The sequence below is a fragment of the Microtus oregoni genome, unplaced genomic scaffold (assembly GCF_018167655.1).
Source record: "Microtus oregoni isolate MIOR12 unplaced genomic scaffold, Mior012 000019F_ref0000042, whole genome shotgun sequence".
Taxonomy (NCBI): domain Eukaryota; kingdom Metazoa; phylum Chordata; class Mammalia; order Rodentia; family Cricetidae; genus Microtus; species Microtus oregoni.
Genome location: NW_024543078.1, coordinates 772845 through 843092, shown reverse-complemented (window position 1 = coordinate 843092; position 70248 = coordinate 772845). Strand labels below are relative to the sequence as shown.

Here is a 70248-nt window from a genome sequence, read left to right as displayed (position 1 = left end):
GGCCCTTGCTGTCTCTGATTATGTAACAATTGCAACTTGTAGGCACGAATATCCTGCTAGTTTGGATTTTTTTTCTTAAATCCCCAAAGCAACAGGACTGTGTATGTAAAAGCCCCTACCCACAAATTAGGATTTTGAGTCAGGATTATAGGACTTCTCTTCTCCAAGAAGTGGGTAGAAGGAATGTGTGTGTGTGAAAAAGAGAGAGACAAACAGTTACAGAAAGACACGGGGGGGGGGGGAGGAAGAGAGAGAGAGAGAGAGAGAGAGAGGAAGAGAGAGAGGAAGAGAGAAAGGAAGAGAGAGAGGAAGAGACAGAGGAAGAGAGAGAGGAAGAGAGAGAGGTAGAGAGAGAGGAGAGAGAGAGGAAGAGAGAGAGAGGAAGAGAGAGAGGAAGAGAGAGGGGAAGAAAGAGAGGAAGAGAGAGATAGAGGAGAGAGAGAGAGGAGAGAGAAAGAGGAGAGAGAGAGAGAGAGAGAGAGAGAGGAAGAGAGAGTAAAGCAGGCTCTAATGGGGAAGGCTTGTCTACTGCTGACATTTCACACAGTGTGCATCTGTAAAGAGTCATGTCAAACAAACGCATGGTGGAAGGCTCTCCTGGATGCCTGTGGCTTTTGTTCTCTGCAAGGCCCCAAAGACAGGTCCAGGGTAGACCTCAGAAAGGACTGGTTTGACTTTCAAGCCCTTTTGCCTTCCACGAAGAAAAGGACCCCCTTACACATATGATGAAGCCTCAAGGCTCATCTTTCTCTCCCCCTTCTCAAGGATTCCATCCTGTGTCAAGACCTGAGCTAAGCCATTTTTTTTTTCCTTCAAGGAGGGGGAATCTTGTAAAACTTTTATGCCAAACAAAGTTATAAAAACTTCCAGGGCGTTGCCTTTCCTAAAGGTTTATATAAATAATAAAGAGTGTTGTCGCGTGCAGACTAACATTGGCCAGCTCTGGGCAAGAACGGCTTAGTCCACAGCACCATCCCTAGGGCACCAGGAAAACCTCAGCACTCCCCACTTCAGGGAATGCTGGCCAGAAGAAGAACTATCCTACAGATTCCTAAGAGGGGCGGGAGGGTTGGGATGAGGGAGGAAGGGGTAGTGCCCTTGACTTCCTTGAAGTTCAAAGTTCTCCTTTGCCTTTTTGAGAAAAGGCCTCTCTTCTGTCAGCCTTCTCCAGATTGTTCCTGCCCTTCTGGCCAACTGGTTATGGGAAACTCCAGCTCTCCAGTTAGCTGGTTATAGGTAACTCCAGCTCTCCGGTTAACTGGTTATGGGTAACTTAAGCTCTCTGCTTAACTAGTTATGGGTAACTCCAGCTCTCTTGACTTTCAGCCACCTGGTCTGCACCTTTCAGTCCCCCACTCCACCCCACCTCCACCCCTGCCCCCACCACAGCAAAGCTTCCCAGTCTTTCTGTCTGGGAGATCTGGAACCCAGCAGCTCTCTGTCAGAGTGGGGGTGGTAGGCCCACCTTCAAGGCTCCTCTGTTTTGCATTTCCCCAGTCACCCAGGGTCTGAGTGACAAAGAAACTCCAAATCCAAAGCTACCTCCAGTCCATTTCTCATTTCAAGCACCCCTGACTCCCCTTGCACCCCTAAAGACCATAGTGGAAAGGGGGTGGGGCCCAGAGAGCTCTCTCAGTCCCCACCACTTAATACCCTTGTAAACTCCCACGTGCGCTATAAACTTGGATTTTTACAACCAACATTCCTCCTTTAGCTCCAGGAAACTTTGAACTCGGCCTCTGGTTTATTTACTTGGGGGGTGGGGAGCTGGGAGCTGAGAAAGGCTGAAGGAAGAGAAGGGAAATGTGGGGCAAAGGGGTCTGGGGTGTTTTGGAAGAGCCAAGACCATCCACTGGGGGTTTGTTTACTGTTTAGAACGGAAGCATTTTCTAACACAGGCCAGACTGGGTCGTTAAGGGCGAAATGAAACTGGGTTTAGAGGCTCCGGACACTTTATGACGGCGTCTAGACTGCGATCTTTTGTTCCTGGGCAGCCTTGTGGCTGGAGGGGATTACCCCAAGGGGTTGAGCCCAGAGTGTCCTTGCCAGCAAGGGGGGGTTGGACATCCCAGGAGTTTGAAGGTGGGTTTGCTTAGGGGCTAGAGACCCTCCTTTTTTTATTTTTTAACAAAGGTTACCACAGAAAGTCAGGTTCTTGGGTTAAGATCACACAAGCCTGTTTTTTCATGATGACTTTCCTCTCATCTTTGGAAGAGAGGTTCTTTTCTGGGCTATGTATTTGTGAAAAAATGATAATTGCAAGTTTTAAATATTTTTCTTTAAGATCAGGAGTCCTTGGATGCTAATAATTTCCTTTTAAAATAGGTTTGTTCTATGGTTGTCCATTGTTGTATAGAAAATATGTCCGCATGCTAACAGTCACTGGTATAGCTGGCTATAGTGGATAAACATCACCTCTCAAGACACACAGAGGACCCTCGGTTGTGTTCCTGTTCACACACCAGGGAGGACAGACGTGTGTACGTCAGGTCACACTTGTTCCATGCAGACAGAAGTGCACAAACCACACATAAAGACACTGCTTTGAGTGATAACGTTTTCCTGGGTGAGCACATCAAAGAGTGTGAGCCACAACACAGCAAAGATGGCAAATCTCCAAGAGCCACACTTAAAAATTAGAGATTCAGCAGATACCTCAGCGCAGGAATCCCTGTCATCAAAACAGTATCCAAACTTGAGACCCAGGATGCTTTCGCCTTTCATCCAACAATGTAACATGAATGAAAATATTTTCTTGGAATTCTAATGGGACAGAGAGACAGAAGAAAAATGAAAGAATTGGTCCTGAACCTCTTACCTTAAATAACAAATTTTGAAGAGATGAGTGAATGTCTTTACTGAAAGAACTGAAGGGATTAGTTAACTTTCTACAGAAATAGAGATTGCCATGAAGACTGTCCCCATAGGTCACCTTCTTTCCCAGTGCCCTTCTTTTTGCTAATCCCCACAAAACACATCTCTGGGGCTTTTTTATACTGGAACATCCAATGTATAAAAGTCAGGGTGGCCCAGGCCTAGGCATCCGGTTCTGTCTGGAGAGAGAGAGAGAGAGAGAGAGAGAGGGAGAGAGAGAGCGCCCTACCCTCAGCTCTACATATTTGACTACAACAGACAGAGACATCTGGCAGGAGGGCCACGGTGAAGCCAAGAAAATTCCTATAAATTTAAATTTGATGATGGCTACAATTAACTCCACAACAAACATGTACTTAAAAGAAGCGTTGCTGGGCATTTGGACACAGTTGGAGTTGCATGTGAGGAAAAGGAGCTTAGGACTAACCATAGAATGTCCTTTGCTCCAGAGCCGGAGCAGTCTTTGGCCACCGCTTGCCCCAGCCAGTGGAGCTGAGCACCAGCGTCCCAGCACTGGCCTGCTTCACCTCAGAAGGCCTGGTTCTCACTAGCAGGCTCTCCCAATTGGCACAGCCTCCTTTTCCTCCTCCTTCTCCTCCTCCTTTTACACTGCCACTACCACCTCCTCCTCCTCTGCTGTTTTGAGAATGCAGGGGGTTTTAAGAGGCGAGGGGTTAATAAAAAGGTCAAATAAAATAATAATATTGAACAGAATGGAATATCTTTATTTGCCACCAAAAAACTTCACAGCAATCCCTCTGAGACAGAAGTAGAGTGGGGATTGCACATGTACACACGCACTCACGCACATGGACAGAGATTGGTGATTAGAATCTTACTCCGGTTCAGCCTCCCCCTTCCTCTACAGGTAAAGAGATTTATGAAATATTTACAACAATTCAGCCTCCGCTAGAGGGAGGGGCCCAATCCCATTCCTATGCTTCCTCCTCCCCAATCCTGTTTCTTTTAAAGGAGGTAATAACTGCATAGACTAGCAATAAATCGGGGGGGGGGGCACTGCTTTGGAAAAGGTTAGGACACCTCAATGCACCAGTTAGGAGTTTTCAAAAGAGGGCTCTACACATTTAGGGCGAGAACGACTAGGCTGAGGTGGGGCCAGGCTCAAACGGAGGTAGGACTTGGACTTCGCACACCTAACACCAGGTCAAATGTACAGGAATTTCACAGCAAGGCAGGATCACAGTTAGCAGTCCAAGCGTGGGGCAAGATGGGGCAGGGGTGGGGAGCCCGGGAGGTCTTGCAGACAAGGTGGCTCAGCGGTTCTTTTTACTGGGGCTAGGGAAGGTTTGGAGTTCAAGGATTCTTCGGCTCTGGCGCCCACTGTGCTCGCCCCTCCCCCTCCCCCAATCCCAGCAGCAAGACTTTGCTGCAAGGTGTATTTCTTTTAAATAAACAGTCTTGGGGCCTTGGCGCCAACAGGGTCCACTAGTTACGGGTCAGACACTCCCCTCACTCCTTTTTCCAGGCCGGGTCTCTGTCCCTACAGTGAATTAGACCCGAGGCGAAGGAGATTGTGGAAGGAAGTGTCAGTAACGGCAGTGGAGGGCCAGCCCTGGCCACAGTCCAGTTTTCCACCCGCGGAAAAAGACGAGTTATAAAATAAAATAAAATAAAATAAATTTCCCTCTTTCCCTCCCCCGCCTGCAGTTACAGCAGCGGATTTCCGGAAAAATACTGCAGCCGGTCTCTGCTCAGTTTTTTTTCTTTCATCCTTCGGTTCTGAAACCAAATTTTCACTTGTCGATCAGTCAGGTTCAGCATCCGGGACAGCTGCAGTCTCTTCTCTTTGTTGATGTACACGTTGAAGAAAAACTCTCGCTCCAGTTCCCGGATCTGGAATTTCGAATAAGGGCAGCGCTTCTTGCGGGTGCGGGGGGCGTCTGGAGGGAGGGGAGGGGGCAAGTGCGAGGAGAGGGGAGAGAGACATGTGAGACCCCGGGCGACCCCAGCGGACCCCAGCCACTGAGCGCTCGGCCTCGTTGCCGATCTCAGTACCGCCGGCAGCGGCAGCCCTCCCTCTAGGCAGGCGGCTCTTCTTCCGTAGTGGATCCCACTGCCATGTCTAGCTTGGTTCACCGAGAGCCTGGTGTTCCCTGACCCTCAGATCAGAGCCCTAACTGACAGGGTCTGCGGATGGAGAAAAGCCTGTCTGGGCCACGTGCGTTCCCTGGGGTGCCCTGCCTGCTACTCCTCGCTGCTCTTGCACCTTCCGAGTGGCCCTCCCAAAGCTTCTCCAAGTCCACCGACCCGCCACCCCTTCCTCCAGAAACCGGAGGGAACCACGGAAAACCGGCGCAAAGGAGTGAGTTTAGGCGGTAGTAGGAAATTAGCGTGCAGAAGTAGCTAGACACCCCAAGCCTCCTGTCAGGCCCTGGCGCCCCGGGACGCCCCGCCGTTTGCCTGCCAGGCTACGCAAACTGCCTGGCAGGGCCTACCCAGAGACCGTAGACCCTGGAGAGCCATCCACACCCTCTGCGCAAGAAGCTTTGATCTTTTCCACACTCCCCCATCGCCGCCAAATCCCGGCTTGCCCAGATTTCTACTCAAAGACCCATAAGAGCATGTAATTTGAACATGTTTTGTTTTAAAAGTCGTTTTAAAAAGAAGCGGAAGCGGAGCGGACCTTGAAGCGCCTCTGTGGGTTCCAGCTCTCTCACCTCGCTTCTGTCCCTACCTCTCCCCCTCTCTGGGTTTCTCCCGGTCTGTCCCTCGCCCTCCCCTTTCTCCCCCTTCACTCCTCCCCTCCCTCTTACCCCCCCCCCGCGCAGCCCGTCTCCCCATCCTTTCTTAAACTCTCCTCTAAGTTCATGATCAAAGTTAATATCGCCCGAAATGGTGGCACTTTTAAAAATTTCACAGACCGAGGGAGATAACGGAGGGGGGCTCACCCGGCTTTTCCAAAGAGCCCCTTTCCCTCCCTCCCCACCCCTTCTCTATCGTAAAAAGTCGAGTCGTTGGGAGAGAGGGCTTTGTAGGTTATAATAAAATCCTTTGAATGCTTATAAAACTCCACATAAAATCGGACTGACCCAAAACACGAGACTGTCCGCGCTCCGTTGGCCTCCCCCCACCCCACCCCCCGCCACCCTCTACACCAGCCCTCCCTCTCCGCTCCCTAACTCGCTGCCCTCGGGTTCCCGGCCGCTGCTACCTACTGGGGGCGGCTCCCTTGGCCGGTTCCTTGGTGGCTGAGTGGGCAGAACCAGACGAGCTGGGATTCGTGTTCTCCTCCTCGGCCTCGACCTCAGCACCAGCCTCTGCCCGGGACGCTAGTCCCGAGGCCGGGGGCGCCTCAGGCTCCCCCTTGGCCTCGCCCTTGCCTGAGCAGGGGGGCTCGGCAGGCGCCTCTCCGCCACCGCAGTAGGCGTTGTCGAAGAAGCGGTCAAAGGCTTGGGGCAAGACGCTGTTCTTGTTGACTGAGGAGTAGAAGCCGGCGGGGGCCGCGTGCGGGGCGCTGGGGTGGTGGTGGCCGCCGTAGGAGCCTTCATTTTTCATGAGGATCTCAGTGACTGTGGAAGGAGGCAGGCACTCTCGGTGCATAAGCTCGTCGGCCGCCGCATAGCAAGACGAGTAGCTGTTCCGATGGTGCCACTTGCCGGACGGCTCCAGGCCGTAGGAGACCTCCCGGACGGGGGGCACCTGGGCTGAGTAGGGATAGGAGATCTGACGAGAGGGAGCCTGGGGCAGGAAGGAGGAGACGGTGGAAAACTCAGGCACGTAGTAAGTGCAACTGGGCAGATAGAGGTTGGAGGCGCAGCTCCCTCGCTCGCCGAAGTCAGCACCCCTCTCCTTGCGCGAAGGCGAGCAGAAGTTGCCCAGGTTGACCGAGTTAAACATCGTTCTCTTCTCCTGCCTGCTCCGGATGGAGGTTTTGGACCCGGTCTAGCGAGGGGGGAAATTTTGGGAAGGCGAGATGACGCGTTATCCGTCTTAGTCTCTCTCCCCGAGCACGTGATCCAAAGTAGATATTGTCATATATCAGTTCGGAGCACTTCGCAGACGTAGGAGGGGTTCTCTCTTAGGTAAGATGGGGACGTTCAGGCGATTGGTTTGCAAACACCGCAGAAACATTATGAAAATCAATTGCAGATTTGTATTCGTTTTTCTCTCGTCACTCCCCTCCTCTCCATTCCACAGAGCGAGCAAAGGAGGAGAGAGAGAATTGGGTTGGGGTGGGCAGTGGGATGGGCGGGGGCGGTGGCTGGGAGGGGGCAATTGTATTTTTTTTCCTAGCTTCTGCTCCCCCCTCCCCCCCCCCCCCGTTGATGGAAAGGAGGAGAGCTTTCCGTTTAGGGGGTCTGGATCCGCTGGAGTAAGAGGAAGGACTTTTTCCTACCTGATTCCCCTAGGAATATTGAATCCTCTTCAAGTCTCAGGAACTCTTACCCCTCTACCTGAAGAATCAACGCCTGTTTACACAGTTTGAAGAAGTTTTTTAGATTATTTTCCTGGCCAAAGCCGGGTAAGCTCCCTTATAGGACAGGATTGCAAGAAGAGTATCTGAAGTTTGCCAAAGGTGAGGCAGCCTAGCTAAGAGCCCATGTCCCAACTTTGCCTAGCTGGCTGTGCTGCCGCTGGCTAGGGACTCCTATTAGTCATAAACCAGTGGTGAGCAGCATGCCAGCCGCCCAGTCGGTGCCTGGCGAAGTCTGGGGAAAACCTTCTCTAATGTTGTGTTAAATATTTAGTATGAGAGAGTGGCCCTGGGTGAATATTTCATGCCTGCCTTTATTGTCAATCAATGTGCAGAAAGCTACAACCACTGTGGATTTTAAAATCCCAAACCTCAAAGAAAAAGATTAGAATGAGAGTCATCTGTCTTCCCTATCTGAGGCCCTTTGAGTTGGGAGCTCAGATTCAGCTAAAGGACCGAAAAGAAGCCAGGCAGTGGGGTCCATTGCTAAGGGAACCAAATTAGGGGGTCCTGTTTTTTTGTAATGACTTTGGAGCTTAGGTGGGTGGAGACGCCAGATGTTTATCTCCAGGATCAATCACAGGACAGTGAAATAAACTATGATCTCAAGGTGGGCAAGGTGGGGCCAGAAGTCCATCTCTCACTGCTTCTTTTTTCTGCCTCCTTCTCAGTCTAACCTTGCCTTCTCCCAAATCTGTAAGCCTTCTTGGACTGCTGTATCCAGGGGAAGTACTCAGTGATTCTGCCCTCCCTAGCCTCCCATCCCTTTGGTCATTACAGCACACATCTGGGCAGCTGAAAATAACTTTATTGAAAGCTTCTGGACTGAGTCCAAGGGGCCAGAACAATTGGCAGGAGCAGAAAGTAACAGCAACCTTGGTCCTAAGCAGGAGCTATCAGGACAGAGTGTGTTAAAGAAGAAGAGTGATGTCCCCAACAACTCAGACCTGTACTCTTAAGGAAAAACCAGAGGGAGTTCAAATCATCTTAGCATCCTTAAGACCAGCTTCAAAATGGTTTTCCTTTTTAAAGTGTGTTTGATTTGATCTTCATTGTTGAAGGGTGAGGCACTGAAATCCTTAACCCGACAGGGAAGATACAAATATATTTCCAAATACAGCCCCCCAAACCCATTCCTCCTTGACTCTTCTACCTGTCCAAATTTACTCCGCCTTTAGAACAACACTTGATGGAATCTGCCTCTGCCACAATGGGTCTCCATTCTGGTGTGTGTGTCTGTGTGTGTATGTGTGTTGGGAGGGTAGGGTGTCCTGAAATACTGCGGAAGAGACCTCCAGTGTCTAAATACTTAGTGCTAGGCATTGTTTCGTGTACATTTTAGTCTTGGCCAATCTTAACTGAAGGAACATAACTAGATTGGAGTATCTCTGTAGAGAGGGGACCAGAAACAGAAGAATCTGTTGCATTTCCCCCTTTTTTATAGGAGGAGCTGGAGGCAACATTTTTAATTATAATGGCAGGGAACTACGGACTGTGGCTTTTATGGGGTTTGCAGCTGACCTCATAAACTTGAGTTTACTGGAGGCAAAATGCTCCCCAAACAGTGATAGAAGTCAGAAAAAGGGAGGTGAGAGGTACCCCATCTTTTGCAGACATGAGGGCAGTCTCGGCTCCAGCTTTCTCCATGTTTCTACTAGGTTCTGCTTCCTTCTTCCTCTTAATCTCCTGGGCAGTATGGGGCCCAAGCCCCTAAGTCCCATTTTGCACAGCCTGGGAGAGAGGTGGGGGGTTGTTCCTGCTTCCTGTGAGAAGACAGCTGTGGGCCTGAGCACTTGAATTTGACCACCAAAGTTTATTCCTAGGCCACCATAAAAGTGAGACAGGCTGCTGCAAAGAGCAGTCTTATTTTCTTGAAACCAAAAGAAAGAAGGCAAGAAGGGTGTCAAGGAGACAATGGCAAGGAGACTTGAGCGTGCTCCCACAGACTGTGGAAAGGAATATTCTGCTCCATAAAAGCAAAGTATGAAGCTTTTTTTTCGTTTTTCTGGTGTTGGTATTTCAAATTGTTTAAAACAACTTTAAAATCCTTCCGCAACTGATCATTACTGCTGGGTCACGGAGAGAAGGCCCCTATTCCTGTGGTCAGTTAGCTGTTGATTAGCAAGAATGCTTGGAGTGGGGGTAGTGGCCTACCTGGCTGGCTTTGGGTCCAGACCCCCTGGGAGCTCCCACTGGGTTTGTGCCCTCAATCTGGGGTGTCTGATAGCAGCATCCTTTACATTTGGTTGAAGGAACCTCATGTCTATGGTCCCTAAATTCATCACTTGCAGGCACTAATACTATAAAGGCAGCTGTTGTTTATTTTTGCTTTAATTCCTCATCTGGTTGGTTCCAGCCATCCCTTCATCCACTTAGAACCCCAGCTTTCACCTAACTCCTCTGTGTGATGACCACCCTACCTCCTTGGGGATTTTTGGTGGGCTCAGTCGCTGCTAGCTTTGCCACTAACAGGCTTGTGCGGTCTGGGCTGCTGCTGCCTCGGTGGTCTGGGTAGACCTGGGATAGACTCCAGAAGCCTTCCCTCCCACATAGGGAACAACAGGGTCAAATTCAGAAGGGGGCACTGTCCACAGAATTCTGTCCTGGGAGGTTCCTAGAGTAGCCTCCTGCAAACAACTCAAGGGAGCCTTTCCTCCTCGCCCTTCCCCGTGAGAGTACAAATCTTGATAAGAAAAAGAAACCACCCCACAGACCATGAGCCAGGAAGAAAACCCTGGGAGGAAAAAAGAGGCCTTAAATTCAGTCTCTCCTGGAGTCAATAAAAAGAAGGAAGTCCTACAAACGGGCACCCTCACTGCTTCCCAGGCTGGACTGGCGAAGAAGAGCTCTTAGAACAGTCTGCATCTCCTGCCTCATTTTTCGTTCACTTAGCAGCAACGAGGAGGAGTATAAACCTTTCGCGTTCTTTGGGATTTTTCAAGCGAGGTTATTTTGAACCCGGAACACCCACACCTCACCAGTTCTCAGAGGTCTAGACCTCCTAGGACTGCTTTCCCCTCAGCCCAGGTCAGCACTGCAAGCCCAAGGTTTCAGGTTAGGCCCCCAAAGCGGGTAATCCTTTGCTGGAGGAGCCCCGGGTCCATGGACAAGGTAGGGGAGCAAAGTCAGAGGCTCCCGCCGCCCCATCCAGCTTCCGCCAGGGAGAAGTTGTCCCCCTGAGGCTAACAATCCGACCCCATTTCTCCCATAAAAAGCCCCATTTTGTGAGCCAGCTTCACCGCTCCCACCCCCACTCCACCTTCCCCCGCTCTAAAATGAAGAACCTCTCTTAAAAGCCTTCTGGAGATGGTATTCTCTGTGAGAGATTGCCCTCTTAGGCCATCGGGATCTCCTGCCTCGCTGCTGTTGCAGCACAAGCCGCGGTAGTTGGGTTGGCTCGAGGGGCCATTCCCTGGCTTTAGAGCCGACTTAGGCTCGGACCCAGTCCCCGCTGATCAAAGTGAGCTCGCGGCATTTTTATGAGATCAACTTCAGTGGCTCCTTACTTGTAATCAGACGCCTGGGTCCAAAATGGAAAAGGAGGGAGGAAGGGAGAGGGAGAGAGCGAGGGAAAAGGGGGGGGGGGGAATAAAAAATAAGTTGACACAGAAGATCCCAATCACCCAAGAAAAAGACCCCTTGCCCCCAGCAACAATGGTTTGTGGGTCTGTCCCAGCCTCCAGGCCATGCCTTCTGCCAGCACATTGGCCCGAATTCTGAGTCCTAATGCCAGGGCAGACAGAAAGGAGCCCTGGCTCGCCTGTGCTAAGAAACTCCATCCGAAGCTCCCACAGTGGAACCGCCTCCCATGGGCAGGGTTACGGCCTAGAACTGCACAAGGAAGCCGCCTTCTGTTCATGCTATCTCTCCCCACTCTTGCTGCTCTCCTCCGTGCTCGCTCCTTCTCCGTGGTTCTCTCTTCACCACAGCCAGAAGTTGAGTTACAGGAAGATTCGCCAGAGATTTATCGCCTGGCCCCAAACTTGGAGAGCCTCGTTGTCATAAACAGCCGTCTATTGTCTAGACTTTTATCTCCGGGTATGGATCTGGATCTTGCATTAGTGAGGCTCTGGGGATACCGACTGTCTCCGTGGTGTGTGCAGTGCAGCCGGTGCCTGCCGGCGGGCGATCACTATGGGTTTGTTTGGGTCAGTTTAGAAGCATGAACAAATTTGTTCTTGGAGCTGTGCAGGTATATCTAAATATTGACGGGAGAAAGGTCTCTTTTTCTCTTGGCCTGGGAATATTATGGTGCGTGTACTTGTGTGTTGGGTGAGAATTGGTCATGGTGTGCTTTGTTCTGGGCATTTTAAGTGTTCCTGTCTGGGCTTTTTCGGGTTTTATTAACCTGCATCCGCTTGCTGGTTTATGTCCCCTTAAAAGCAGATAGTCTGGTGTTTTTCAGTATCAGAGTCTATTGTGTATGTTTGGCTTCTCTGGGGAAATGGTTTGGGGTGATCCCTTCTCAGCCCCCTCAGGTTCTCCTTCCCACCACAGTCACAACCTTCTCAGGGTGTTTGGCTCTGCCTCACTTTTCCAGTCTCCCAAATCTCCGAAGAGCATGCCAGTTTTCTGTTACAGGCATGGAAAACGCTGTGGGCTGAGGTCTGGGTATGGCTGTCTTTTTCACATCAAGGGGGAAGCTCTCAACTAATGCTTGACTTCCTGAGGCTCCCCTTCACAAGCTGAAGAAAGGACCTTCTCAGTCCATTTCAAACATTTGGAATACTTTGAGTAGAATTCTAGACCCTGCCAAAGAAGGTCTGCCACCCCCTCTGTGAGGATTCCTGACTGCAGAGGTCCCCAACTTGGCTAACCTCAGCTCCTATCCAAAGAATCCAGGCACTTTGAGACACAGTGGCAGCTTGCCTATGGGTAAAACACTTACCTCTTCAGATCCCAGAAACAGACATCTCGTGGAAAAACCAGGATCCCTACCTTTACCAGAAACAACGAGATTGAGCCCTTTTGTTTTTCATATACTACACTGGGTAGGAAGGCATCAAGATAGCGGGCCTGGTTGTTCTATCAGCTGACCCTGTCTGCAGTTCCTGGATGCTTCCACCCAGACCTCAGCCCCACTTCAGGTATCTGGAGACATTCCTGACCAGGTAGGTGGAGTGGAGCTTTCCAGGTCTGTTTCCCCGTTGGTAAAGTAGAGGTGACAACAAACAAGGGAGGAGGGGTACAGTGTTGGGTTAGCCACCAACGCTCTTCAAACATCCAAGCGCCTTCCCTCCCCTTACTATAGAAATCCAATTTCGAAAGAAATAATTAGGCCTTAAGATGACTGCATGAGCACAGAGGAGACAGAAACAAGAGGAGATTCAGGGGAAAGAGGTAAATTCTTCCTAGATACCCCTACACCAATACCCCTCTAACTTCACCCCACTCCTCATCCTCACTATGCCCTTTCTCCTTCCTTCCAGCTGTACCCATCACCGCTGTAGCCTGCCGATCACAGTATCTCAAAGCTGGTCTCAGGCTCTGCCTCACTCTCCCGAGCCTGGCCTTCCTCCGTTCCTGATTCCTAGCTCTCTGAAACCAGGAAGGACCAAATAAGCTAGCTTCTCCACCTGGAAGGTGGGTATGGGGTGAGTACCAGGTCTTTGCTTCCAGACTCCCCAGCTGCACCCTTCTTTGGTAATTTAAATGCCTCTTTCTCACTTCACTCCTCTCCCTTTCTTTCTTCCTCATGACCTGAGAAATTAGTAAATGCAAGCCTACCACTATACCAGCCCTTCCCATCCCTGTGGCCTCATTCTTCCTTACCAAATATTTTACTTTGTTTTCAGAAGAAAACCATAATATCCAGACAGACATTTAAGCTGTAAATGAAGTTTTCTTTATGATGCTTAATTTTCTAAGAATTCTTAGAGTCCTTCTCCACTTGGCTGCTGTAGAATGAAAGGGTTTTTACAAGTCTGTAGGGGTGATGGGGAGGAAAGAAGTCATACTCAGGATTAGAAATAATGGTGGAAGATACAGAAGACAGGCAGAGGTTGGGGCAGACCCAGCTGGCAGAGAGCGGAGCCAGAGGCAGAAAACAAGAGAGAAGTTTCCTGGAGTATTCATAGTTGACTTGCCTGTCCATAGTCTGTAAAATTTACCCCCAATAAAGGGAGGAGGGGAGCTTTATTTTTTTTAAGTCTTGTGTTTACAAGACCAGAAATGCCAGTGCTAAGTCCTAGAGAGAGAAGCTGAAACAGAGGACCGAAGCCTTCCTTATAAGGTACGATGCTAACTTGACCTTCACTTTGTCTTGGTACTCCCGCCCACCCAGACTGCTGCGGAGTCAGAACAGATACTGACCCTTGCCTCTTATCATTTTTGTGCCTCTCTCTCTTCTAGCATTTTTCTTCACACTTTCTACCCTTTCATGTTTTATTTCCTGGTTCTTTTTGCTGCTCCTTTTTGTTTATACCTTGCTCATAACTGCTCTCAACACTAAGGCCTCCCTTTCTGCTTCTGTTTCTGTGGTCATCTCATTCGTCCCCGTCCTTTCTCTAGATTGCTCAACTTTTGAAACAATGAAAAACTTACTCTCTTTTCCTGATTCCTACCTTTCACTGGCCTTCCTAGCTCCAGCTGGGCATTTACCTCTGCTCAGGTGTTGTTGAGGAGTGGACTCCAGGAAAGACAAATTGGGGATAAAAGAAGGTTCCACTCTGGGCCTAGTTCTCATTTGGGGTTGACAATGAACTTGATTTTGATAAGCTGCTTTCCTGTCTTGTGTAAGGCACCTCACCCACCAAGTCTCCAAACCCTAGTGGCCTTGCTTTCCACTGAGGTGAGAGCAATACCCATTGTCCCCTAGATTATGTAAGAGGGGCTGAGTATCAAATTATTGTTTCCTCATCTTGTTTTTGGACTTTATATCCTCTAAAATCCTAGAGATTTCCCTTTAAAAGTCCAGAGAGAAATTTAGAGTCTTAGGGATTTCTGGAGATTCCTTTACATGTAAAAATAAGAAAGAGAAAGATTCCTCCAGCCTCTTTACCTTGCCTCCAGCTTCCAACAAAGGTTCCAACATTAACTCTAATCATATCTTGTATGGTTATAAAATAATATTATCAACACCCTATAATTATCTATTATCCACTTACTTGTGATAATTACAGTATTAGGAGGCAGATCTATGCAGACAAAGTGAATCCAAGTTAACATCCAAAATGAAAATGAAACTGGATCCGGGAACTTCAACCAGATCTTATCATTTCTCCACCGTGCTTCTATCTGTAAGCCCTTGCCTGGGACCTCCTTGATTTAGGAGTAACTATTTTGCAGGACTTAGGGTATATTAGAGATTCTGCCTTCTCCTTCCCCTTTTCTACATCCCCCACACCACCTGCCCCCTCCTCTCTCTCTTTTACACAGACTCCAGAGAGGGTCAGACAATAAAAAGGAAATTCTCTTCTCTCTCCCAACAATTATCTGGATAATTGCATGAATTCTTCCTTGAACACCACTGTGTAGTTAGGGCAGTGGTTTCAGGGGAAAGTAGAGAGGACTGGATTCCACACAAGGAGGGGGAGCTGAGAGAGTCCCCGGTTCTTACATTCCCAGACTTTATAGTTCTGTCTAGTGTTACATTGTTTCTTCAGGCAAAGATCTTTGTTCCCTTTCAGTCATATTTCTCCCTTCCTCCTCCCTTTCGCTCCCCCCTTTTTTGGTCCCTTTAAAGGAGACTCAGATCATCTTCTGCTCTTAATAGATAACTATAAAAGTAAAATTAATTCCCCCTTGTCCTTTAATATCGATATCTCTCTGTTAAGTATGTACACCAGTGAGAATAGATGGAATTAAGTGCTACAACCCAAACCAGCAATTATGCCCAAGGTGTTTTGTTTTGTTTTGTTTTCTTTCACGGGTCTGGTTTCGTGGAGGTGCTCATTCTCTGTTCTCATGCGAGATAACCGGGGCATACTTGTGTATTTATGTTTTTTACAAGCGCTTTGGAGCCAGAGTCCACACCAACCCAGTAGAATGCAACTGCAAAGGGCAGAGAGAGCAAGAGCTGAGCTGAAGAAGGGAAGAGAGCACCAGGCATAAACCAAAGGGTACCACCCAGAAAAGTGAGAAAAGGAGCCCATGGAAGTCCCCAGCACGGACAGAGGAAAAATAGATGGGTTTGGAGAAAGGTTCATGCATGTTCTCTCTCTCTCTCTCTCTCTCTCTCTCTCTCTCTCTCTCTCTCTCTGTGTGTGTGTCTGTGTGTGTGTGTGTGTCTGTGTGTGTGTGTGTGTGTGTGTGTGTGGTGTCTTTTAAATTTTTAATTGGAGCTCAATGAAGAAAAGTCAAAATTCAGGCCAGAGGACAAGAAGCGTCTCCTGGCCCTCGCTCACAATGCAACGGATCCAGAGGGAAGAACTCGGAACAAACCGGAGTGGGGGCCAAGGCAGTTGCTTCAGGACTAGGAACTTGAAGCCCTCCTCAAGGCCTCCTCAGCTTTTTTGCTCTCCTTATCATTCTCATCTTTATGAGGAGGCTTGTTAACAGGACCAGCGGGCTGGCCAGGCTCACCTGTCTCCACTGCACAAGCACAGCCAGCAGCTGCTGGCAGGGTGGGAGGTGAGGGGTGGGGACGACAACGACGCTGGGAGGCACTAATTAATTGATTCCTTTGGACTGTAAAATATGGCTGCTTCTACACGGAACCTGTGGACTCATAATATCTCTGCTGAGTGTGAGTGTGCTGTCTCTTACAGAATCCTTCTCTAGGTGTATGTATTTCAGTCCAGGGTTTGAAAGACTCAAATAAGAATTTTTTTTTCACAAGCCATAACACCATTCAGTGTCGGAAAATGATTCTTCAAAAGTTTGTGTTATTGGATAGGTTTTTTTTTCTTTTTTTTCTGCTGCTTGTGTAGATCCAGAGATTGGCTTCTGACTGGCTAAGTGTTAGGATCAAAATCAGAGCCCAACAGAAAAGGCCTGAAGCCTCTGCCCTGCCAGAGAGCAGAATGGGCCTAGGCTCAGGCCTTGCTTCATGGTGCTGCCTAGGCTTGAGATTAGAAAATATTTTTTAAACGGACAAACCTTAACCTAAAGGAGCCCATAGCCCCTTTACACACCTCTTGAGAGCACTGTCCATCCCTTTCCTACCTGGCTGCACAGAGGACGGCTGTGACAGGTTTGCATTAGGCATGTGCATCTGGGGACACACGGTGTGACCTAATTAGAGATCTCTAACAATTCCATGTGGGGGACCCTGCCTAAACAGGGTGTGTTCTCAACAAACTCCACTTCGGACAGAAAAGGGACCATTTATAAAATAATGCTGGTTGACATACTTGGCTGTCTCAAAGACAGAAATACTAGACAGAAAAAAAAAAAGAAAGCCTGTGGAGATTGCTATTGCCAATGCCAGCACTTCTTTCTGGTCTTCGATGATGACACACTTAAACCTGGCTCTAGTCTCTACCCTCAGCTACTCAGAGAGGCTTCCTGCATTCCTAGGTCCACAGCTCTGATTCTAATATTTTTTAAAAAATGTTTAAAATAAATAAAATGAGTCCAAAGAATGTGCCAATAAATTGTACAGCTTTTTCTTCATATATTGGGCAGATATACAGTTTGTATTTATGTAAAAATATGATACAATTTTTGCTGAGGTTTTACTGCTATATTACTATCTGGATGGACTTTCATGCAATACTTCTTCATGTTATGGAATGTAACTAAATGAACTGAGAATAGTATATCCCCTATGTAGGATATATGTATGTGTCTTGTTTATATATGTAAATAAATTTTTGCTTGTAAATATGGGGGCAATCTTTCATCTTTTTCCAGTATACTACTTTGCCATGCAGCCGATGTAAGTGCCTCCGTGTGTATGTTTTATAAGGAAATATCTTATCTGTGCATTTTAGGCTCTTGGCATGTAACAGTTGCGGCCACAACAGAGCTAAGGGTGCACTTTATGGACCATCTTTCCATGCTCCCGAGTGGACTTTATGTTCCCACAAACAGTTCTCCAATCAAGGTTTCATCTACACAGACCAGTCCTTGAAGGAAGTTCTCCATCGGGGATCACAGAAACAGGATGTGAAAACTGGTCCCCAATTCCTCTCAGTAAGAAGGCTTTGACTTGAGTAGGAAAGCTACACACTGGAACCGGGCTAGTTCCCACTGGCTAAAGATTGGGTCTCCTTGAGGTTCAATTTATTGACTCCCTTGCCAAGCTTTAGCCTGGGATATAAACCTTAGGAGAACCACTAATGACAAGCTTGGCTAAGAAAACTAAATAATTCCAGCAGCCCAGGTAGTACCTCAGACACAGGCTGTTCTTCAGGGTCCCCTGCAAACTCAGGGGTCGCATCAGGTCCCAGAGAGACAGTCTCCATAGCTCTGGCCAGCAGGGGTCATCCCGTCCTTCCTGGGGGCCTGGCAGCCCTGGGAAGCGGCCAGAGCTGCCGGCTCCGTTGGGTGTTGAGTTGCCGGCAACAGCCAGGACTTTGGGCGCGCCAGTTTTCTTCCCAGGAGTGAATCAGGGTTAAGATTAGACGGAGGTCTCAGAGCCCTCTCCCGGGTCAATACCCCCAAGCCGGAACACTAAGGAGGTAGAGTAGGGAGAGGTCTAGTAGCCTGTGTCATCCGTCAGCGGCTATGCGTCTTTGTTTCAGGCTTCTTCGGGAGAGGCAAAGAGTAGGCCAGCAAAGCTCAACCGCTCAAGATGCTCCGATCTAGCGGGAAAGGGCTCCGGACGTAGACCCTGGAGCGGAAATCTGTACGCCCGATGTCACAAAAAGGCGTCCGCTTTAGACCGAGGCGGAGTGTGTGTGTGGCCGCTGCAGGCAGCCGGGTGACCCGCCTCACGCTCTGCACCACCTTCCGCGGCCCCAGGCTCACTCTGTACAAAGAGGTTCGGCTTCAAGGTGCCTTTCTTCAGCAGCCAGGGCCCTGCCAACCGTTCCCTGCTTTCCTTATACATGAAGGGAGGGCGTGAGGGTTGGGTGGGGGGCTCTGCCTGGCCGGAAGACAGGTTTGCTTTGTTTGAGGATCTGGGCCGGCGGTCTCTGCTTAACTCTGAGTTTGAGTCATCAGTACAAGGAGCTGCGTGAGCGGCGTTTTCCGGCTGTATTAGCATCCACGGAACCCGGACTGATGGGTCCGTCTCCAGCCAGGGTCCATCTCCTGCCTGCTAGATAGTGACTTCGGCAAATGCAGATCAGAGCGCAAAACTTGGTGAAAAATCAGACCCAATGCAGACCTCTTTTGGGACGATAGAAATTAACATAAACGCAGCAGAGCAATCGTCTTCCTACCTCGGTTATTCAAGCTATTCTATTAAGACCCAGTTACAGGCACAAGATGCTTTGTCTTAACATTGGAATAAATTAGACTTTGGAGTTTAGACAAACAGCTTCTCATCGATACAATCCCCACCTAGACAGTTTCAAGTACTGCTTCTTAGTTTGAGAAAAGGGCTGTAGTGTTTTTCCTTCATTAATTTCCTCAGTTTATTGAATAGACACCGTCCAACAAGGTGCTCTCTGTTTTATATTGGAATATGTCAAGGGAATAAATTAAAGACCAGCTACTACTCATGATCTCTTTAACACCCCTACCTTCCATTTTAGACCAGAAATTCTTCTTCCATTGACCCTTCCTATGTATATACCATAAGAAATTAATAGCCATTTGCCTGAATTTACTGGATTTCAGGTCCATTCCCCTTTATTCAGATCCAGAAGCAGTCAGCAGCCCTTCCCCCAGCTTCACTCTGAGGCGATTTTTATATGAGCACCCCAAAGTCTCCTTCCCGCCTGTGCCCAGGCTCTACAAGGGAGTTGGGAATTAGGAGTAAAGGGAGAAAGAGATTTGGTTTAAATGTGTTACTCTTTCTGGTTTAGGACGAAAGGAAGGAGAAGGAGAGAGATTTCAGGACTGGAGGCATAGTTGACTCCACAGGGGAACTTGCTATTCTAGGCCTGGAAAGAAGGTGGAAGAATTTGGAGACTCCCAAATCTGGAGTCAGACAATGTAGAAAGGGTAACTGAGAGCAAGAGGCAGGTTCAAGTGTCCAGCCAGATGGAAAGCATTTCCTAGAAGAATTGGGTTGAGGTGCTGCTGCAGCAGGGGAACAATGCATTCCACCCCAGCTTTGAGCAGCTCTGGCTCTGGAAAGGCCCTGAGGGGTTGCTGGCTGCAAGAACTGGAAACTATCTTACCAGCTCTAGGGGTCTTTTGTCCCTTGCCTTGTCATTTCACAGTGTGAAGTTACCAGTTGCAAGTGCAGAGTTGCAGATCTAGGATCCACCAATCACCCAAAGCCAACCCCAGGATACTCTCATTGCCTCCTTGTCCTGGCTCTGCTTCTTTCAGCTCCTGCTGTGCAGACCTCCTTTCTGAAGCCCCTCCCTCCCCCCACATTAATTTTTACAGCCCAGTGACTCTTCGGAGCTCTCTCTTCTTCCTCAGTCTATGACCCCCCCAATTTTCTCTCCACCAGTAATTTCCTGGGACTAGATATAGCAGCTCATCAACAGATCTTGGTTGGTCATATATTTTGTTGCCCATGCAACTGCTCTTCCTTTATTATTATTTATGTAATATTTTTGTCATTTGCCTGAAATGGAGAAAATAAAATAAATAGCTAAGGGCCCAGGGTTCCTGTTCTTTCTTGGAAGAAGAGACTCTACCAGTCTTAGAAATGGTTCTCAAAACATTGCATCATCATACATCCATGTTTTAATTATTAATATTAACTTGATGAAGCAACTCTGTACAAGGAGTATGGAAAGGGAAAACGTGCTAAAGACAGATGCTGGAGTAGGGAAGCACACAGTACTACGTACACGGTACCACACAGATCTGGGGCAGAGGGAGAGGATGCTGACTACCACAGGAGCTACAGTGGCTACTAGAGACAGACAAGGTCAACAGGACAGATACGGACAAAGAAGCTCACAGAAATCAAGTTTAAAGCAAAGGAAAGAGGATATTGCATAACTTTGCCCCCTTCTTTTTGGAGTGTTCTAGTCTCCTTCCAGGCTTTAGGAATCATATCAGAGAGATGGAGTCCACCAGTCACTGGAGGAGGGGACACAGACCGGTGCAGGAGGTGGGGGTTGGGGTGGGAAGACTGGAACTTCATTCCTATGGCCAGCCCACAGGAGACTGTGTGGACAGCTGCAGTGGACATGTTTTCTGGGAACTTGTACATAGGTGAACATCTAGTAGATGGCAAGACATGTCAGGTGCCCAGTGGAGGATCAAAGGATGTGACTGTATCTTCTCCCTGTTGAGCCAGAGACCAAGAAGCTGCCTGCCCGCAAGTGTAGTAGGAAGAGGGTTTGAACCCAATGCTTTGGTGGACTCATCTGTGTGTATGTACATTAGCTTGTGTCTCTGAACCACCCTGTAAACAAACTTGAAGGGTATGTTACTAGGGGAGCCCAATATTCTCTGGCTTGCCCTGGGAGAGTGAAAGAGGCCGCTCACCTCGATGGGAGCTTTCACATTGCCCAAGCTGCATTTAACTCTGTCAGTCTCCTGCTTCTCCACCCTGTGTTTCCACAGGAGTGAGACAACATATGGGAAGCTGGTAGGCTCGTGCGGAGAAGAGTAAAAACAGGGTGTAGGAGGCCTGGGGGCTTGTCTGGACGGCTCTTTGCAGAGCCAGCCAGTTTCGGAACTTTGGGTCTGAGGTTGGAGGCTGAAAGGATCTATACATAAAAAGCCTTCCTCTTTGCCCTCCAACTGGACCTAGAGATGCGCCCCTCCTTCTTCAGTTCTGGCCCCAGTACTTTGTGACTGGCCGGGAGGCGGAGGCAGCGGGATCCTGAGACAAAGGGCGATGTTGGGGGGCGGGTAGGGGATTGAGAGAAAGGAGTTGGGTGGGGAACGGCAGCGCCCCCTCCTTCATTGTTACCAGCCTGGGAATCGAGTTGAGCTGGGCCTCTGCTGCTCGTAGCCCTTTAAGGGCAGATTCTCCTCCCGCCTCGTAAATTATGCCGGTCCAGCCTCCGGTCGGCCGTGACCGTGAACGCCAGCGGGAAGAGAGAATCAGCGGGACCGCTGCAGTAGTTGCCGGAAACACTCCCTGCCAATCAATGCCGCTCTCCACAATCCCTTCCGCCACGTCTTTGGGCTTCCCGAAGGGCCAGGTGGAGTCTCTGAGGTGGCTACTAAATCTCTCTCTCTCTCTCTCTCTCTCTCTCTCTCTCTCTCTCTCTCTCTCTCTGTGTGTGTGTGTGTGTGTGTGTGTGTGTGTGTGTGTGTGTGTGTGTGTGTGTGTGTGAGTTTGATTATCGGGTCCGGGTTTGCTGCTTCCTGTCCGCAGCCGCATAAGTGACGGAAAGAGTGGCTAGCACACCTGTGAGCTACGTTTGCCTGGAACAAACTGGGAAAGCTTAGCAGCGGGCCGAGGACCTTGAGAATATTCCAGATGCGACCTGGAGGGGACCTAAAGCTGATTAGTTTACTTTCCTGCAGGGTAGTCTGCCAAATGCAGGCACTTTAGCCAACCCAGTACCCAGGCCTGGAGGACTCAGAAGTGGTCAGACTCAGGACCATTCTCTCAAACCATATTTCCTCCTTGGTTCCCAGCTTCCTCTAAGCCCACCACAGCTCTCTTCCTCCAATTCTCTCCACTAAACCTCTCTGTTCTAGCTTTCACCTCTCAACTCCCAACTCCATCGACCATGAGTTTGGGCACCTTGATTCCACTATCCCAACCTTGTCTGCTCCTCCAAGTATAGAGGCTGAAGACCAGAAAGGGAAGTGGAGGAAGGTGTGCGTGTGTGTGTGTGTGTGTGTGTGTGTGTGTGTGTGTGTTGCTTTCCCACTACCTCAAGGGGAGGCCAGGCAGCTTCAGTCCTACCTCAAATATTTAGCTACCCTTCCACAGCGTCCCAGCCTTCCCTTGCCTCTCCTGGGCTTCTGGCTAGGTTTATTTCCTTCTCTCAGGGACCTGCAAGGCCCGCTGTGTGTGTGTGTGTGTGTGTGTGTGTGTGTGTGTGTGTACCACGAACAAAACAGACAAGAGACGTCCAGGGAGAGCCTGCCAGAGGCCAGGCGTTGTAAGCGGGACTGGGTTCCAGGCTGCGCCCGCCCCGTCTTAAGAGCTCCACCACAGCAAGCTCAGTCTGGGGCTGGCAAGCGCGTCCTGACTCCTAGAAGAAGGAGAGAGCTTGCTCCCTCAGAAGAAGTCTTTTCTTTTTCATCCTCCGATTCTGGAACCAAATCTTGACCTGCTGGTCACTAAGATTCAAGCGGTCCGAGAGTTCCCTCCGACGCTGTCGTGTGATGAACTCGTTGACCAGAAACTCGCCCTCCAGCTCCGCCAGCTGCAACTTCGAATAAGGCTTACGCTTCTTTCGCGAGCGGCTGTGGATCGGGTACCAGGGCGCTCCTGGGTGGAGATGAACCGCAGGGTTGGCCAGAGGATCAGGAGTGACTAACTCAGCGGCCTGGGCTCTTTCCCAGACCCTTTCTCCCTGGCCCCACACCCGGACCAGATCACTCCTTTCCCTTCTCATCCCTAGGCATCCTGAAACCCAGACTATCCTCAGCAATCTTCATCAGTTCCCCGCTTTCACTCTATACCTCAACCATACTTCCCACAGTAGTATCCACAGCTTTTCAATAGCGCCTTACTTCTTCCAAAATCTCTTCTCCCTTCTCTTCTTCCATTATTATTGTTATTATTATTTAATTTTCCTGGCCTGGTCAGGGACTACCAGACCCTCATCAGTTAGAAAAGACCTGGACAAGCAGTAAGGAATAAATTATGTTGGTTGTGTTTCTTAAAATAAGAAATGTGGGTAGTGGAGGCTATAGGAAAGAGGATGGAAGGCGCCCTGGAAAATGTAATCTCCTCCACCTCTTTACCCGCCCTCGCCCCCCCCCCCCCGCCCCCTCCCGGCTTGGGGAAGTCCGGATCAGGATCCCTGGTCTCTGGAACTCCAGACACCTACAGCCACTGGGAAGGAAAAGAAATCTCTCTAGTTCTTTTATGAGGATATTTACATGTTTATAGGGTCCCCCCCATCTTTTAAAAGAAGCTCTAGCTCACCACACCTTCTGTCACCCCAGGCAGCCCCAGCTCAGGTCTCCCCGACCCACACTGGCCTTATGTCCTGTCAGAGGAAGCCGCACAAGTGGGCTGGGTCCTTACCGCTGGCTGAGAGCCCACCGCCTGGGTTCAACGGCGATACCAGAGGGCCAGGGTCGCCCGCGCTAGCTCCCTTGTTGCCCTCGTTGAGTAGGGACGAACTGGAGTCAGATTCCAGTGACTGGCACGAGGGTGGGTCGTGAGGGGGTCCCGTGCCGGCATCGCCGCCGCCGCTGCCCGCCGGGTAGTCGTACTTGAAGCCAAGCGCAGGCGGCCCCGACGGCTCCAGCTGCAGCAGGGCTGCTCCGGGCCCCGTTCCGGGTTCGCGCCCGCGCTCTTCCCGCTTTAGGCTCCCGCCGCCGCCCTCAGCGCACGGCTCGCGGTAGTACCCCTTGCTATCCTCCACGCGAGCCAGCTCGCACGTGCGGCCGAAAGGAGGGTTGAGAGACACCGGGCTGCCGAGATAGGGCTGCGGGTAGCCATTGCATGGCTCGGCCGACGGCCAGGGCAGCGAACACACGTTGTCGCGGCGTGGGTAGGACAGCGAAGGCAGCCCCGGGAGTTGAGCCCCTGACGCGCGGAAGTTGGGAAAGTAAAAGGTGTCTCCCGTGTGGATATTCACCAGCGGCCCCACAAACCCAGGATTCAGGAGATTATGCTCGCCCATTTCCGCGGGGCCCGACCGGCAGCTTCTACTTTATTGCTATCTGACATTAAACATAGTTAAACCTGCACCAGCCACCCATTGGCCGCCTGACTCACGTGGGCGCTACAGCAGGGGGAGGGGTGGGGACAACCGACCCCCCCCCCACATTCCACGCACTAACTCCAACTTCTCCCTTCCCCAATCCTGGGGGCGGGGGGGGGATAGAATGGCAGGAGCAGATTTATTCGTTGGATTCTCGTTTTTTTGTTTTTGTTTTTATCACATAAAACCTTAACGCCCGACAGGGGCGAAACCCAAAAAAGCTGCACCAAAAATATCTACACATACACACCTCTGCACCCTGCAACCCCCCCACCATGTATTATCTTATCACCAACAGCTGGCCGAGCACTACCCGCCCCTCTTTAATTAGCTCCTTTATTAACTAAAACCGTTGTAATTTACAATATCTCCCCAATAAATTACTATTAGATATTGTGTCATATAAAGTTTACTGGCTGTTTAAGGAGACGGATGAACCCTTTGGCTCGGGGTTTATTTACAGTAGAGGCGACGTGGGGGTGAGAACAGGTTTCCCTGGGTTATCTCAGCCCTGCGTGCTGTTACGTTCTCTCCTCTCCGTTGCCTTTTTCTTTCTAGGATATGAAGAGCTGTTTGGGGTTCTCTCATACAAGAAAGGTTTAGGGGTGATTGATAATGCCATCTTTTTTGTAACCCTAAGCCCAGCCTGGGGCAACTTTAGCCTCCACTCACTGGAAGAGAGAAGAAAAGTGTTGAGCTCAGAATGAACCCATTTGCTTGCTCTGGAAAGTCTGGGGGAGTGACTTGAACTACTTTTTGGTGTGACTTCTAGGGACCGAGAAGCTTCTAGAAGTCTCCTGATCTATGTGACAGGAGGCTGTCTGCACTCAGCAGAAACTGCATGGCTTGAAAGATTGCAAGTTCCTACAGCAAAGGAGATCACCCTACAACCTGCAGGCTGGCTTCTGGGGCCATTCCGGAGCAGCGCAGAGGCCAGGTTGCCTTCTGAGGTGGGACAAGAGTGAGGGAAAATCGCAGAGAAGCGTCCTGTTGGGGATTCAAAACTCTATCTATGGAAGGCTGAGAAGCTAGTGCTGGTTGATGATAATGAACATCCTCAAGTCCACATCGGGATTTCAACTGGGGTATCAAACAGCTCATTAAGAGGGAAAAAATTCAAATCATTTTATTAGAGTTATAGCAGAGAAACTCCCATCTCTGATTATTTTGAGCTTCAGTTGTTCAAGGTTGAATAAATAGTTTGAAAACGTATACATGTTAAAAAGATCAGGACGATGTTTTACAGAGAACTGGACACACACACACACACACACACACACAGAGAGAGAGAGAGAGAGAGAGAGAGAGAGAGAGAGAGAGAGAGAATATGAAGGAATGGAGATGAAAGTGCAATGTGAAATATCTGGGAATTAGCCAAAGCTACAAAACGCAGACCGAATTGCAGATGAGTCTCATCTCCCTCTTTTCTCTCTCCCACCCCTCTCTTCTGTGCAGAACGCGGCAGAAAGAAAAGAAGATTCTTCGAATTCCACTGTTCCCGGAGCGATTTCATATCCCAAACCATAGCAGCACACTCCGACAAAAATGTGTCCCCGCGGGCGCCGCCCTGCCCCGCGCAGCTAGGAGCCCGCAGCTTGGCGCCCGCCCCTCGCCCCGCTTGGCCGGTTTTCCTGGCAGCCTGCTTGGCCCCACCCGTCCCCAGGAGCCCGCCCAGCGCCTGGTCCACAAGCTGGAAGCACCGAGGTCCAGGGTATGGGATGCCAGTCTCTGCAGTCAACCTTCACTCAGCACCAGAAAGAGACCCGGCTTGCAGTGGTCTTTTTCGTGTGTAATTGATTAAGGGGCCATAAGGCCGCAAAGAGGAGTGTCTATCCCTCAGCCCTAGCTCTAGTGTCACGACATCCCCGAATTTCATTTATTTCTCCGTTTTCAAGATTCATTGCGCATGAACATCTAGTTTCAAAAAATTATCTGAGGGTCATTTTGGTCATAAAGATAAAGGGGATGTGATCTCAATATTACGGATTTCAATTAGAACACCACATTTGTGGCAGCGTCGTCTCCGCCCCACTCTCTCCAGGCCCCGGCTCTCTGCCGCTATTGTTGGAGTGAGGGATGCGGAGCTGGCTTTGCCACTAGCCTTTGTTGGGTGGAGTCTTCTCCCTATTCTAGTTTCCCTTCGAACAATGCTCATCTCCATGAAAAGGGACCTCAAAAGGAAGGTCTTAGCTTCTCCCCATCTTTCCACAGATTAAAAAAAAAAAGAAAGAAAAAAAGAAAAAGAAAAAAATCTCAGGCCAGGAGCTTTTCTCGCTGTCCTCCTGGGTCACACTGCAGAGCACTTCAGCGCTGGCCACAGGGCGGCAGATGCAGCGCCAGTGAAAATAAGAACGGGATGAGAGGGGTTCCTTCTTCAGAGACGCATTTCTCCCAGCACGATTCGACCCTGACAAAACCATTTCCTCCGTGTTTCAGACTTGGCACAGCCCCATGCACAAAACCCTCTTTCTTCCGACCAACGCATGCTAATTTATATCAAATTGACGACCGTCCTCAGCAAAATCCCTGTTTCCAGAATTCTACTCTCCAAGACTCCGTAAATTTAGGGGTTTTCCGGGCCCGCTGAGGACCCTGGCGATCTAAGCGTCCAGTTTCACTAAGCATCACGATAGATCTCGGTACGACGTCTCCAGGTGACCTAGCAGCTTAGCCGCCCAGTTTCTGAACCGGGGTAGGACAAAAACACTACCTGGATCCCCAGGCCCGGCCGGAGGCTAGGGTGCAGAGCTTCAACTCTAAATCCAGCTCACCAAGAGCTGTTCCCCAAGAGCCCACTGATGCCAAGTGAGTGGGTTATGGCATTTCAAGGCTTTCAGTAGCGGGTAGTTGCATTTAGTCTGGTTTAATCCGCCCTCACTGCGCTGCCCACGTACGAAATCATCACCATAAGTCAACAGCGGAACTACTGATGCTTCCGAACTCTTCCTTACCTTCATCAAATCACAGGGCTCAGAGGGGTGACATGTCTGCTAGGCCACTAGCTTCCATCAAAGCTGGCCAGACTCAACCCCGCTCTGTTCATTAATTCAGGGGTTAACTAAAACTGAAGGTAAAGATATCGCCCAAGGTTTTCCCTGAAGACCCAGGAAAGGCAGCAGGCTGTCCCTCTACCTCCTCACATCTTCTCTGGGCCTCCCTCCCACTTACATACTCGCCTCTACTACGGTGGGGGTAGGCAGAAGTTAACTATAAAGTCTCCTCAGCCTCTAGTGGCCCAGGCAAAGTGATTGTGATGAAGCCGCAGTTGGGCTCTTCTGTTAATACTAAGTGAGAATTATTTGGTTCGATTTTGCGCTTTCTTTTTGGTGAGCTGAGGCCGCAGAAACCGGTTCAAGGTCACTGCCTAGTTTGGAGAAAGGGGCTGACAGCATATGCAAATGAGGCAGGGCCCTGCCCCTGTAGGGATTTAAGTACAAGCTCGACTAAAGGAGAAGAAAAATGATGGCTTGGAGGGGCTCTCTTCACTCCTTGCCCGGCTATCTCATCCCTTTGGGACTATTCAGGCTTGGGATGGACCTTTTTCACATTCAGATAAGACTAGGGGATAGGGTAGAGGGAGGCTCTACCTTGCTCTTAATTGGACTCTTCACTGGTTCCTCTAGGGGATGGAGTCCATCTGGCCACCATCATTCCAGCAAATACCCTAAACCAAAGCATCAAATTGGGAGATCGCCTGCTCAGTGCTGTTTTGCTTTCTAGGGATCTGCGGCTTGGACTAACCCTGGAAGCTGGAGCAGGGCAGGCATTCAAGCTCAGGCTCCTCTCAGTTCTCTCCCATCCAAACTTCCCAGCTCACTTTTTGCTTTTCACTCAGAAAACCCGGAGGTTGAGAGCCCTGGTAGTGGACACTTGGAGGACTCCCCATCATGAGCCCCTCTATGAGAGACAGCTCTCCTGATTTGCTCCAAGCCTTTCCTGTAGTGCTAACAGTCAAATAGACTGTCGACTCTGACATTTTCCCCCTCCGCCAGCAGAGGATCTCCTCGCCTAGTGAATTACTGAGTGTCAGAAAAGGTGTGGGGACCAAGTTAAAAAAAAAATCAAAAGCAAAAAACACGCCTATAAATGCCACACCCCCTGCTGCTGTAGCCAGGGGAGAGCCCCTGGGCCTGGTCTCATGCACCTCAAAGCTGGGCTAGGGAGGCCGCGAGAGAACTACTCCTTGTTCCCTTATTCCTCAGCCTGGCTCTTTGTCCGTGATAGTGCCCATTGGTTAGGCCCAGCCCTGGAGAGGACAGATATGCTTAGGATCTGCCAGATGCAGCCCCTCAGCTGTTTCCAAAAACTCAGCCTCTATGCTCCTAGAGGGTGTCAGTTTCAGGTTGGAGCAGTACGCTCAGGAGATTGTTGAGGTGAGAGAATGTTGTTACCACCCCCAAATACACATACTGGCTGGGCTGGGAACGCAGAGGTCCACTTACCTTTGGAGACAGAGGAGACTCAGAAGGGCGAGGGGTAGGGGTTATCAGCCTCTAGAAACCTTCTGGAACCCCCACCCACCCACCCACCGCGGCCCACTGGCTCCGCCAAGGTATCTGAGGGGCGGGGCGCCAGAGGCGGAGGGAGCAGTCAGCGGCAGGCGACCAGGAGCTGAGTTACCAGAGCCTCTCAGGAGAGGCCGCCTTTTATGGGCGTTATTAGCGCCCCTGTCTAGACTGGAGACGACACCTCCTCCGTGTGTAAACAGAGATGGAGGGCTCCGGCTGGAAAAGGGTTGGCGCGTCTAGGGGACAAGCGGCCCTCCCTTTATCTGGCCACCGGAAGATCAAGGCCTTTTCCACCACCCCCTCCCCCCGTGATTCTGTGATGTCAAGGTCAGAAAAGACCTAGTCACGGTCAAGGCTAAAAGAGGAAGAGTCTGGTTGGTTGTGAAAAAGCTCTGGTCCCCTCCTCCTCGTCCTCCCAGAAGCCCCTCGTTCCCCAGGGCCCCTCAACTCTCCACCACCGCACATCTGATAGATACACATTTGCTCTTGGAATTTTCTTGAAGGTGGGCTGTGTACCATGCCAGGACTCAGGCAGGTTCTGGGTGTGAGAATTCTCATTTGAACACAATGGGTGCTCAGAGGGGGCTGCTACAGGAGCCCTCGACTCCAACAAGAGGGCCTTCTACAGAGATGACAGTGCCAGGCATCTACATGGGCTGTTACCCACTGCTTCTTCCCAGTTGCTGACTTAGATGCCTGTGGATTAAACTCAGGTGAAGATGGTCTTCCTAGCAGTCATGGACATATCTGCATGGCCTTTTCAGGTGGGTTCCTGACTCTGAGACTTTTGCCAGGAAGACCCATCCTTCTAGCACTAGATGCGAATCTTGTCGGCAGGGAAGAGCTTTCTCCCCTAAAACCAAAAGACTCATTCCAAGTCCAATCTGACATCTTGACAAAGTGACCTTTAAATGAGAGTACTATGAAACCACAGTGGTCCTAGCACTCCAGCCTTAGGACTTGGGACTTGGAAAAGCTGGGGATTCCGTGGAATTATGAGAACTGGACCTCTGTTACCAAGGAGGAGGCCTCTGTGTTCACAGCCCTTTGCTGCCACACCGAGGTGCCCTTACGTTGGGTTTGCTCACAAAAATCCTTACTCCAAACAAATCTTAGGAGACTGCTCTTGAAGAGGAAGATTTTCTTTGATGAGTGTAAATAAAGACAAACTTCCTCTCCAGCTTGAGATGGGTGTGCTGAACACGCTCACACCGTGCAAGCAGGAGGACTCCACTGCTCAAACACGGGCGCACATGTGCACCCCCAGTTACCAGGAGAGAATACATTTCCCATCTTTGCCTCCCGGAACACAAGATTGCACAGCTTTATACAGTATTTACTCAATCTGATTAGAGGTGCAGCTCCAAAATTGACCCAGGTATAATAACCCTCAAAACTCAAGCTGATATATTTGGTTGAGTGCTTGAAAATACAAAGAACCCTGAACACACTGGGCACGGGGAATGCCTGCAAACCTTGCTTGCCTTCCCAGTGCCCAGAAGCCCACACAAAGCTTCTCCTCTTCATCACCTGCTGGGAGCTTAGCAGGGTTCCTTAATCATAGGAACATCTTGTTTTCCTGCATGAAAGGGTCATCTGGTTATGTTACCTAGGTGGACCCTGAACTCCAAGGCTCAATCAATTCTTCCTACCTCAACCCCAGGGTAGGACTTCAGGTGTGCCACATCACCAGCTAAGACTTGACCCTTCGATTAAGTGTAAGTTTGTGTGCAGAAGTGGAAGGCTATTTTGGAGAACTCTAAAATTATCTTTCATTATGTCTACAAAGTGTTAAAAAGTGTCAGGATGTCTAAGAGAGCTGCGGGCCCATAAAGAAGAGGCCTAAGTTTCTTCTCCAGTGGCTTCCTTTGTCTAAATAACTCTTTTTTGTCTTAGGAGAGGTCTAGGGGCTTTTGAAGAGAGATTCAGATTGCTGGTGGGGAGAGAAAGGGAAATAAAATTAACAGTGACTCTTTCTTGTCCCTGGGAGATTCACTTATTCTCTTTCAAATCTCCACTGCTGAGTGTGTAGTTCTCTATAGTCATCCCAGAGTTTTGTGTAGATAGGGCTGGCAGTCACTTCAGTAGCATAGACTCCATAAAGGGTGAATTCTTCAGGTTCTTTGTCTCTCAGACTCCAGTGTGTGCGTGTGTGCGTGTGTGTGTGTGTGTGTGTGTGTGTGTGTGTATGAGTACATGTGTTCCCCCCCCAAAAAAAAAACCATTTATTTACATTAAAATTTAAAAACTTCAGTTTTACCAGGCAAAGGGATCCAGGAGGACTCTAATTTCGAACCTGATGCCTCCAGTCTTTCTGTGTCTCAGGAGGTAAAAAATATTATATACAAATAAAAATTGTTGCAGTAAAGATTTAATCTGAGATAACATTGTTTTAGGCTATATTGCTTTTTAAAAGTCTCTTAACCTGACAACTTAACGATCTCATTAACTCCACCAGATAGGAAGATAGGCACAGACGCGACAAGAAAACAAATTAGTGGCAGCCTTTACACAGGCTCCAGACCTCCTGGAAGACAGGGTTCTGAGGAATTCTAGAGAATAAAAGTGGAGCTGGCCTGACAAACTGAAGGCTCAAGGGTCCTGGCATTCAGACTTCTCAGTTTAGGTCCATGGAACAAAGAAAAGTGAACGGCCTGAGAGCTGAACTCCAACCAACCAGCCCACGATCGCTACCAGGTATCCAGTCATTCCTCCGCCTTCCAAACACTCTAGAAACAGAAGCCCCATTATTAGAGAGCAAATCCAGGGCTTCAAGCAAGCCAGATTAGAGCTCTACCACCAAGCTAACTACAAATCATTCACCAAGGAACTTTCCCAGTTACCCACTTTCAGATCATATCTTCCCTCTAATATGAAGTTGGGTATTAAGATGTGACGTTCTCATATCTAAACAGAATAGAAAAAAATAAGTGGCTCCAAAACTTCCCTGGAGAGAAATCCAGGCTGGGGATCTACTGTTGCAGACATGTTTATATTCTTCTCTGGCCCTGCCTGCCTGGGCTGGGCCATTATAGTCTGCCCTGAAGAGTCAGGAAACAAAGGTTTCAGAAGGAACCTGAGCAATAAAATCAAGGCCAACAACAAAAGGATATTTTATTTTAAAAACAAGTTTTGGGGGTTTTTCTTCTTTGCATTCAATACATTGCTAGACATCACAATACTATATACAGATACACAACATTTAAAAAAAAAAGAGCCTATTCCTTATGGGCATTTCAAAAGAACACTGTTTTGTAATGAGCCAGTTGGAAGGGAGGAGGTGGGGGCCCCACAGCACCAAGTTGGCTTTTGAGTGATTAGGGAGAAATTAGGCAGCACCTACATTTAGCTTCTTTATCCAGAGCCAGTGATTTCAACCTCCTTGGTCAACTCCTCAAGCTACCCTTGGGAAATCAGTGAAAATGAAAGTATGTGGTCTCTCCGATATAGATATCTCCTGCTGCTTACGTGAAGACAGGGCTGAAGATCTTCTAAGGGACCCATCCTCCATCTCTTTTCAAGTTTATATAAGTTCTGATTCTTAGCCTGGCCTGGTTCCCAACTTTACCATGAGAGAGAAAGAGAGACAGCAGACACACTTAGTGTTGTGGCCGGAGGTTCCCAAAGGACTGGGAGTGCAAAGCAGAGGAGGCAGTGGGGTCAATGGCACCTCCTGGGCAATCATTTCTGGGACAGGATATGGCTAGCGACTGCACCAAGTCCAGCTTTTGTTGAGACCGACGGAAACAATAAAGAAAACCTACAAGCTCCCAGCATTGTCTCAATTCCAGTCACGCAGCTAGGCCCTAAGATTATCATCAATATTAAGACGACTTTTAAAAGATGCACAGAAAAAAAAAATCCTAAGTGGGAAACTTTGCCTATAGAGTGCGGGAGCGATAGTAAAATGGAGGAACAGGAAAGAAAGCAGGAGTTCCCCAGATCCTGAGCCCATGCGCCTGGAAGGAGTTTCTTCCACAAGCCGAGACTCAGGAAAAGGCAAGAACTGAGTCTTTTGGAATGCCCCAGCCCTGCTTTGGTAGGAATGACGGGGATCTCCTGGCCACTCAGCTTTCTAGTGGGACAAACCATGAAGGCCAGGGGTGTAGAGGCAGAAGGTCTTCCTCCTGCAACCCATCCAACCCATCCGAACCCACCTCTACAGCTGCAGATGCTGAAGGGGTACCTTTTGGAGGGGGTTGAGGTAAGGGGTGGGATGGAGAGTAGGGTAAGGCAGAGCGCAGCGCGCTATTTTTCTTTCTCCGTAAGATTAAATAGTGGTCTGCACCGGTGCAGTGTCCTTCGGGTGGATTCTTTTATGGTACAAAGAGGCGACATAAATAGACGGGACGGGCTGGTGGACAGTCAGGTGGAGTGGAGATGAGGCGCTTTAGATTTGCTGACCACCTTCTTCTCCTTCACCCGCCGGTTCTGGAACCAGATGGTGACCTGGCGCTCTGAGAGGTTCGTGGTGGCTGAGATGCGCCGGCGCTTCTCTTTGGTGATGAACTTGCTGGCTGCGTACTCCTTTTCTAGCTCCTTCAGCTGCACCTTGGTGTAGGGCACGCGTTTCTTGCGCCCGCGTCGGTAGCTGCTCACTTCAGGCTGTAGGGGAACCACGTCTAGGCGGGTGGGAAGAGAGAAGGCAGGCAAGTGAGGTGGGTGGCCAGGGATCACCGGGATACAACTGGGCCGCCAGCTTGTACTGCTTGGTGAGGCGCCCTAATCCTAAGTACCTCAGTTGTTAGTAAGGCCACGAAGAAAATGAAGCCACTGGGTACCAGCCTCATTTTAGACACAAACTTTAAGGGAAGGGGGTTTAAAAACTCAGTAATCCAGGTAATATTTTAAGGCACTTAAAAAGAAAAAAAAACAAAACAAATGCAAAAAAGTCACAATAAAATGTCACTAAAAATAAGCAAAAGATCTGTATTATTGATTTTTCCTATTGCCTCAGTCTCCACTATGGCTCTGCACACACCCTTTATTGGAAACCCTGGATCCTTCCTTAGATGGTAGCTCCAAGTCCTCTTTCTTCCTGGTCATGCTTAGTGGAAGTTTTAGTGTTCAGAAAATTCCTTCATCCAGTTAGCACAACAAGGCCCCTACACCCTATATTCTCCTCTTTGTCAGGGAAGGACTTAGGTTGTTGTGTGTTTGAGGAAAGCATGGCAGGCAGGGTATCAGCTACAGGGGCACAGACCATTAAGTGGGCCCTTAGGCCTGAGGGGTTAAAACCAAGAACTAGTCTAGCCTTGCACTATGGACCTGACTCACCAGTGTCGAGAAGAAACTGTCAGATGATGCCAGGCTGCTTGGGGATAGGTCATTTGGAAATGCAGGCCCAGCGCTATGAACCATCTAATACCACCCAAGGAGGGAGGTCCTGTCTCATGCAGGGAACCTCCCAAAAGAGGCAGTCAATACCCAAATCTCACCAAAAAGAACAAATTCGGTTTCAACTTTCTTTTTTCTGTTCTTCCAAGACTGAAAGAAATCTACACCCTGGTACCCTAGGCTTGTTTAGTTTCTTCAGGCTTGGAGCATCCACAGGAATTCAAAATAGTGTGTCATGCTCTTAGCAGTGAGAGGAAGATTCTGTGAATAGTTCACCCTGACTTCAGGTGGACACCAATGCCTGTGTATCTGGGGTTTCCCCTTCATTCCTGTGGATCTTTGGAATTGTTAGACATGGCTCCAGCCTGAAGGCAGAGAGCTGAAGCATCCCACCTGCCCCCAAACAGCTTCTCTACACTGTCTGCCATTCCTAGATATCTCTCTCTCTCTCTCTCTCTCTCTCTCTCTCTCTCTCTCTCTCTGAGACTCATGGCCCACTATACAGAGAGGGGAAGTGGGGGGGGGTTATAATTGAATGAAGAGAGAAATAAAGAGTCCAGGAAGAAAACGGGACAGGGGTTTCAATGGTCTGCTCAGGATATTTTCATGGTGACAATTTCTCATAAAAATTACTTATTCAACTTATCAAATATTTCTCTGCCACTGTGCAAGCCATTTTTTAATATGAAAAAGAGCAACTTCAGTTTAGCAGGTATCATCTGTTAAAAGGGATTTAAAATTTAAAGGATGCATCTTCAGTTTGTTTTACTCTTATAGACGAAACCATGGTTAGAAAAACTGATGATTCTGGGACAAGAATCAAAGTGAGGAGGATGAGTAGTGGTGTCATGAGGGTTTCTCCCCTAAGAACAGTTCTTAGTTGTATGTTATTAAACACATTTTGCAAGATCACAAACCAGAGGCTAAGAGTAGGGAAAATGACTTAAATGACAGAACTAGAATCTAGGCTCTTCTGACTCTTCACATAAAGCCACAGTAAGAGTTCACATAGGAATGGAAACATGGTATATCCCATTTGTTGAAGGGAAAAGTAAAATAAGGGTGGGTTTTTGTTCTTAAAAGAACCAGTTCATTGTCCCTGATTTTTTAAACTTCACTTTCTGTAGCTCCCTAAACATCAACTCTCAGTTTCTAATGAAATTTAATCAATACAACCCTAAAAACTCTGATTAAAAGGTAGATAACTGCTCTAAAATTTTATTATTATTATTATTATCATCACCATCATCAACATCATCATTATTTTCTCTATTGGATGTTAAGGATTGACTTCACCAATTTTCTTGAGTCAAACAGAACAGCAGGTTGGCTTTGCCCCCTGGGGAAACAGCTCCTGCCTTTCCTTCTCCAAGGAGCATCTTTCATTGTCTGCTGTTTTGGCTAGAGAGGAAGCGGGCTCTACAGATGTGAGAGCATCTGGTAGCTTAGACTTGGAGTTGTGTCTACATTGTGTAGAATGAGAACTTGGCTATTAGTGTTCCAATGTCCCCTGCCCTAGTGTTCTTCCAGATCACCTTCACCAACCAATTTGTACCTCGGAATCTAATCAGCATCCATGAGAGCAAACAAGAACGAAAACAATGTTATGTCATTGCTTTGTTTCGGGGCTGAGGGACTCCTATGTAGGGAGCCCAAAAGCCTGCCCCTCAGTAGGTTTTGAAATTTGAAGACTATGCTGCTCAGCTAGTGGTTCTTTTCAATCCAAATTCAAAGATTTTGTCAGTACAGAATTTTAGTATGGGCTTCAAAAACCCACTGTTTCTTTTCTTTTTGATATCTGTCTATCTATCTATCTATCTATCTCAGAACTGCCTCTCTTCTTTTTCTTCTTCTAGTTCTCTCCTGGAATTTCTGCCTTTTTTATGAAAAAAGAAAAGTGTCTACACTCACCACAATGTGTGTGTGTGTGTGTGTGTGCGCGCGCGTGTGCATGTGGCAGAAGAGAAAAGCAGGGGTCTGTATAATTGGGGAAAAGAAGCCACAACTCCTGACAGCTCTAATTATCCAGATCTTTTTGAACAGTTGCCTCCATCTCCCACACCAGCCTAGACTACCATAGGTGAGATTTCTCAGAGCCAGAGGCAGTGACGAGAGACAGTGGTGTTTACGGCTAGATGTTGCGGAATGAACCACAATTGCATAGACAGAGTTATCTGAAGATCTCACTACTTCTAAAAGACTTGTGTGGGTAGAAAGATGGAGGGTGTCTGAAGATAATTTCCTTTTCATCTGCCTCTCTCCTGGACCTCTCCAAGCCCTGAGATACACCAGCCAGAATCTATTTCTACAGGGGAGTGTGGGCTCAGAGCAGCAGAGGCACACTAAGTATAATATCTATTTTTCTGTTGTAATTTGCAAGTGTATTAAATCTCAACTGGGCTGTATGTTTTTATTTCAAAGATATCTTTCTTTAGGAAGCTATGATACAAAGTGTTTATTTTTAGCAGAGCCTTTTTGTGTGTTGTTCTTGTTTCTGGGAATCTTTAAGATGTTTATTTGCTCAAAGATAATTCTGAGTTTCCCTCCAATGCTAACCCACTACACAACCCACAAAAGCCACAGCAGCTCCCTCTGCTACCTCTTCACTGGGAAGATGTTGCCTTTTGCTCTATCTACAGTAAGCAGAGTAGGTACTAGCTTCTCGGGCACCAGCTGAACTCTCATCCAAGAAGCCTTCAGTTTCATGAGCTAGAGAGATGAAGGGAAGCCTATCTTCTACAATTGTATTATAGAATGTCTACATATGAAGATCTTATATAAATGTATCAGTCTGTGGTTCACAGTAATTAATAAATTTGTGTTGCATAAAAATCTTCTAGCTAATGCAGAGAAGATAGTGTGTGAGACCATTGTTCCACAACCATCACCATCAATTCTAGCAGTCAGAAATGGGATGCCTTGTGTTGGTCTAGCTCTGGTATTGACTTGTGTTATATTAAGTGACCTCATACTATTTATCAGAATGTTTTTGCTATATACTGTAGCATCATTCAGTTATTCTTCTCCATACACTTCTCCACCCAATCCCGGATGTAGAGGAATTTCACAGCCACCTAAGAACTCTTTGGGGTGATCCAGCGAAAAATCCCTAGGCCTAGCATGTAAGGCTGTGGGCTCCTTTGGCTCCTTCTGGGCACAGTGGGGAGATAGCTTTCGCTTCCCTAGACTCCTAAGTATCTCCGGAGTGTCAGAAGAGAGGACTCGCTCCTGAGCTTTATAGGGAGGGCACATCCAAAGGCTGGCTCTTTAGACCCCCTTCCCCCTCCAAACCCTTATTTCTCAGATCAGAGTGGAGCCCAAGGCTACTGATGCTGTTTTGAGAGATCAGGGCTGGTCTTTCTCCTCTGGGGAATGGAGGGAGTTACGGAATCTCTTTCATTTCAGAGACAACCTTAGTCAGAGAAACAGTACATAAGAGATTTCTTCTTGCATACACAGCCAGACAAGAGCCAGGCATCCCCAGCCAGCGGCCTGGACCCCAAGGGACCACAGCCCAGGCCTCTCCCACCTCTCATCTTAAGTCCAAAGGGAATCTAAGAATCTCTGTCTGGAATGTCAGTAACTAACTCTTCATTTGGAGGACTTGGCAGTGCATTCACAGGATTTAAACTGTCCACAAGAGCCTCAAAGAAAAAATTGCATCTCAGGAAAGGATGCAACTCTTACACTCCCTGGACGGAGATTTTAGCTCTGCTGCTCTTAAAGAACACCCATGATCAAGTTTAACAAGAAAGAAAGACATTGTACATTTCTATAAGCTCTGGTGAATTAGAATCCCATTTTAACGCTATAGTATCTGGCGCCTGACATATCCTGAAAACTCGGCAAGGTAAAGGTTCTTAGTCTCCTCAAACCCCCAATTAGTCATCAGGTTGAGGGTTTTGTTCTAAATTTCAAGGCAAGAGAGGCCCAACCCCAACCCATTCCTGGCTGCAAGCAGGTTTAGGGGCCAGGATCCCTGCGTGACACTGGAGCGGGCAGTGGGGGAGGAGGTGACTAGCTCCCGACGGGAGCCTAGCCGGCGCTCGGGCGCCTCTGATTGCTTCACTCTCGACCCGGCAGCTCCGGGGAACGTGTCGGAGCAGATTTCTTCCCCAGCGCATTCCTCAGCACAGCTCGCCTGGCCGGCTCCTTCGACAGCCCAGCCGAGCCGGCGCGCCGGGGCCAGACGGCGGGGGTGGCTGGGGTGCGGAGCCGCGGGGCAAGCAGGGCGGGGAGGGGTCCCCGGCGGCGGCGGCGCCGCTCAGGTACCTTCCTTACCTGGGAAGGGAGACTTCCAGAGGTGGGCGGACTGTGACTGCTCTTTGGAGCAGTACACCTGACTGTCCCAGCCATTGGAAAGAGCCCAGTGCTGGTAGCCTTCGACAGGGATGAGCGCGTCGTGACGCGGCTCCGGGTGCCCGCTGATCCCGGGCACCACCGACACGTCCAGGTAGCCGGGCATTGCCTGGTAGGAGCTGGCAAAGCTGGGGTAGAAGGCGAACTCCTTGGCCCTGGAGGACAGGTCGTCACCAGGCAGGGAGCCCGACGGCTCCGGGTATTTGTCACCCGGGTGGTAGGCGCAAGGCTTCTGCTGCAGGTTCACGTTGTGCGACAGGCGGCAGCCGTAGTAGCTGCCGCCGAATGGGTAACCATAACCCAGGGTGGCGCTGGACGAGGTAGGGGGCGCCGGCGGTGGGGCGCATTGGCGCGCCGCCTCCGGGGCTGGAATGTCCGTGTAGACGGCGCCTTGAGGGGCGCCCAGAGGAGCCGGCGGGCGGCCCAACACGGGGTGCGGGAGCAGGTCGCGGCAGTGGCTGGCTGGACAGCTGCCGCCCAGCCCGTCCATGCTCTGAGCTTTGCCGGGGCTCGCTCCGCTGCAGCCACCCCCCGCGCCGCCCGCGCCGCCGCCTCCCCCGCCGCCGCCGCTGCCGCTCTCCGGCGCGCTGTCCTCATAGACGTACATAAGGCTCTCCGGCCAGCGCGGGTGCAGGAGCAGCGAAGTCGTCATGACATGATCTGTTCCAGCTTTTTAAAAACTCCACTTGCCAGAGGCAGCGAGCTAAGGAGACACCTCGCTCCTTTTTTCCCTCCCTCATCCCTCCTCCCTTCCTTCTCCACCCCTCCCCTCCTCCTCCCGGTTCTTCCCCCTCCCTCACCGCATTCCCAATACGCATGCGGAGACACTTCATTAAGAAATCCGCCTGCTCCCGCCCTCCTCCTCTCCCTACGCCCCTGGTTCTCACGTGACCATAGCCGCAGCACGTGACCCTAGGCCTGGGTCTCTTGGGGTTCCCACTCCGGGTGGTGGGGCGGGGCGGAAAGTAATGAGGACTTTTTTGATTGGCTCTCTGGAGAGAAAAAAAAGGAGAGGGTAGGAAGATTTAAAGGGACGGGACAACGCCCCCTAAGCAAGCCTTGTTGGGGGGGGGGGCAGAGAGTCTGAATTTGGCCGACGCAAAGAGACCTAGGTGGTGCGCTGGAGAGACTGACCGGGATTCTCAAGCAGATGGCTTTGACTACTGAAGTCTCTAAATTGGGACTTGGAGCTGAGAATGGGGTCAAACCCGGAGTTTTAATAATAACCATAAGCTAGAGACCAGGAAGGCTCCTGCGGTGGCAGGGTGTCCTTCAGCTCCCGGTGGGCAAGACCGGTTCAGGCAGCCTTTGACGCTGACAGCAGAGTTTCAATGTCCGACCTTAGCCGCTTTCCCCAAGCTCCAGTTTGTCTGGGAAAAGGTTCCCTTTGGTACCAGACATGGTTGGGAGATGTGGTTTCCCCAAAAGCAGACTTTATCCCGGAATCGGGAGAGTAAAGCGAAGGGACACTCTCAGCGAGTGATAGAGGAAGATAAAAAGGGGGGAAAGGGAGGAGGCAGCAGGACAGATTGCTATTTCAGCACGCAAGAGAAATACTGGCGTGAGAGTCTCCCACCACAATGAAACAGTGAAGTGGATTCTGGCTGAGCAGAGGGAAAGCCCTGGGTAATTTCCAGAACCGGGTCTCTCTGGGTGAACAAAAGGAAATGTAGAAAGTGGGGAAGAACCTGCTGCCCTTTAGACCTCTGGCAGGTGCAGCTCTCAGGCACCCCAAACACACAAGCATAAGGCCCCTCCACCCTCAGCGGCTTGGGCTGATGTGATGAACGCTGAGCCAGGCAGAGTTCAAGTCCAAGCAGCCTAATTCTCTTTCCCACAAACTGCTTTCCCGATCTCTCGTCTCTTGTTCAGGGCAGAGCACTTAGATCTGAAACTGTCTCCTATTTGAAATAATTTGTACTGAAGGACAAATAATCACCAAGTTACTTATTTTTCTAACAGCCTTCCCCTTGCTTTCGACTCCCCCACTGGTTAGGGAGTCACCCCTTCGCAGACGGGCATCTCCATTGAATTGCACCAAGTTCCCTTTCACACATACCCCTCCCCAGGGGAAGAGGTAATAAAGAGAGGGAGAGCAGGGAAAAAAATAATAAAAAGAGGGAGAGAGGAGCTGCTGGATCTTCCCTCATTCCTGCCTTTGCAGCAAGTTTTAAAGCCTGGATGCTGAGTGTGATGTTTACACAGGCTGCCAACAGTGAGCTCCTCCGAGGACAACCCACTAGACCCCTCAATTGGAGGCAAATGTTGGGGTCTGCCCCAAGATCCCTGGAGGAAGAAGATGGTCTCTGACGGTTGAGAGCTTTGGTGAGTCAGGACAAGAAATGGACTTTTTACTGGTGGGTTTCTCATCCAGAAGTGTCTCCTCAGAGTACTGAAGGCAAGCTGCATGCTGGCTAGCAGCAAAAAGAGAAATACAAAAGAAAGAGACTTGAAACCCAGGCAGGCCAGGCTTATCAGTGTAAAGGAAAATGAAGGTGATCGATGAGAGCTAAGTCGCGGGTCTTTTAGGAGTTCACTGGGCTGGGAAACTGGCTACCCTGCTGCTGGAGTCCAAGGTCAAGGTAAAAAACCAGAACAAACAAGGCCTGGCCAAGTTTAGAATGGGTCCAGCCCCTTGTCTAAGGCTGGCTGAGAGGGGTGGGTGGCTAAGGGAGTTTTTGTTTTTAAGTAGTGGGTAGTAGAGGTTGTTCCTTCTCTGATGAAGCACATCACCCCCATTGAGAACCGGGGAAGTGGGCCAAGCTGTGGGTAAGCTAGATGAAACAAAGGGCCTGGAGAGACCTTTCCATTCCTGGGGATCACTTTCTGGTGCAGGCGCAATACCAGGCCATTCTGATTACTAAAGACTCTTTGCCCAGCCTTTGGGAGTAGAGGTCAACACCAGAGAAGGAAGAATCTAGGTGCAGGGAGGTCCCACAATAAATAAAATTAATGGTATGTTCTTTTCCAAGTTTATATAAGGGCATTAACTATCCCTATTGCAATGAGATATAGATTTAATTAACCCGGCAACTTTACAATTCCATTTATTAGAGGCACTATTCTGCCAAAATTTAGCGGAAGAAGATAGAGAAAAAAAACGTCGGGTTCTTGGAGAGTACCAATTGAAGATGTAGTCCCCCAAAGTCACAAAGGGGAGTGGGAGACGTATGTGTGTGTGTGTGTGTGTGTGTGTGTGTGAGTGTGTGTATGCACGCGCTCCCGCCCCCCCCCCCCCCCAGTCTAAGAACATCCAAAGAGGCTGGGAACACTTCACTCTCTTTAGAGAAGATCTTTAGAAGATGTTGGATCCCCAAAATCTTCGGTGCCTGTTCTCTGGGGCCCACAGGGATCACGGAAGGGAGTGGCACAGACAAGAGTCCGTGAAGTGTGTCCGTGGTGGAAAGTAAAGCCTTGCTGGTTAATTGACTTCAAGCGTGGGGTCTGCTTTTCCCAACTCCCCTGGGGGAAAAAAAGCGTATCTCGCTGTGATACACGCAAAATAAAATTAAACACTCCAGGAAAATACCGCATCACTGGAAAAGTAATTACATCGGTCCTAGATCGGTGACCTAGAAAGCAGGGCTCTGTAACCTCAGGTTGAAAAGCTCACTCACCACCATTTCGCTGCAGTTCAGGAATAGTGTGGTGGGGAATGGGCCAGGATGAAGCTTAGAGGAAAAATAAAGAAAAATGAGAAGGGATGGGGGCTTCTGGGTCTCCTCGAAGCTGCTGATGTGGGAGAAAAGATGGAATCATTTAAGAGTATTGAAGGAAAATGGAAAAGGGCCCTCTGCCTCCCTGGGAATCCCAACTGACTCTGGTGCTTTTTCAGAGCAACAGCTGTGTGAACCATTCTCCCCTTAGTGTCCTCCAGTGAACCTAGTTTTCAGCTAAATTTGCCCATCTTATAAAGGATATACTTAATGTGCTTTTTCATTGTGTGTGTGTGTGTGTGCGTGTACAAGCAACACTCGCCTGTGGGTTCAGGGATGTAAGCAGATATGTCTGTGCACTGTTTGCACGCATGCATCTCTGTGGATGCAGGCTGAATTTGTTCATGAAGACACAAGCTCTTTGTGGAAACCCTCTATCTAGAAATAAAGATCTGATGTGTCTGCTTATTTGTTTGTATGCACACTCAGTTCATGCGCTTGTCCCATTCTACTTACAAAAGCTTCACTAAGGAAAACAGTAGGAAGGCAGAGAGCCAGGTAGTCCCTGTCTTTTGGGGTAGGGCGGTGAGGGAGCCGAAAGACAAAGTTGGAGCAACCTCACAGCCTCTGTAAGGAGCAAGTATCACCACCCTACAGTTCCACGGGAGAGGCTGAGTGTAACTTGAATTCTAGGTTAGGGATGTGGATGGGAGAAATGAAGTCGATATATCTGCTGTTTGTATTCAGTGTCGAGATTTCTTCCTCTGGAAATTAGGCATAGGATGATTTTCTAATTTGCCCCCCTTTTTGGTTCCTCCATACTGGTAAGGAAGAGGTGTGCTTGAAACTCTGGAGTTCCTGCCCCCCACCTCTTTTATGGGAAAAATTCCAGTTTTAAAAAAAGAGGGGGTTGGTTGAAGCTGTGGGAGAACAAAGAGCCTCACCACCATGGGGTTTGGATTCTGGCCGAGATTTGGGACATTACAAGGCTCACATAGTGTGTGTGTGGGGGGGGGGGGGCGTTTTTCCTGTCCAGGGTCCTGGCTGCAGGATAGAAGAGATTTGATTTGTGGAGGATAGAAAATACAGGGTCTGACTATCTAGGCAAGAAAGGGATGTTTGAGATTAAAGAAAGAACTGGGACTCAAGAAGGCCCATGAGGGGCATCTATGAGTGTGTTTGAAAGGGGAGAGCCACACATTGGGAAGAAATTCCCAGTAGACTACAAAGAGCAATATTGATGGGCAAAGAAAGAAAAGTGGCTAAACTTGGTGTTCCTGTGCCCTCCTCGTTTCTTTTCTTTCTCCTTCTGGAAGGTCAGGGTAGCTAGATCCTAGGTCCAGAATCCCTCTGGAACCTACTCTCTCTTCTCTCTTCACCCTCAGAGCCTGGCCTCAGAGAAGGACCAGTGGGCCTTTTCTCCTTGCTTGGAAACTCAGCTGCCCTCTTGGCATCTTCTGTTTTATTCTTCTAACCTCCTTTGGCCCCCAGCTTCAGGGGAGATGGGACCAAGTTTGTTCTTTGTTTAAGAATTTTACACTCTTTGACCCAAACTTGCCTTCATGCAGGCCGTTTTCAAATGGCAGAAAGATCTACTTTTGTCTGACTGGGACTTGCAGTGTTGGTCTAGGCTTAGGCTGTCCCAAACCTCTCTCTCTAATTCAGTGGAGACCATGCAGTAAGCCATTCTTTTCCTGAGTTCCCACCTGGCCGGCCCTTAAGTGTAGACTTCACCTGTGGAACCACACTGGGTCAGAACCCTCAGGTGTCCCCTTCAAGGTGAGTCAATGCTCTTCTCTCCTTACCAGCCTTCTAACTCCAACAAGCTTCTCATAGAGCCCGTCTCCAGACCACCTCATCTCTTCACAGCCCTTCCCCAATCCTCATCCCACACTCCCTTTTCTCTTGGTAGCATGTCAATCCATCATCCAGAAAAAAATTAAAAAGTGCAAAGAATTAATGTGGAGTTAAGAGATTAACAAAGTGTCTCCTCCTGCTCCGCCCCAAGCTTCAGGAAAGAGCCTTCTATTCGGCTTGCCTCCCTCAACACCTCCCCCCTCTAGAAAGCCCTTCAGAAACAGACAAATAAAATCTCTCCTGGTTTTAGGGCCTGTCTGAGAGGGAAGTCCAAGTTCATTTTCAAGTTAGACAAGAGAGCTGAGGGGGTTGGGGAAGAGGTGAAGGAGTGCTTGCTGGGGGCTGGATTTAGCTTCCTTGCAGAGATCTAACAAAGGCCCCTTTTGGTCAGAAAGCCAACAAACTGAATGCCTGGAAAAGGTATTTACCACTTTCAATCACTTCCTCTAACTTTTAGAGTTTAGATTTGGGGCTACTAAAGGAGAGGCAGACCAGCCACTTAAAAAAGTATTTCCAGTTACAAAAAGAAGAAGAAGAAGAAGAAGAAGAAGAAGAAGAAGAAGAAGAAGAAGAAACATGGACGATAATGTTTTTTTCTTAGAGCAGGGAGGAATTGTACTCCCCAGTACAAATTCCTCTGGTACAAGGTAGAGTGTTCAACCTGCTTCAAAGAACAGTTAAGTACAAGAGGTATGGGCTAAGCATTTCTTGCTAAGGCAATGGACTCTATGAACGTTATTAGTGGGATGTGGGAATTAGAGCTTGGTGGAGTCCTAAGAGGTCTGGCATGGTGGAGAGAATGTATATCTCATTGTGAGGTCCACAGCCCAGCACTGTCTATAACTAGACACCTTCAGCAGCTGTAGCAAAAAACACATCCTAATCTGTACATCACTGAGCAGAATGCAAGAGATCGTCCTTCAAAAGATGCCTCCTCAAAAGTACAGCACTCTTCTCCCTCTAAAAAAGAAGGGAAGAAACCTCAAGGCTTAGCTGAAGGGTTGGAGGATCCCTTCCTGCTAAAATGATCAACTTTGATTAGGGTCCATAAAGCAAAAAGATAGAAAAGAGATTGTGTGTCTGGATATTTGGGACAAGATTCCTGCTGGAAATGGTTAATGGAAAGATATAACGTGAGACATAATTTAGTGACTGGAAGGGGGCACTCTGGTTTCCTAACTGCCTTCCTCCCAGGCAAACTGCCGTCTTTAAAGGGAGGTACAGACACATTTTTCTTCTGGCTGTGAGCGTCCCTGTACTTGTAACAAAACTAACAACAGAATCTGAGGAGTTAGAAGGGAGAATAGTGCCATCCCAGAGACTACTGTCTCACCCCTGCCACTTTCATAGTCAAGAGAAAGCATACCACAGGTCTTTAACATGATCTTTCAAGGCAGAGAAACCACCTCAAGATTCTGGAACTTGCTGGCATTCGAATTTCTAGGGAGCATGCTTGTTGAGTTCTGGGTTTTGGTAGTAGTGTCCATGCTGAGGAATGTGGGCTATAGAAGGTATGCACAACACATGTGTACTGCGGAAACACTTATGGCTCACCATGAGGGGTGCAGAAAAGGAACATGGCTAAGATATGGACTTGGGGAAGACCCTGCTCCTCCCAGAGGTAACCATCTCTCCCTCAGCTGAGCCAATAGACAATGGTAAGAAGAGATGTAATTCATAGAGAGAGGTAGTGCTGAGATGTAATTCGTAGACAAAATGAGGAAAGACTTTGTTCAATTCCCCTCCTACTGTAAAAACTCGGTCTTTTTCACTATAATCTATGTTTGTGATTAAAACACCCTTAGCTCTCTTTACAGTGCATGTCTTATCAGTAACTCCCCTGCTAAAGAAACAATACAGATTTGTTTCTGTCTCATCTACTATAGACCCATCATTTCTAGACAAGTAAGTATTCAATTTAAGCTTTGTTAGGTGTTAAAGAGAACATCATATAACGTCATGAGTGCCCTCAGATACTCATCTATAGAATTAGGCGATCTTTTAATTGTTTGTTTTTAAGCATGATATTTTCCTTGATTATGACAACATGGCCATATTTAACTTTAAAAAGATTAAAGTCTTAAGATCATGCTGAGGTCGGCGGCTCTTGTTGAAAATGATGCACTCAGCAGGTCATCTTTGGTATTCATCTCTGCATTTATTTTTCTGGTACAATTAGCTACCGAGTGGAAATAGTATTCTGTCGCACATAAGTGCAGGGATGACATTTAGTATCATTTTATTTAAGAGGAAACAAAGGCATCAATTTCCCAAGCACACAGTCCTCAGCTTACTTTTCACTTAATGAGACTTTGCTCAAGACAATTATTTGCCATTTCAACAGATTTGACAGAATTGGGAGTTGGCACTGTTCTTGGGGGCGATTTTTACACTCCAATATTGGGGAGTTTTGGTCACTTCTGCAGCCTGATGGATGAGCTCCATCAGAAGTGTGGCTGCCGCCGAGTTGGGGATCTCGCCAGAAACTCTTAGATCTGCTCTTTTTCTTAGGCTGGCTCCCAGGACTCGCAGAATTCGGTAGTTCACCTAAATATGCTATTTGTTTTTAATTTTACACATGAAAATTATTTAGCAGTTTGGCTCACCAAGATCTGACCAAGCTTAAACTTGGAAAGAGCAGTTTCCACAGATGACAGTTAATGGCTGAGGCAGGAGTAGGGAGAGCGGGATGAGTGCCACAGCTCTTTCTGTATAAAAGCGAGTCAAGCGAGGCCTTGCAAGTCCCTGCATAATCTTCACTGACTGGGTGGCCAGCGCACTGGGCACCTATAGCTGGGCATGCAGGTTAATTTGTGCGGTAGGAGGACTCCAGTGGAGTCCTTGGGCTTTGTGGGAGTGTGGGTGGACACTGGCTTTCTTGACCAACAAGTGCTGTATTCATAGGGTGCTGTGTGAGCAGAGATGCAAGTGTTGGGAGCTAGGTTTCCAAATCGCCAGGAATTCCTGTACTTATTTGCAACTTTTAAAAATTATTACATTTTTAGTTAGTGCACAAAATAATATGTTTATCATGACATTTTCATTGATTACGTGTTCTTTGCTCCCTGTCCCCCACACTTCTCCACTACAACACTGCCACCAACTCAAAATATCTGGGGCCACATCCATTGCTAAGACTAAGAATCACTTTTGGAGGCCTTCTCCCTGTCTGATGGCTGATACCTCCTAAAGAAAGCAAAGGAAAAGCAAATCATGTGTCCAGTCGTGGGAAAAAGAGTGGTTAAATAATAATCTGATGGCCACAAAGATTTCTCAGAAAAGTTGAGAGGACCCCCGCTCAAAAGAGGGGTAGCGGTTGGGAGACAGAAGGTGCCAGGGGCCAAAGGGAGAGAATCAGGCGGACTTCTGGAAACTGGGGATCCTAGTTGACACTATGAGAAAGGGGGAGAGAAAATTATTCAAGCAGTGGGAATCTTAGCATTAACTTCTATGCAGCTCTGTGTGTTCATTTGCTGCAAGTAAGACATAAAAATGGCATGGGCATGCAGTAAGCAGACACACACACGACAATAATCATATACAGTTGGATGTTTCAGTTATACTTTGAAACTTGTTGTATTGCAGGTGTGAAATTTTTCTATATTAAATTTTATTTTCAGAGTGTTTTGTGCCTTAAATATAATGTTGGGATCATAAAAGGTGGATTTCTTCTTCCGAAGATTATCAAAGGTTATCGGTTAGAACATTGGACTCACTACAGCCTAGTCCCACCCTTGGATGTGTGTCTCAGATGTAACTCATTCTGGGAAGAAGAGAGCCTAACAGACCCTTCTCTTCCAAAGATCAGTGTTTTTTAAGGGAGTGGGCTCTTTGCTAGGTCACTGAAACACTCTTCTAGTCCTTTTTCTGGCTTCATAGGGTTCAGTCTTTAAACTCTGAACCCTCACAGTGTGTGAACCCTGTGAACACTGTGAGCCCTCACAGATAGTCTGCTCAGTGTACCTGGATTAGAATCTGCCCTGAATCCGCCACATCAGGTTTTCACTGAAAGGTTCTTTGGGAAGACACCAATGTTTACAAGTGTGTATTCAACTCAAAGACTATGTGGGGACAGCTACCCCACTCAGTGTCCATCATTCTGGGGGAAACAAACAAACCTGGAGTTAAAATGTTATTCCCAGTCAGGAAATAGGATTTTTATACATACATGGAGAAAACTTAGTCTCATTCATCCCCCCTCTTCATGTGTATGTGTGTATGGATATGCATATGTGTAAACGTGCAGATTTTTCTAAAGGGTTGAGTAAATTCCTGCTCAAAAGTTACATATATACACACATATATACATACACAGTACGATATACACCTGATATAATATATAAAAAGTACAAGTACCTTTCCCGTGGTCTTTACTCAGTAACCTAATTGCATCTAATGCAATGCTGTGAAAACAGTCGCTACACTGCATAATTTAAGACTACTAGGAAAAATGTTTATACACTTTTGGTACAGATGCATCATGGTTGGTTGATTCCACTGATGCAGAGCCTGTGAGTGAGAACTGGGTGCACAATGGGAGCAAACACGTGTATATAAATATAGGTGTCTATTTTGATAGCTTGAATTAATTCCATACCTTTTTTTTTTTTTAACACAACACAAGCAATGTATGTCTAGAAACTGATGCCCCAAGAAGGCCGGCTGTTTGTTTTTTTTTTTTTTTTTTTTGATATCAGAAAAAATGCAGAGGACCAAGTCCATTCCTGTGTACTTGTCCCTCCTTTTCTCCCTTCCTCCTATCCACCAATAATTGTTTTCCAAATATTTACAGTTTGCTTCTTAAATGAATTGTTCAAATAATCAAAAAAGTGAAGAAGCTTGGGGAATATTTCTAAAAACAGTGGATTCTGGTCGGCTGTCGTGTGTCCCCCCTCCCCCCACCAACCTCTAGCCTTGAGACTGTGACTCATCTAGCAGAGGGGAGCCTGGAGACTGAGATCTATGCTGTTTGAATGGGCATTGCAGTAAGTTCAACATTTACCTTGATTACAAACACTCAGGGTGTCCAGGAAAGCATCAGCTTCAGGTAACAAATGCGCTGCGGGGGAAGAGTCCCGACTTCTGAAGGGGAGATAGGCGCTTTTGCAAGTCTTCCCAGAACGAACACACTTCCCAGACGCAGACACATTCTGGGGCAACAGTGGATGACACTCCGCACCTCGCTGTAGAAACTACTCACATTATTTAAGCCCTCACTCCAGGCTGCTCAGAGAGTTTAGGAATATTGAATATTGTCTTCTTAACTTCTCAGCGGTTTCCTATGCTTGCTCAGGAGACCCGAAGTTTTCCAGGAAATGGCAGCTCTTCCTCTAGCTGCGTGAGTGGGACCAGCAAAAGCCAGCCGGATTCTTGGACAAAAGCAGCTACCGTGCGTGAGACTTGGCGCAGAATTCTGGTGTCCAGTGCCTTTTGGGAAGCTTCCTTAAGATTTGGGCAGCTTGGAGACCGTGTCTGTCTCGGAGAGAGCCCCAAACAGGCTGCACAGAGTTCACACAGAGGTCCCCACGCCCCCAACCTAGGACAGGGCAACCCTTATTTTCTCAACTTGAATCAAACGAAACCTGCGTCAGCTGCGAACCTTAACTCGCAGACCGGGTGGCGCCAGCCTGTCCACATCTTTGTTATTTTGAAGGGAATATATTTTAAAAGAAAAATCGCGGGGCTGGGGAACTTGTGTGGTTGGCGTAGTAGCGGGCCTGGGCGTTAGCCCAGTACCTTGTCGCACTCCCCGAATAGAGTACCCGCCCGTGTTGGAGTCTCCTTCCTGCAGTCTTGTCCCGGTGATCCTTTGCCCCAACGTGGTTTTGCAGAAGGGCGACCTAGCTCCAGGCGTTTTGGTGCCGCGAGGCAAGCAGTGACGGGGAACCCAGGCGACTGCTAGCAGAGCCGCTAGTGTTGACCAGGCACGACGCAGGTCCCCCAGACTTTTACTGCCGTGAGACCCCGGTTTCGTGTTTATTTGCAGAAAGAGGACGTGAGTGAGCTGAGGGACTCCTGACTCCCGCAGCCTTCCTAGACCGCACTTCGCAGGGGTGTCATTCTTGAAGCTGCTCACACCAAAGGACGTTCACAGGGATCTTTCAGCATTAAGGCATTGGAGAAAGTGTAAACTAATTTCAACCCCCAAACGTTTACACTGATGGGTTATTTCTTTCACAAATCTTTTTCGCTCACGTAGGAGCGGCTTGGCTGAGCTTTTCTTGAAATTTGCTTTTCCAGCATGCGTTCCAGCTGGTCCCAAGAAATGGGGCGGCGGGGGAGACGGGCGCTGTTTAAAACAAACCTCCCATGTGACTGAGAGGACAGGGAAATTCATTGCACATAGACAGCAATGAAACAATGAGTTTCGCTGCAGAATGTGACATCTCGGGGAGAATGGAGGTGCCCTTTCATTTTAAAGAGAGAATTAGAGGCCGAGAATACAGGTAACAGGGGCCATGGAGTTGCCGGAGATTTGACCAGCCCCCTGAGGAGGCTCTTCTTTTCGGTAAATAGTCTCTTCTTGTGATGACCTCACCCCCGCCAGATGTGTCTTCCAATTCCAACAGAATAAGGCACTTAAAAAAAGTTAAATCAAAATTTCAAATTAATCCAATGCAAACTATGTATTTTATATTTAGGGTAGAGGATCAAGCAATTTTTCTCTTGTGGATTTTATTGGCTTCTCTGTATAGTGATAAATTTTTACTGGATTTGTTTTTTATTAGCAAAAGGATTTTTAGGACTGTATTCACATCTAAACTCCCTGAGTTTCAGAGACATCTTCATTACCCGGAGGTGAGAAGTCCACTGGGGAGAGGGGTCATCCTTCCAGGACAGATGACAGTGACCTCCCTTTGCTTCTGTTTTTGTTTTTTTCCTTCTCCCTATGCTGTATTATGCCAGCACAAGTCATCCAGAGAAAGGTCGCTTTATGGAGAAAGAAATAACAGCTCTTTTCACCACAATGTCCTGTATGGGGTCCCCAGTGGTAGTCCCTGCAGACTTTTCTTCCTGGTCTGTATAGCCGCCACCCCTCTCAGCTCTGAGGGCTGTTCTTGCAGACCCTTTTGACTATACTTCCCAGTACTCTCTGGTTTGTTGTAGCCACATAACTGAATTCTAGTCAGTGGAATGTATGTTTGCTGGCCAAAGATTTAAGGAATGTGTCTTGATCCCTTCTTCCATGTCTAGGGAAGACACAGGATGAGAAAAGTCTGTGTGACTTGATCATGTGTAAATGAGCTCCACCCAGTGACTGGAACCGTCTCTTTATTAGGTCTTTCCCTATGGAGGAGTATTCGCCTACTGTGTCGGAAGCAATGAACATTTTGAAGAGTATCACATCCCAAACCATCCTTCAGTAACACATCCTTAAAAAAGAAAAATGGAATATAATAATCTTTATCATTTCATATAAATGCTAATGAGTCTTTAAGTGTACTGGCTCAGGCCTATAATCCTATAAACTTGGGAGGCTGAGGCAGGAAGATCACCAGAATTTCAAGGCCAGTTTAGAATACAAAGTGAGACCTTGTCTCAAAACCTAAAACAAACAAACAAACAAACAAATAGCTACCTGACTTAGCTATTCCTAGCACGTGAGAGGAAGAGGCAAGAGGATCTCTGAGTTTGAGGCTAGTTTGGTCTACAGCACAAGTTCCAGGACAGCCAGGGCCACACAGAGAAACCCTGTCTTGAAAAACAAACAAACAAATGAACACCCAGTGAATGTTAGATAACCATTCTTACTGCAGCACAGGAAACTTGGAGGATAGCTCAATGGTTAAGAGCACCTGTCTGTTCTTGCAGAAGACCCAGATTTTCCTGTCTCCACCTCTCAAATTCTGGGATTACAGGCTCACATTACCACATTGGGTTTATGTGCTTCTAGTAATTGAATCCATGGCCTCATGGACGCCAGGCAAGTCCTCTACCAACTGGGCAACATTGCCAGGCCTCATAGGTACAGTATCCCAGAGTCAGGCTATTAAATGGCCGCAGTGTGCTACGAGGCTTAGCCAGAGGAAGAGATGAAACGTATGAAAACACAAAGCGTTTAAGTCTGTGGGTAAGATTACTCTAGACCTGGGAACCTGTTTCACCTGAGAGGCCATAGTTAGCACCTCACTGCTCCTGGAAACTACTCTCACCTTTGGAGAGAGCAACATTATGTCGAAGATTGAATCGGTCCGTCATGGATGAATGCAAGGCATAATCTCTCTGGGTCAATTTCCAATCTTTGAATTCATTTAAAAAAAGTATACAGGGACTAGAGAGATAACTTAGCATGAAGAGTACTTGAAGAGGACCTGAGTTCAGTTCCCAGCATCCACATTAGACAACCCACAACTGCTTGTAACTCCAGTTCTGGGTGATCTGACAGCCCCTGAAGGCAACTGCTGTTCACACACTCGCTCTCACACACACAATTAAAAATAAATCTTGAAACATAAAAAAGAGTAAGAAAAATATACAGTATGTTATATTCCTCGAAGTCTACCTCTGCAAGTTAAATAGGTGGGAAGGGCTGGTGTTCTGGACAGTGCTCTGTGGGGCTGCGGGGTAGTAGGATGGGTGGGACAGTGAAGACTGGTACACACTTGCTCTTTCTGGGTCACTTAGAATACGAAATTTTTCTAATTTATTCAAGCATATATAGATGGGTGCTAGACTAGAGGGGCATATCTAACATGACCTCTCAAGGACTTGGTTTTTTTTCCCCTTTGGCTTCCCTAATACCCTGCAACAGCTTACCTGTAAAATGTGTCTGATCCAGCAGTAGGGTCAGGGGCTGCTGTCACTTGGCCGTCATCAACAACATAACCTTGGCAAAGACTTTGTTGGAATAAAAACATCAGGCAAATAAACCATCAAAGCTGTATAGTTACAGAAGGTCTGGGAGCTGTCAGGTTGAAATACTAGTCTATTTAGGAAGGGAAGAAAAAGGAGCAAGGCCTCCAACTCTCTTCTGCCTCCAAGAAAATATTTCTCTAGCAGCGTAGCTGATGCCAAACACATCAAATTAATTAAGGAAAGAGACAGGAGAGATACTAAGGCTGAACAGCTACTCTAGCCAAGGTGTCAATCAATGCATTGCAGGGCATGGGGAGGGAACTACCAGGAAGAAGTGAGGCAGGTTCCTGAATGTGGAGAGCCCACCCATCTGTTCAGGGAGCTGTAAGGTAGACTCAGGACCTATTCTGAAAGGCTGTAACCAGACTAAGTCACAATGGAGGTAAGGAACAGTCACACCGGGAAGGAAAGCATCGGAATTGAGGTGGGGGCTGGGTAAGGCAGGAGTTCCCATACACACTACTCTTGAGATGGGACAAGAACAAGTGGGGGACAGGTTTGTGCTCCAGCTTGGGTAAAAGTTCTGCAGCTCAGAACTCAGGAGAGGTGTGTTGGTGAGAGTCAAGTATCTGAGCAAAAACCTGTGTCAGAGAGCCAGGAAAAGGCTGGGACGCTGAGCAACTGGAGCTCTGCCAACATATTAGGAACCGTACAGGAATTCCAGACACAAGATCAGTGGAAGGAGATACAACTGTTGATCTATCTACCCTTTAGAAAAGAGGTCAAGTCCAAGCAAATGAGAATGATGCAGATTTCTGCTCAGCTGCAGGGAAACCAGAGAAAGGCACCTGCTTCACTGGGTCCAGCCTGAAGTGGCAATGTATTAGAACCAGCTGTGTGGAGGTATCCAGGGAGGAGTGCGTGTGTGTCCTTGTCCATGGGTTAAAGGTTACACATATATGTTCTTATGCCTTCAAACTGCGCTTCTTCTGAAACAGTTTACATCAGCTACAAACCATCCACCAATAGAGCAATACGCCGGTGTACTGCAGTGACAGACATGATACAGATAAAGGAACATTCAGATGCCAAATAACATTCATGTTGATGCTGGAAATGTGTATATAGAAAGATTTCTTTGTTGGTGATTTTTTTTTTTGGGGGGGGGACAAGGCTTCTCTGTGTAGCTCTGGTCGTCCTGGAACTCACAGAGATCCGCCTGCCTCTGCCTCTGGAGTGCTGGGATTAAAGGTGTGCGCCGCCACCACCCAGCCCTAAATATATATATTTCAATTCTGCTCATACTAAGACTGAAGATTTCTTATTTCACAAGATAAGATGTGTCACGTGGACAGTGACTCCCTGGCTACCTGCTCTACATAAATGTTGAAAATGTGTCCTTTGATGACGACTGCATTTACTCAATTGTCAGAACAATAGGATGATTTAACTTAGTTAATAAAACAATTCATATGGTTGTTCACTTGGTATTGGATTTGAGCCCTCTTCTTTACTTTCACACCAAAACCAAGTAAGGTAATTTGTTCAGGGGTCCTGAGGTCCACTCAGAAAGTTTATTTGTGAATAACAGTTTATCTAAATGCTTCATATATGTGCTATATAACAGAACAGAGAGACCATCAAATGCTATCACACTCTCTTGAAAGCTCTTGATAGATAGAGTATCTGCACTCACCACAATACCCTCTTGCAGCTGGTAAACTTCATCCTGAATGTCAACAGGAGGCTGACGCCTAACACAGCAGCCTGCGATAACCTGCATCTCAAAGCCACGCTGGCTGTGATTACTTAGCATTTATATAGCACTTTATCTGGCCCTGTATGTCAGCAGCATTAATGGGAAATAACTCACTGGGAGTTACAGCCAAGAAAACAAATTCATGGCCAAAAAGCAGAAAGGGTTGGAGGAGCTTACAGGATCTGGGCTGTTCCATAGGCCATGGTTAGTAACGGGAGGGGCTGTTTAAAGGGACAGAGAAGCTCCTTATCCTCTCTCCTGTGAGCAGGAGGCTGAAGGTGCAAAAGGAGTAAGTGGCTTCAGAATTAGGGAAGAAAATCACGCCAGTGAGATTTACTAAGTTTAAAAATCTGACTAAAAGAACTTAGTCTGTTTTCTATAACACCATAGATTTCAAGAGAACCGTCAAGAGAAAGACTCTGATGGAGGATTCTGTTCACATAGACAAGATGTCCTTCACAGTGGCACCCCAGCCTAGAAGTCAGCTTTGCTGCTTTATAAATAGAATATCAGAGACTCACCCAAGTTTCACTGTGGTGTTTTGACAAAAGACAGGTCCACTCAAATCTTTTGTGGGAGTTAAGAATTTAATAATTTGCCAAATGGTGGTGGCGCACGCTTTTAATCCCAGAACTCAGGAGGCAGAGGCAGGTGGATCTCTGTGAGTTCGAGGCCAACCTAGTCTACGAAGAGAGTTCCAGGGTAGTCAGGACTACACAGAGAAAAAAAAAACAAGAAAAATTTTTAATAATTTAATTAACTGGAAGCAAACAGAAGCGTGCTAGAATATTGGGGAACTGAACACAGCAGTGTTTTTACATACAGTTCTGTGCTAAAAGCACAGGTTTGGAGCTAACTGGTCTTCATTGGCTCTACCACTTATTATATCTAACACTTACGAGACTTAATGTTTTTCATTTGTTAAATGAAAACTTTGTAACACATAGTAATGAGAGGGACTTTTCCATCCAGTATTAGAGAAAGAAGGATGCTCACTACTGCTCATGAACTCTTAGGCTCACCGAAAGTCTCCCTTTACACACACAGCTCAACCTGCTAGAAAGATAAAGCCCCCAAGGGACCAAAACTGAGAAAATGAAAACCTGACGGTAGCTGTGGGAGAAGATCCTGGAGACTCCCTGAAGCGTGCTCGGAGACAGCAGGCTGAACTTAGTGACCAAAGACTGAGGCTCACAGAACCCTCACAGTTGAAGTATGCTATGCAATCAGAGAGTATTTCACAATGAGAAAGAATAAAACACCATAGAAACAGATGACTTTGGAAACAACTTGATAGAGCTTTTTGGTTCTGGGTCATGAAACACTTTCTATAGCTTAACTGCAGTATCTTAGATTATGTAAATACAGCAGATGTTTTATCGGTCAGTTTAGGATTGAAAGGAAGTCTGTGTCCTCAGCAGGAAGAAGCATGGGACAAGATGTTACAAGCTGTTGAGTTGCCAGGAGGGGTGAGTCAAATCCGAGTAGCTGTATCTGCACACCTTCATTTCATCCTGGCAAAGACAGCAATGTTCCAAAAATTATCAGGAAGGCAGCCCCTACTCACAAAATCAATGTCTTCCGTGAGTTTGTTTCTCATGTCTAAAACTAATCAGGACACTCAATGAATCCTATCTAAATAAGCTAAAATCATCCGTAAACGTTTGAGATTGGAGCTGGAGTGATACCTTTATTGGGAAGGTAAATGCAAGTTTGAGGACCTACAGATCGAGCCCTGGAACCCATTTAAAAAAGCTTTAATCCAAACTGCCTAGGCTCCCACAAAGCCAGTACGTGCACTAGGATCAGAAACCCAGTGCCATTGTTCTTGAGTTCTCAGTAGTTCTCATTGTCCGTTATGTTCAGAGAGTCCGGTTTTATCCCAGGCTTTTCCAGACCCAGGCCAGCTGGTCTTGGTGAGTTCCCAGTAGAACATCCCCATTGTCTCAGTGTGTGGGTGCACCCCTCATGGTCCTGAGTTCCTTGCTCGTGCTCTCTCTCCTTCTGCTCCTGATTTGGACCTTGAGAATTCAGTCCTGTGCTCCAATGTGGGTCTCTGTCTCTGTCTCCTTTCATCGCTTGCTGAAGGTTAATATTCAGGAGGATGCCTATATGTTTTTCTTTGGGTTCTCCTTATACTAGACCTGGATGGAGGTGGGGGGTTCCTTGGACTTCCCACAGGACAGGGAACCCTGATTGCTTTTCGGGCTGGGGGGGGGACTTAATTAGGGGAGGGGGAGGGAAATGGGAGGCAGTGGCTGGGAAGAGACAGAAATCTTTAATAAATAAATAAATTAAAAAAAAAGCTTTAATCCCAGTGCTGGGAGACAGAGACAGGCAGATTTCTGAGACTCACTGGCAAACCAGCCTACTAATTGGTGAGTGCCAGGTCAAGAGAGAGACCTTGTTTCAAAAAACAATCTGGACATCAGGCTGTATGTAGTTGCACACACCTTTAGTGCCAGCATTTGAGGGGATCCTGGTCTATGTATTGAGTTCCAGGACAGCAAAGACTACGTAGTGAGACCCTGTCTAAAAACAAACAAAAACCAATAAAAAGCCCCAAATAAACAAACTAACAAAAATTTACAAAAAACCCCAGGATGGATGGCACCATGAAGAATGACACCTGAGGCTGACTTCACCCACGCATGTGCACCACCACTGCCACACAAAGGCTCACATCCATATTCACACACACACACGCACACACCCACACATGTGCACCACCACTGCCACACAAAGGCTCACATCCATATTCACACACACACACGCACACACGCACACACCCACGCATGTGCACCACCACTGCCACACAAAGGCTCACATCCATATTCACACACACACACGCACACACCCACACATGTGCACCACCACTGCCACACAAAGGCTCACATCCATATTCACACACACACACACACACGCACACACCCACGCATGTGCACCACCACTGCCACACAAAGGCTCACATCCATATTCACACACACACACACACACACACACACATGTACGTGCAAATTGGAAGTGACAGACTGGATTAGGATTTTTAATGGTATGCTGCTACAAATCATAGTGATATAGAATGTTAACAGTGAGATCAAATAACATCACAATGCTATACTAATATTAAATTAACTTTAAATACATAGAATAGGGGTGGGGTTAAGACTTATAGGTAGAACATGTGTTTTACACAATGTTCAATCCCCAGCACACACCCCGCCCTGTCCCATACTAGCAGATTCTGAAGTTTGATGATAACGAGAAGTTACTATTTAATGGATACAAAATGTCACTTTAGAATAATTTTTTAAAATGTCCAGGCAGGGCTGGAGGGATGGCTCAGTGGTTAAGAGCATTGCCTGCTCTTCCAAAGGTCATGAGTTCAATTCCCAGCAACCACATGGTGGCTCACAACCATCTGTAATGAGGTCTGGTGCCCTCTTCTGGCCTGCAGACACACAGACAGAATATTGTATACATAATAAATAAATAAACATGTTTAAAAAAAATGTCCAGGCAGATAGTGACGGCAGTTGACAATAAAGAGAGTGTACTTAATATCACATAGAACTGTTCACTTAATATTACTAAAGTGGGGGACTGGAGAGATGGCTCAGCAGTTAAGGGCACGGACTACTTTTTTTTATTGATTTTATCGAGCTATATATTTTTCTCCGCTCCCCTCCCTACATCTCCCCTCCACTTCTACCCTTTCCCATGATCCTCATGCTCTCAATTTACTCAGGAGATCTTGAGCACAGACTACTCTTCCAGAGGACAAGGGTTCAATTCCCAACATCTACATGGCAGCTTACAACTGTCTGTAACTTCAGTTCTAGGAAACCTTATACCCCTAAACAGACATACATGCAGGCAAAACAGCAAGGCACATAAAATAAAAATAAATTATTAAAATAATTAAAGTGAGATATTTTATATTATTCACATTTAACTATAAAAATAGACTTTAAGACACCTCAAAATGTAGTCATTCCATTACTATAAAAGTAGCAGGTCACCAGGAAGGTAAATCTGCTTCTTACTTTTGCACAACCACTTCAAACATAAAACAAAACTATCAGAAGAAATTGCTAAACTCAACACAATGTTAGAAATGTTGAAAAGTCTTAGCTCTCTAGAAGTTGTCAGACAGAAGTGATCAGAGACTGACAAGCTAAGCAACATTTGACAAGGGTGCTCTGATGGCTATACCTGGAATCCTGCATAGAGGATATGCATTTGTCTTTTTCTTCATCCAGTGGAATAGTGGACGTTCAGACCAAGAGTGCCTCCCAGAACCAGCAACATGCCCTTCCAAAGAAGAGAGTCTTGCTGGGGGAACTATCCAGGAGAAGCTGACCAGATACCGTGAGAGGGTCCTTTTGGCCCTCGGTACTCTGGAAGGGGACACTGAGGGCACCGCACTGGCCAAGAACTTTCTCCCCTCCCTGGTAAGTCTGTGTAGTTTTTAAATGCACATCCTGTCTCCCCTCCCAGGTAAGTCTGTGTAGTTTTTAAATGCACATCCTGTCTCGCCGGAGAGAGATGAGTGATCCAACAACGGATGAAGATGCAGAGGTCCTGGTCTCTAGGACATTTGTAAGAGCGACCACCTGAGAAGCATGTAGTGCTTACCATATACCTGCACCTCCTCTCCTTGCACTGAAGAGTCCTGGACCCAAGCCATATGTGCCCTTCATCCAGCTCAAGCTCACCAAAGTGGCCAGCACCAGCAAGTTCCAGAACTTCTGAGACTGGATGCCTGCCCAAGCTCCAAAATTTCAAAAGAGACTTTAATAGACTATAGACTATGATAGACTATAAAAGAGACTATAATAGAACATTCCAAACTCTGACCATGTCTCACAAAACAAATCGTGACAAATATAAAGACAGCATCATATGGGCCACATGAGCAATTAACTCAAATACTAACAGCAGAAAAACAAAATTCCTATGTGGTGGAGATTCAGAACTAGATTTTTAAAAAGCATAACAAAAAAAAATAGCAATTAGGTAGTATTTAGACTACAATAAGAAAATCTACAAACAGCTCATCAGCACAAGGGGCCAACCCTGATTTAGACTGGATCATAGTCAACTATGGCCGGGCTCCTTTGTGAACATAACAAATGTGGCAGTGCTAGTTACAGACACTGGGCCTGTGTGGTGTTGGGGGAGGGGAGCTGTGTGACAGCAGGCTACATATGAAAAACCTGCATGCTATGTTCTAAAGTTTGCTGTGACCTAATATTGATCTAAAAATGTGTCGTTCAACATGTGAGAAAAAGGGCTGGCTGGACGGATGACTCAGCACGTAAAGACCACTGCCACCAAACCTGACCCATAACTGACTCCCACAAGTTGTCTTCTTGTCTCCACACCATGTGATAATAAATAAAACAATAAATCAATAAATGTATGGAACAGCCAGGAATGGTTGCCCATGCTCTTAGTCCCCGTGCTCATGAGGCAGAGTCAGGCAGGGGTCAGCTCGGTCTACACAGTAAGTTCTAAGTCAGCTAAGAAGATCAAAGTTACACAGTAAGATCAGCTCTCTCTCCTCTCCCCCCCCCCAACACACACACACACACACACACACACACACACACACACACACACACACACACTGTCTGCTCTTCAGAAGACCTGGGCTCAATTCCCATCAGCCACATGGCAATTGGCAGCTAACAACTGTCTATAACTTCAAGATCTGACATCCTAACTCACACATACATGCAGGCACAATACCAGTGCACATAAAATAAAAAGGAAAGAAAACAAGACAGAAAAATACCCAAGATCTTTTTTTCTCTTTCTTTCTTTCTTTCTTTTCTTTCTTTTTTTTTTTTTTTTTGAGACAGGGTTTCTCTGTAGCTTTGGAGCCTGTCCTGGAACTAGCTCTTGTAGACCAGGCTGGCCTTGAACTCACAGAGATCTGCCTGCCTCTGCCTCCCGAGTGCTGAGATTAAAGGCGTGCACCACCTCTGCCCGGCCTACTACGTATACATTCTTGTATGGCTAAATGCTACCTTTAAATGAGATAACAGTGAAAGGTCCATGCTAGTCGTTGTTTGTAAGGGGCATGTGATAAATTAGTGTTGTTCTGAGTGTTATACACAATGTTGCCTTATTTAGTATTCCTGTGGGGAAGTGTTACTATCTCCTTTCTAGGTATGAGGGAATAGAGGTAAAAAGAAATCAGGTCCTTTACTCAAGACTAGATGGTGATGAAAGGAGAAAAACAAGTCGTCTGTTACACCAAACGGCCTCAGTTGTGTTAAGCAGTTAGTGGGGGTTATTTATTGATTTGTTTTACTTTGTTTCTGTTTTTGTCTTGGTGCTAGGATTGTGTCCAGTGTCAGGCAGGCTCAGTACTGACCCAGCTCTGAACTCCACCCACAGCCCAAGTTCTTCATGCTGCAACTCACAAGACTCTCGTTTGTATAGGACAACATAGTCAGATATGCCTGCCGTTTTATGTGGTTCAATCTAAGAAATGGAAAACAAAGACAAATGCAATCGCAATGATAACACCAAGAAGCTCTGAAGGCTGCGACTCCGCTTAAATGTATCAAATTCTTCTGCATGCCGATCCTGGATGCTGTTACCTCAGAAGCACAGAAGAGTGGAGTTAAACACCTAAATGACTTCCCAACATTACACTTGAAATCTACTGAAGAAAGAAAGGGTTCTTGGGAGAGTGGAGTGTTGTAGGAGCCAAGCCCAAGGGAAAGGGGTGGGTCAGTCACTCCTTCAGCGGCTGGTCTCTGGTTCCCTTTCCATCTCACAGTCTAGGAGGCAGCTTTAAACCAGTCAAGATGTAGCCATGGGTTTGGCTGGTTTGCACACTTCTGAACAAACCCCAAAGAAACAAACAAAGCAACAAGCTCTTATTAGAGTACCAGCAGCATTGAGATCAAAGGTCCTCTGCCTGGCGTCTGGCTGTACATCAACTCCCAGGAAGCTGAAGTGGAGAGGAGAGAGCAGACAGACACACATTCCCTCCGGTTCTGTCTGGCTCGTCTGTGCAATTAGAGTCCTGATATTTCAGCTGACATTTCTGAGAGTCGTGTTTCCTATCGTTGAGCAGCCCAATCTCTCTCTCAGCCTCTGCTTTCCAATGAATCAAACCTCAGCCTGTGCAGGTAACAGAATATCTATCTGATGTGAGACACTGATTCCTCTATGACTTTCCTCAAGAACTAGCATGTAACATTTAATTCAAAGTGGTGACTTCTGCCAATCCTCATCACTTTTAAGACAGTATCACATAAACATAAACAAACCATCAGCAGCTGGATCTAGGAGGAGCCTACTGTGTGAACGGAAGTCACGGACAGCCACATTTTGTAGCAAAGCGTGATCCTTACAGAAGTGAGCAGGGAATGGAGTGTACCTGCACAAATGTGCTTAGCCAGCTGGCTGAAGGGATTGGAGCATTTTCGAGAACCCTCTGCTCCAAGCTCCATAAATCTCCTTTTCTCACGAAACAAAGGCTGTGTGATAACTCGCTCTGTGCTGTTCTTCCACCTTTGCTCCTTCATCTTCCCGGGATAAAATGTTCAAGATTGATAGTGATGTCCCTCGGGAGGAGCCAGAAGTGTTCTTCATCCTTCCTGCCAGTCTGGCTCTCTTCACCTCACCGCTACTCTGCTGGAGAGGACAGGCTTCGTATCCCTCTACTCTGCTGGAGAGGACAGGCTTCGTATCTGTCTACTCTGCTGGAGAGGACAGGCTTCATATCCGTCTACTCTGCTGGAGAGGACAGGCTTCGTATCCATCTACTCTGCTGGAGAGGACAGGCTTCGTATCCGTCTACTCTGCTGGAGAGGACAGGCTTCGTATCCCTCTACTCTGCTGGAGAGGACAGGCTTCGTATCCCTCTTTTCACCCAAATCTCTCCCAATGACTCCTTGAGTTTCCCTCTCTGGGGTTAAGGAGGCTGAAAACTTAAAGCTGGCCCAGCTACATAACTCAAGAAACACTCTCAGGACCAGGAGATGGTGTAGTGGGTAAGGGTGCCTCCCTCTGAGCCTGATGACCTGAGACCAGTCATCTGGGAAATTCCACATGGTGAAAGGTGAAACAGTTCCTGTAAGACATTCTCAGACCTCCCATGAGAACCATAGCACACATCTGTGCGCGTGCGTACACACACACACACACACACACACAGACACACATTAAAATAATAAAAATGCGATTCAAATTTTAAAAAAAGGAAACACCTTTCATAGAGAGCCAAACAGTAGCTTCAGAGAACTCCTTCCCCTCCTCCACTTACAGCCTTCTACCACGGCTTTCATAGGCTCCAAGATCTACGTCTGCTCAGCCCCTGTCATCTTCTAATCCTCAGAGCTTTGTATTTTATCATCTTGGGATCACTTTGTTTCCACGGTGTAGAAAGTTCCAGGTACGAAGTGAGAGTTGAGAGTGTGGGACACACAGCGCACACACTTGACTTGGTTTGTGATGGGCACCTGTTGCTCACAGAGAAGTGGAGAATCATGGCGCTTCTCATCCAGAAGAAATATCACCTGGAACCTGCAGCGTCCACTGCTCCCACAAGCACCTGAAACTCTGGACAGCCTCGTGGGCAGGTTGTCTTCTTTGAGTCAAATTGCTGTCCCAGCAGCAACCTTGGCTCGAGGGCACACAGACATACTGCCTTCCACCTGTTTTCTCCCCGGAGGAAGAAACTCTCTATTTGCTTTTCGTTTATTTCTTCATTTGCTTTTTACATAGCCCAGGCTGAGCTTGAACTTCTGATTCTCCTGTCTCCACTTCTCATAGACTGGAATTCTAGGCATGCTGCTACCACACCTAGTTTACACAGTCCTAGGAATCATATGGAAGGCCTCGGGTGTGCCAAGCAAACGCTGCCAACTGCCACATCTCCAGCCTAAGGAAAGCCTCTCTTTCTACCTCCCTCACCTCCCATCCCCTGTTTTCACATCTTTTCAGAAATCCACTCTACAGAGCAAGAGAGGTGGCTAACTGTGCTCAGGGCGTGTTGCACAATCATGAGGGTCTGGGTTTGGATCCCTGGCACTCACAGGAAAGCAGGGTGCACGTCTGTAAATCCAGCTCCAGTGGGAGGCAGAGGCCGGTGGGGTCTGGGGTCTCACTGGGGTCTGGCTGAAGGAGTGAGTTCCAGGCTCAGTGCAGATCCCATTCTCAAAACCAAGATGGAGAATGCCAGAGGACCAACGCCAACCTCTGGCTTTCACTGAAACATTCAGGCGTGTGTGCGCCTGCACACACAACATACACAGAAATAAAATTAAAACGATCTATTCCAGAACAACTGTAATTTTTTAATATTTATTTATTTATTAAGCATCCAATGTACTGCTGGCAAGGAAGGCACCTGGTCCCATTACAGATGGTTGTGAGCCACCATGTGGTTGCTGGGAATCAAACTCGAGACCTCTAGTAAAGCAGCCGGTGCTCTCACCCTCTGAGCCATCTCTCCAGCCCCCTACAACTGTAATTTTTTAGGAGAAAACCCCTCGTGTTATAAAAGACCTAGGCATAATAGAAAAGATAGATAAATTTGGCTACACCAAATGCTTGTTTTCTGTTTGGGGGAACATAGAGTATTGGGGGGCAGGGAGCAGCCGGTGCTCTCACCCTCTGAGCCATCTCTCCAGCCCCCTACAACTGTAATTTTTTAGGAGAAAACCCCTCGTGTTATAAAAGACCTAGGCATAATAGAAAAGATAGATAAATTTGGCTACACCAAATGCTTGTTTTCTGTTTGGGGGAACATAGAGTATTGGGGGGCAGGGAGCTCTAGGGATGTGTGTGTGGGTGTCTCACACACCAAGCATATGCCCACCACCACTGAACCTCATCTCCAGCCCAAACTTCTCCTTAAAGGGTTTTACAAAATGAGAAGACCAATCACCAGGTGGAAGGCAGTGTCTATTCAATGACTTAGGAGAGATGTGGACACAGAATATGTGAATAACTGATTCAAAAAAGTCAGTAAGAAAAACCAACCCGAACAACATAAAAATGTTACCTAACAAGGAAGCAATCACCACTTGAGTAGAAACCCAGATGCTCAAAAAATATCCCAAAAAGAGTATGCAAATTCTCTTCTTCTCAAAAAATGTCAACTGAGGCTGGGCTTTGGTGGCACATGTTTTAATCCCAGCACTCAAGAGGCAGAGGTAGGTGGATCTCTGTGAGTTCGAGGCCAACGTGGTCTACAGAGGAAGTTCTAGAACACAGAGAAAAACCGTCTTGAAAACTAAAAATAAAAAAGTCTACTGAAATAGCCATCAGATGGGCAAACTTCAAGTTACAAGAGGGAGAACTACTGGAATTCTTGCACACAGTGAGAGCACACATTGGCACGCCCTTTGGGAATGGCTAACTCACCAATTCAACCATTTTGGGTGCAACTTAGGATATGCTTATCCTCTTATTCAGCAATTCTATTCAATTTTGATTTATCAACATAAAATATATAAACTTTACCAGCACGTTATTCTTTAACTTGCTGATAATATGCGCACTGCTGTGCAACAGGTTCTAGAACTTACGCTGTGTAAAATAGACTCGTCTGCAGAAAAGATAACTGTTCTTACTCCTCATGGGTCCTGGTAACCACTGCTCCATTTCTGAGAGTTTGACTAGTTTAAACAGTCCATTACTGGCTTATTTTACTAGGCACCATATCTTTAGGGTTCATTCACATTACAGGGTTTCTTTTTTCAAGATTATTCCGTTATATGTACATGCCATTCTTCATGCATGCGTCATCTGACAGACATAGATGCTTCCTGTTTTATCCAGGTTCATGCATGTGTCAGCTGACAGACATAGGTACTACCTATTTTAGCCAGGGTAAACAATGTTGATGAAAATATTTGCTGTTTCCAGTTCTTTTGGATAAATAACCAGAAACAAGGTCCCTAGATCATGTGGCAACTGTAGTGAAAATTCTAGTTTTAAAACGCTGAGGAGGCATTTCAGGTCCCCGCAGAGGCTGGTGAGCACTCTATCGTATGCTGCGCCCTTAGCCTCATTTTTAATTTTGAGAAGCCTAAATACGACTTTTCATAATGATTGAATCTTTTTATATTCACATTTTATTATTTTTTGCATTTTTATATATTTTATATATTTATTTGTATTCACATTTCAGTGTACAAGGGCAAGTTTCTCCATATCTTCACCAACACTTGGTTTTAAAAAAAGATGTATTTTAATTTCCTTATATGTATCTGTGAATATGCACACAGGTGCCTGAAGAGGGCTTTGGATCCCCTGGAGGTAGAGGGTGGAGGTGGGTGGGAGCAGTCAGATATGGGTTCTGGGGACCCAATTCAGGTCCTCTACCAGAACAGTCCACCTCCCCTGCCCCCACTGTGGCCATCCTGCTGGATGTGAGGAGATGGATCTCTGCCCCAGTTCTCTGCCCACTTTCTACGGTATGCTGCTGAGCAGGGGGGGGGGGGGGGATTTCTCTAGAGAGTGTCGGTGTTGGCTCCTTCGGACGGACACTTTGCAATGCCTTCCAGTTTCACAGGTCACCACCGTTTGCAGCACTGCTCAACTCCTGTGTCCGCGGCTCTCATTTGTGTGTTTCAGCTCCTGGGACCTACGCTCTGGGTGCTGCACCCAAGGCATAACTGTCAAATTCAAACCCACGAAGCTCTCCCTACCTTCCATCTAGGGAACAGTTGTGTCAGTGACACGTTTTCAGCATTTTGCTTGTTTTTGTTTCTGGATGTGTTGGTAATTGAACCCAGGGTCTTGTCATGCTAGGCAAATAGTCTACAACTGAATCATCTCCAGTCCTGGCCCTGAATCCTTTCTTTTTTTGTGCCTTTTCTCCCTCTGTTCCACTCTCTCCCGCTCTCCCTTCCCCCTCCCTTTTTAAGACAGTCTTACCCAGGATGGCCTAGTCTTGTAATACGCCTCCTCCCTCTAAGCCTGAAATTACACGAATGTACCACCGTGACCATGTTTAGCTGATATCTTCACACAGAGTGTGCTCAGAGTTCAGCTTCTTTATCTTGCATGTAGATGTCAAGTTTCCCAGCACCAGCTGCGGAAGGGATGAGTCCTTCTCCAGTGGGGGTTCTTGGCATCTCTACTAGAGATCCCCTGACCTTTTATTGGTTTTTCTTGCTTGATTGTTCTGGCTAAAACTCCCAGAATGGACATCTTCGCCATGTTCCTGACTTTAGAGAGAAAGCGTGGGGGCTTTCAGCACTGAGTATGCGGTCTGTGATCAACGGTCTATCATGGTAGGAGCATGGTTGAGCAGATTGTGGTTTAGTCATTTCTCCATAACACATCAGTAAAAATGAACTGAAGCCACTGAGCAACAGAATGAAAGGCAAAATGTTGGGAGAAGAAAACAACCCACTGGAGAATTCATACATCACGACCGAGGTTTACAAGAGTTTATAACTATTTAGAGCCGGATAATATCGTGGTCAACGTCTGTGTGTGACAAAGCTGAACTGCCAGTGACGATGAGTAGAGACGTCCCCCAGAGGGGAGGAAAATGAGAACAGTGAGAATGGGCCGCAGGGGAGGCTTTGCCGTCTTAACAACAGTCTAGTTCCTAAGCCAGGGATATTCGTGCGGGCCTGTTATCCTGGGGATATTGGGGATATGCACACGGGCCTGTTAGCCTGGGTATATGCACACGGGCCTGTTAGCCCGGGGATATGCACACGGGCCTGTTAACCCGGGGATATGCACACGGGCCTGTTAACCTGGGTATATGCATGCGGGCCTGTCAGGAGCCATTTCCTCCTAGGATTATTGCAGGAACCATCAACCTGGGGGGTCTGCAGAGAACCCCACACCCCTAATTGTGTTAGGAATCGTTCTATTGACAGAGCCTACCCCACACCCAAATTGGCTGTTAATGGAGAGCTATCTGTTAATGGAACTCGCCCCACTTTCCAAACTATCTAGGGAACTAGGTGTGTCAACTCCTAGTTGTGACTTCCTGGCCTACGTGACCAACGAGGACCATGTGACCAACATGAACCACGCGGCAAGAGCCCAGGCCCCTGTGCCCACCCCCCAACTCTTTACCCTATATAAGCTGTACCCCATCTCTAATAAAGGGAGGCTTTGACAAGAATCCCGCTTAGCCTCATTCCTCTCTCTTAGCCCATTATCTTCCAGATAGTGCCTCTCCGGGACCCTGGAATAACTGACTGCAGGGTGGGTTACAACCCCTAGACTGAGTAGCCCACCCAAAGCGGTTTACACGGGCCGGTTAGCTCAGTCCAGCACAGATGCTTTATCTGTATGAACTATCTGAAGGCAACAGAAAACATTCGCACACTAACAAAATTTCTCAAGCATACGATGTGTCGCTCACTACGGCGAGACTGAGATGAGACAGTGAATAAAGCAAAGTGAAAAGATATATTTTAAGGTGGTGCAGCCTTTAGTCCCAGCACTCGGGAGGCAGAGGCAGGCAGATCTCTGTGAGTTTGAGGCCAGCCTGGTCTACAGAGAGAGTTCCAGGACAGCCAAGGCTGTTACACAGTGAAATCCTGTCTCAAAAAAAAAAAATATTTCCCAAGTTAGAGTGTGAAAACAGCAAACAAATATGTCAGCCACTGGGATTTCAGCAAGGCCACACCAAATTCTTGTAGGAATGAGCCACAATGACCTTAGGGTACTCTCAACCTGTGGCTCCAGATGGCATGGTACTTATAATAAACTTTCTGTTATTGATGCTAGACAAGAGACACAATGTTGTGTACAATTTAAGAGATGGGCTTACACACTCAATCAGATACACTCTATGGGGAGGAGGCAGACAGAGGCCAGCAAACAATAGTTAATATAACACATCAATTAATCCAAATAATAGAAAGAGCTAATGCCACTGGACCTTATCCCATGGATACAGCATATTCATTTAAGGTACTTTTATCCTGAAGACTTTAAAAGTATTTTGTGTGTGTGTGCATGTGTGTGTGTGAGACAGAGACAGAGACAGAGAGAGAGAGATCCACAGGCGTTCACACTCACGTGCATATGCAATGACATTTGGGTGAAGTCAGAGAACAACTTGCAAGGGTTGTGGTTCTCTCCTTCCATCACGGGCATTCTGGGGATGGAACTCAGGTCTTCGGGCTAGGGGACAGATGCCTTTATTCACAGAGACACTTGGGTAGTTTAAGAAGCAATTTCACAAACTTAACACTACCTGTCCAAGACTGGACTGCTTGCTTCCGTCACTCTCTCTACTTGTGGGTGTCAGCCATTACTCTAGGCAGAGGGGAGCACTAACAGAAGATGTTGATTCCTGTCTTCAGAGATCACAGTTTATGGGAGACTGGAGCAAGGAGAGAATCTAAAAATAAGATTATAAGTAGTGAAATGGAAATACAAAGAAAGTAGTGTGGGCACGTGGTGTGGGCACGTAGAGAATCGGATACCCCACTGTTTGGAAGGGGATGTTCTTTTAACACCTTCTCAGAGGTGGTGAAACTTCCTGTTACAGAAGGGCATTTCATAGGAGAAAGGAAAGACGTGTCCTAGAAAAGGACCAACAGGTAAAGAGGAGCATGTCTCCACAGGGTGTGGGGCATCAGGAAGACTCCCCTGGCAGCGACGGTAGAGATTTAAAGGCACACGGGCTGGCCTTTGACAAGAGCATATCTCTCCTATGGGTGTGATTTTGGTGTGGAAAAAGGACTGGTGTAAAAGACGGAACCACACCCAGAGCCAGGCTCCACCATTCCTGGCAGAAAGTTTGAGTGCTCCTTTTCATCTCTCTGAGTTTCCATTTCTAAACCTCAACATGGAAGTAACAAGACCTTTTCATTGGGCAGCTGGAAGGAGTCAACTGGCCTGGGTACGGAAAGCATCTCATGCCCAAACACTTGCCCCCTTTCTCCCAGGTCAGACTTTGTTTCTCTGAGAGCATTGTTTGAGCATTGCAAAGTCATCTAAAAAGGCTACCTGAGCAAAACCATGCGCTCATCAGGCATCCGGAGCAGGATTAATCTGTGTAGTAATGTCCACATAAATGGGATGGCCATTTTCTTTCTACCTGGCTGTAACTGACTAAAAAATGACTTTGGTGTCTACCCCGACTTTCCATTGATAAAGGTAGAAGTGGGGCCAGGGAAGAGGCTAGAACTTGACAGAGGAAGTACCATGGTGACCACAGATAAAAGAGCCAGGGTTGAAATGGGTCAAGTGCTATCAATATGCTAGCCCAATGTTAAGGCTTACCTGAATTATTGTATTTAACTACCACAGCAAACCTTGTGTTAGGGATTGCTACTGGGCACATTTTATAGATGAGAAAATCAAGGCCTACAGAAATAACTTACTCAACTTGACAGGAATGGAAGGGACAAAGGCTGTAACTTTGGTCTCTTAACTACTTCTTTCAGAGTGGCCTAGAGTCAACCAGGTCCCCGAATACCCAGAAGTGCTATGGGCACACAGAGGGGAGAAGCATCTAACCCCTTGGAAGGAAATGTACCTTTGACATTGTGCCGGATGTTTTTGTCAACCTGACACAAACCAAGGCATATCTGGGAAGAGAAAATCTTTTTTTTAAATTATTATTTTATGTGTATAAGTTTTTGTCTGCTTGTATGTTTGTGTATCGTGTGTGTGTGTGTGGTGCTTATAGAGGTCAGAAAGGTGTTGGACCCTTTGGAACTGGAGTTACAGATTGTTGTGAGCTGCCACGTTGGTGCTAGGTCCTCTGGAAGAAGAGCAAGTGCTCTTACCCTTTGATCCATTTTTCTAGCCCCCTGGAAGACAGAATCATAGTTGAGAAGATGTCTTGGTAACATTGGCCTATAGGCAAGTATGTGGCGGTATTGTCTTGATT

General features: G+C 47.5%; 3 protein-coding genes and 1 long non-coding RNA gene across 4 annotated transcripts; 1 reads left to right on the top strand and 3 right to left on the bottom strand.

The window, feature by feature from the left end:
* Window positions 1-3638: 3638 nt before the first annotated feature.
* On the bottom strand, window positions 3639-6732 carry Hoxc11 (homeobox C11). Its single transcript, XM_041669804.1, has 2 exons — window positions 6051-6732; window positions 3639-4775 (listed from the first exon to the last, which is right to left on the bottom strand). Exons 1-2 carry the CDS (start codon window positions 6730-6732, stop codon window positions 4543-4545), a joined length of 915 nt encoding a protein of 304 aa, XP_041525738.1. The 3' UTR covers window positions 3639-4542.
* Window positions 6733-12241: 5509 nt separating this feature from the next.
* LOC121459289 lies at window positions 12242-12765 on the top strand. Its single transcript, XR_005975953.1, has 3 exons — window positions 12242-12420; window positions 12561-12649; window positions 12739-12765. It is a non-coding gene; the product is annotated as an uncharacterized LOC121459289 (long non-coding RNA).
* Window positions 12766-22431: 9666 nt separating this feature from the next.
* Hoxc12 (homeobox C12) lies at window positions 22432-24039 on the bottom strand. The gene is made up of 2 exons (XM_041668750.1): window positions 23436-24039; window positions 22432-22670 (listed from the first exon to the last, which is right to left on the bottom strand). Exons 1-2 carry the CDS (start codon window positions 24037-24039, stop codon window positions 22432-22434), a joined length of 843 nt encoding a protein of 280 aa, XP_041524684.1.
* Window positions 24040-32993: 8954 nt separating this feature from the next.
* On the bottom strand, window positions 32994-38976 carry Hoxc13 (homeobox C13). Its single transcript, XM_041670014.1, has 2 exons — window positions 38247-38976; window positions 32994-33250 (listed from the first exon to the last, which is right to left on the bottom strand). Exons 1-2 carry the CDS (start codon window positions 38974-38976, stop codon window positions 32994-32996), a joined length of 987 nt encoding a protein of 328 aa, XP_041525948.1.
* Window positions 38977-70248: the final 31272 nt, after the last annotated feature.

What these genes read in the sequence shown, in the direction of transcription:
- Hoxc11 (XM_041669804.1), bottom strand. Translation starts at nt 6,732, where the DNA reads ATGTTTAACTCGGTCAACCTGGGCAACTTCTGCTCGCCTTCGCGCAAG. An exon ending in GGCCAAGGGAGCCGCCCCCA is followed by an intron (nt 4,776 to 6,050) that starts GTAGGTAGCAGC and finishes CCCTCCCTCCAG; the next exon opens with ACGCCCCCCGCACCCGCAAG.
- Hoxc12 (XM_041668750.1), bottom strand. Translation starts at nt 24,039, where the DNA reads ATGGGCGAGCATAATCTCCTGAATCCTGGGTTTGTGGGGCCGCTGGTG. An exon ending in CGGTGGGCTCTCAGCCAGCG is followed by an intron (nt 22,671 to 23,435) that starts GTAAGGACCCAG and finishes ATCTCCACCCAG; the next exon opens with GAGCGCCCTGGTACCCGATC.
- Hoxc13 (XM_041670014.1), bottom strand. Translation starts at nt 38,976, where the DNA reads ATGACGACTTCGCTGCTCCTGCACCCGCGCTGGCCGGAGAGCCTTATG. An exon ending in CTGGAAGTCTCCCTTCCCAG is followed by an intron (nt 33,251 to 38,246) that starts GTAAGGAAGGTA and finishes CCACCCGCCTAG; the next exon opens with ACGTGGTTCCCCTACAGCCT.